Source organism: Mustela erminea, chromosome 1, assembly GCF_009829155.1.
Source record: "Mustela erminea isolate mMusErm1 chromosome 1, mMusErm1.Pri, whole genome shotgun sequence".
NCBI classification, from domain to species: domain Eukaryota; kingdom Metazoa; phylum Chordata; class Mammalia; order Carnivora; family Mustelidae; genus Mustela; species Mustela erminea.
This window is the reverse complement of record NC_045614.1, coordinates 177464462-177536550: the sequence shown is the minus strand read 5'-3', so window position 1 is coordinate 177536550 and position 72089 is coordinate 177464462. Positions and strand designations below refer to the sequence as shown.

The 72089-nt window shown below is 37.1% G+C and overlaps 1 pseudogene; it reads right to left on the bottom strand.

Moving 5' to 3' along the window:
* Nucleotides 1-43213: 43213 nt before the first annotated feature.
* On the bottom strand, nucleotides 43214-47877 carry LOC116591731 (annotated as a pseudogene).
* Between the last annotated feature and the right edge of the window lie 24212 nt (nucleotides 47878-72089).

Here is a 72089-nt window from a genome sequence, read left to right as displayed (position 1 = left end):
CTGGAAAATTTGACATTGGTTTTGGAAACTTAGAATGGTGTATAGGTGAGAGGCAGAATTAGAGATTTTACACTAATAGATGAAGGCCAAATGGAGTTCAAGGATGAACTTCTTAGGTAAAGAGTTCAGGTTGAGGGGATGAGGGAAAGGTAAGACAGGGGTTTAATATCTGACCTCCATACTAAGGGTTGTAAACATGTCTCAAAATTTAAAATACTATCATCAGTAAAATCCTAATGATCCAAGAAGAGACTGTTTCTTTAGGAAGGCTCTGGTCTCTTGATGTCTCTGGCTTTGGTTACTTGCTGTTGTTTTCCCATACCACTTTTTCTTCATGTGTGTATGCTCTATTTCTCTCTCTTTCTCTCTCTCTCTCACACACACACACATCTGCCTCATTCTTTCTGTTGGTTCTTTTTCCTTTTTATTCTCTACTTCTTAGTCTCTCCTTTCTTTTCTCTTTGCATCTTTATTTTTTTTCTCTCCTTTAAGGTCATGATGGTTGAACCACAATATTATGTCACAGTGAAGTGAGAAAAAGAGAGATTGGCAAAGCTGACTGAAAATAAGCAATCAAAAAGGTCATGGGAGAACTGGTAATTATAAATGAATTCAATCTAATAAATTTTATTACACAGAGAAATATATAAAAAAATAGCTAGTAAGCTTTAAGGAAGTCTGGATATGAACCAGATTTTAATTAGTTTTCCTGTATTTGCAGGGAGCTCTTAGTGCTTTCCTGTCAATAAAATTATCTGGAAAAATCTTTCTGTTCAAATTGTACCAACAAAGGAAAAGCTTACTGTTAACTGGGAATTAGTTTTTCCCTTGGGAGTCTGGTTCCAGTTGTATAACACTATATGGAATAATGAAAAAAGAAATATGTTCGCTCATAATTATTTTGTAAACCAATGAAAAACTAAAATTTGAAATAGAAAAAAAAAGATATCTTAAGCATATTCTGAAATAAACCGATGATGTCTCAATAATACTGAGTGTGAAGAACATGGATAATCTATAGTCTGAATTTCTAAAATTAATTTGTTTTGATAGAACTTATCACTGATCTTCAGCTTTTATGAAATTCTTAGACCACACTGGTGATTTTAATTGTTCTTCCCCACTCCATACGTGCAAAAAAAAAAAAAAAAAAAAAAAGAAATCCAAGATCAAATTAGCTTGTAATATTAAATTGGTTCTTATTCCATTTTTTTAAATCCTCTTCAGTACTAAGCACAATGCCTTGCAATGAATTCACCTCACTAAAACTGTGAGATGTCTCTCCCCAGACAATTCACATGCAAAGACTTTTGGAAAACTAGATGCATTTAATGATATCTCATTCAAAGAAGGCAGCTGTTTAGCTGCCTGAGAGTAGAAATTATTTTCTGTGAATAACTAGGTATTTTTTGCCCAATGTTTGGTATCTCCAGGGGCAAAGTGAAATGAATTTAACTGAGATTCTTATGGGTTTTTTGGAGATGAGTTAAGTCCTGAGTATAGTCAAATATGAAGCTAGGACCCTCTTCAGCTAAGTATTTCTCATAAGGAAAGGGCAGTATCTGATCTTTTGCACAAGAATAAGCTACAGATTCTTATCTCCTTAGTGTTCCAGTGGGGACACCAGCTGACTTGCATTTTCTCAATCTGTCACTAGTCCCTCTTGCTGCTGTTGTTGCTACAAACAGTCTTTCCGCCTTCAGGACTTTGTATGCTTTACCCTGTCAGTGTCTGTCAACCCTAAATTCACCGTTACCCTTTCGTGGGTTCTTTTGTTTGAGCTTCAAATTGTTGCCAGGTACTGCTTTAGAGGTAACTTAAAAATTCTTTTTTTAAATACCCTGTGTCAAATGCTATGTGGTATTAGCATTTAAGTATTTTTTTTTGAATTTTTTATTTTTTATTTATTCATTTGAGAGTGATAGAAACAGAGAGAGCTGAAGCAGGGGGAGAGGCAGAGGGAGAGGGAGAAACAGGCTCCCTCTGAGCTGGGAGCCAGACATCGGGCTCCATCCCAGACCTTGAAGTCCTAGCATTTGAATATTTTTTAAAGTAGTACATAGTGGATTAAAATAACTTGTGGGGAAATCATTCAAAACAGACTTCAAAAGTACCCTAGATGTTTAAAAATTAATTAAATGTATTTGAGAAACTGTTTATGTCCTGCTATTGCTTCTCATTTATTGGATATTTTGAAATTTAATATAATATTAGTTTCTGCCTAATTAATATTGAGTGCTAAAATTGTTGTGCTAAAGATTACAAAGATTTGTCTGAAGCTAGAGAATGGAATCCGACATACAGGAGTTTCCTGCTTGCAGAAAGCTACTCTCCTGAGACTCAGAATGTAACAGGCAATGTGCTTGTTTTTGTTGGTGAAGTGAGTTCCTAGTGATGATTGTGAGCAGGTCAGAATAATAATTATGGTAATGATATCTGTTGAGAGATTGAAATTGTAAAATACTCCTGGCTCAAATGCTGAAAAAAATAGAAAATTATGAACTATGGCTATTTTTAAACTGTTAAAGTGAGAGGGAAGCTTTTATATCATTAACTTAAAAAGAGAGAGAGAAGAAAAAAGTAAGTGATTTCCTTTTATTGAGGTATAATTGACATATAACATGTCATTTTCCTATGTACAACATGACACAATGATTCAATATTGGTATATATTGCAAAATGATCACCACAGTAAGTCTAGTAAATATCTGTCATCATTCACAGTTAGGAAAAAAAATTTTTTTGTGATGAGAACTTTTAAGATTTACTTTCTTGGCAACTTTCCAACATGCAGTATAGTATCATTAACTATAGTCACATAAGATCCCTATGACTTATTCATTGTAGAACTGGAAGTTTGTACCTTGTGATCACCTTCACCCATCCCACCTATGTCTGGCAAGCACTAGTCCAAAAAAGTGACATTAAAGAAAGAGTGATATTTTAATATTAGATCATCTATTTGGGCCATCCATTTTGATGTTATGCAGCTTCACTATTATTGCTTGTGAACTTCTGAAAGGGGCCAGCAATATCTTAGAAATGCCAAGTATTATTGATCGAATTTTCTTCCTATCTGCTTATACGGTCCAGAGGCCAGATGCGCTGCCTGTCGCCATTTGGATCTCCCTGCCTTGTTCTTTGCTGCTTCTTACTACTTTTCCACTGCCTACCTAATCACTTTACATTTAGCAGAGCACTTCACGCAGAGCAAGGTTATCTAAATCCTGATTTTTGTAGTCATTTTAGGCATTAGTTCTGTTATACAAAATTTGAAGATATTTTGTAAAAGTGTTAAAGCTCATTGGAACTCATATAGTCACACTTTTTTTTTTTTTTTTTTTTTCCTGCAGATAACTTACCAAAAAAAAAAAAAAAAATTATCTAGCAGAGAAAAAAGGGAGGAGGGTGCCTGGGTGGCTTAGTTAGTTAAGCATTTGATCTTGATTTCTGCTCAGGTCATGATCTCCAGATTGTGAGATTGATTCCAGCATTGGGCTCTGCATTGGGCATGGAGCCTGCTTAAAATTCTTCTCCCTCTCCCTTTGCCCCTTTCCCACCCTCCCTCTCTAAAGAAAAAAAAAAAAAATCTAGCAAGTTTTTCGTATTTTGTATATTTCAGTAAACATTGCTTTATATAGTGGTGAGCTGGTAAATGTTTACCAAAAGAAGGTTTCTCAATAGAAAATATTTTTAGAAAAAACTGATATGTAGCATTTGCTGATTGCCATGGTATAAATCCTTCTGCCACAGCTGATTTCGAGCTACCCATGTGAAGTCACTGAATAGGAACTTAGGGAAAGATGTGCATGGTAAAATCTGGGAAGCGAGTGTGAGCCGGCTACAGCACCCCACTGCTTCTGGCAGAAGCTATCATTGTCTTATCCATGTTTCTTAAGACAATACAGTTTCATTGTATCCTGCCCTAATTTCCAACTGCTAGCTTTTGCATCTCTCTGGGAGTTATCTTTATATGTGGGATCTGTTTCTACTTGAGCCAGAAGTGCCAAGAAATTATTTTCCCTAGCAGCTGCGTTTGACCAACTAGTGACAGTAGTTGCTGTATAAATTCACCATATCCCTCGTCTCTCACCAGGTAAGTTAGATGTCAGTGCTCTAAAATGGCTCCCATCATTCCCCAGCAGAGTTTCAGGGCAATGCATCCTACATTGATTGTTTTCCTTCACCTTTGTTATATTCCTCCTCATTTACAGGTATTTCCTGGAATCAGCCTTAATAAAACTATTTGCATTGAATCCTGTCTCAAGATCTACTTCTGTTGGAGCTCAAACCAGTTCAAACTCCTTCTGTTCACTTCAATTTCTCCTTTTTGCAGATCTCTTTGGAGTATAACTATCTATATTCCTTATTCATGTCTCTATTTGGTATTTCCCATCATTGCTTCAAGCTCAAAATGATCTCTAATTCTATCAGTTCCTTTTCTTACCATATCATTTTCATCAGAGGTAGGATGGCTTCAGATACTTTTTGCTCTGGCTAAAGACATCATATATCACAGCATTAGGCCTCCATTAAAGGCTTTTTAATGGAGAGCATTTGCTACCAAATATGACCTACTCTCAAACCTAGACAAGATAGACTCTGATTCTTTTGTTGTGATCCCAGAGTGTATTTTAAGATATGTGGAGATCCAAGTCTAAGCAAAGGACTGTATGTGGGGGGAATTAAGTCCAAAGAACAGAACAAGAGAGACATGGAAAATATTTTACTAATATCAACCAAACTTAAATTTTTTGAGGTGTTTTTAGATATAATCTGTGTGTTCTTATAACTGCTTTCTCTTTTTTCCTCTTCGATGGTGAAATATTTTCTCTAAATGACTTCTAAACATAAATTTGTTTCATTTTGTTTTGTTGGTCAAATATTTTTGTGTTATTTTTATTTCCTTTTTTTTCCATACCAAAAAAATCTTGTCCAAAATACAGCAATGGTCACAAAAGAGTAATTTTAATGTCAGTCTCCATTTTCAAACTGGGACTCAACATTTACCAGGAAAATGAAAAAAATCTGCTAGAAGGAAACTTCTGAAATGTTTGATTTGTGGAAAAAAAAAAAAAGTCTCTCCTACAAGCCATAACACATGCATAATGACAGTTTCCTTCCTCCACGCTGGTAATGTAAACAACATAAGAATAGGAGCAAAAACTCAAGGGAGAATATGCAAAAAAATTATATTTTCCTCTCTCATGATGTACACTTTGCCTAATTATGACGGAAAAGATGCCATCTGTGAGAGACTGTTGGCTCAGAATTGCCTTTATTCTTCTCATGTATGCCATGGGAGCCATAAATCCTGTGGTAGTAAAGATAGGAAATGAAAGTATAGTCAGATTTGAAGGCTGACTTTCAGTGCTTCCCCTTGTTTATTAAGTTGTGGGAGTGATGCCATAAGAGGGTGACATAGGTTACTGACTTTATTTCCTTCATAAGAACAACTATTCACAAGAACAACTATTTAAGAACAAGACACCACTTACCACTCGAAGAGTCCTCAAACACGGGGCTGAGGCTGAAGCACCCCCCTCCCCAAACCTGCACTACAGAGACCAAGATGGACTGCATTATAGAGGTAGAAGGATTGGCTGTGTGTTGACTGCATTGTCCCTCCCCCAGGCCAGCCCAGCCCAGCACCTTGAGAGGTTTTCCCTGAGCCCCTGGTGTCTCCAGTGGGAAAGTAAACAGGGCCGGGGACAACCAGCTCCCTCCCCCCAGCACTGGGGTGACATTGTGAGAACATTTACATTTACTCCGATCTCACAGTATCTGGGGGCTCAACCACTAGTTTTCTATGACAGAGAAGAGGGAGGAGCTCAGAACAAGCAGCACACAGATCTCAGTAGACCGAGTTCATATCTGCAGTTCTCAGTAGTAACCCCAGCCAGTGATTTTGCTCATCTGGAGAACAGGGGTGGGATGCACTCTGAACAGGGAACTTGGTGGGGTGCAGTTGTATCTGATTCAGATGCTCAAAAGAGAAATTTTGCCTACCCTCAAGCCTGTTTTGCCCACACCCTCACAAGGAGAAGAGTCACAGTCCCCCTGCTGTGGAGAGTATCTTCTGGCCCCTTATGAGCAGAAGGGCTGGCCACAACTCCTGGAAGCTGTGTGGCTCTGGGGCACTCAGGCAAAATTAATCACCCCTAGAGCAAAGTCAGTACTGGGCATGGAGACTCGTCATGCTATCACAAGCAGTAGGTTTAATTCATAGCCAAGACCTAGGGTAGCTCTCAGCCCCTTCCAGTCACAGAGCCTGTTTGGAAAATTGAGTGTAGCTAGAGTGGCTCCTCACCTCTTGCCTAGGCTGGAGAGCTGAAACATAGCCCTTCCTAAAGTGGAGAGTATCTTCCAGTCCCACCTGACCAGAAGGGATGGTGACAACTCCTGGAAGCTGTGCAAGCCATTGTATTCCAATCTAGAAAAGGACAAGCAGAGTCAGTAGTTTGCAAAATGAAGCCAGTGTCCCTGGCTCAGCCAGGGAAATTGGGGTGCAGGTTGGCTTGTGTTGGCATAACAAACAAAGAGTTTTCCCAGCTTAAAAGTTTCTTCTTCCACTGCACCTGGGCGGGAAATCTAATTTGTTGCCCTAGTCATCACTGAATACAGCCTTTAGTCTGTCAAACCAGGGAAGCTAACCAGAGCAAATGGGAAACTATAGCCCATGCAACAGCCTTATGTCTAGTGCCACTTGAACAGAGAACCCAGCCTAGGCTTCCCAGTCTGCAAATCAAAACTGGTGGTCTCACCTGACTAGGGAATTCAGTGTATACTCAGTCCTGATTTGAGCCCTTAAACCCCAAACTCTATAGACCCTTGGGCCCGGCTTATTTCCCTACCCAGACAGGGAAACTAATTCATAGTCCATTTAGACTAAAACTATGGTAACCTGTCCTGACCATCCAGTACGCCTGACCCAAGAATCCAGTCAACTGTGGAGCCCAACCTATAGCCTCACTCAGGTAGGGAACTAAACCAGCAGTCTTATCCAGCTATTCTCAGCCAAAGGCACACTCCCCCTCTATCCCCATCCTCCGAGCTCAAGCAGTTGCCTTGTCCCCAAATAAACCATAATAGCATGTCCCACCTGTCCAAGGACATTGCCAGTGGACACACCCAAAGTGGCCTGAGTGGTAAAGAATAGTTTCTACCACAGCAAACCTGTAAAGTCTGGAAGAGGAGCCCAATTACAAAAAGGCATGATTACCAATAGAAGGAATCAAGGATCATGGGAAATCAGGTAACTATGACACCACAAAGGGAAACTAATAATGCTCTAATAACTGAGCCTAAAGAAATGGAGAACTATGAACCATCAGGCAAAGAACTCAGAAAAAAAAAAGAATCTTCTTAAAGTCTGGTGAACTACAAGAAAACACAGACAACTAAATAAAATGAAGGAAATAATACACGAATAAAATGGGAAATTGGACAAGAAAATAGCAACCATCAAAACAAACAAATCCTACAGTTGAAAAATATAAGAACTGAAGAATTCAATAGTTTCAGAAGTAGACTTAATCATGCATAAGAATGAGCAATTTTTCTTTTCTGAAAAAGAAATTAATCAATCCCATTTACAGTGGCATCAAAACAAATAAAATACTTAGGGACAAATTTAACTAAGTAGGTGAAAGATCTCTATTCTGAAAACTACAAGATATTGATGAAGGGAATCAAAGAAGTCACAAATAAATGGAAAGGTATTTTCTCTCTCTGTCAAATAAATAAATAAAATCTTTAAAAAAATATTGTTAATGGGGCGTTTGGGTGGCTCAGTGGGTTAAGCCACTGCCTTCAGTTCAGGTCATGATCTCAGGGTCCTGGGATCGAGTCCCGCATCGGGCTCTCTGCTCAGCAGGGAGCCTGCTTCCTCCTCTCTCTCTCTGCCTACCTGTGATCTCTCTCTGTCAAATAAATAAATAAAATCTTAAAAAAAATATTGTTAAAATCTCAATACTAGCAAAAAACATCTATAGATTCAATGCAATCTCTATCAAAATTCCAATGGCATTTTTTACAGAAGCAGGAAAAACAAAACCAAAACCAAAAACACTCTTAACATTAATATGAAACCACAGAAGACATGAAATAGCCAAAGCAATCCTAAGAAGGAAGAACAAAGCAGGAAGCATCACCCTTTTTGATTTCAAGCTTTCCTGTAAAGCTGTAGTCATCAAAAAAGTATGGTACTGGCATAACAGTAGATAAAACAATAGAACAGAATCAAGAGCCCAGAAATAAACCAAGCGTATATGGTCAACTAATGTTTGGGGAGCCAAGAATACTCTGTGGAGAACAGGCCATCTCTTCAATAAGGGGTGGTGCGATAATTGGATATTCACAGGCAAAGGAATTAAAATAGATCCATATCTCACACCACTCACAAAAATTAAGTTGAACTGGATTAAAGACTTAAACATAAAACATGAAACTCTGAAAAAAAGAGAAATAAACCTCCCTGACATGAGTCTCAGCAATGATTTTTTGAATATGACACCTAAAGCACAAGTAACAAAATAAATGGGACTGCATCACACTAAGAAGCCTCTGCACAGCAAAATAGACATAAGCAAAGTGAAAGAAACATCCTATAGAATGGGAAAAAAATATTTGCAAACCAAATATCTGATAAGGGATTAATATTCAAAATATATAAAGAATTCATGCAATTCAATAGCAGAAAAGCACCCCAATTAAAAAATGGGCAAAGGACCTGAATAGACATTTGTCCAGAGAAGATATATAAAAGGCCAACATCAGTCGCTATTCAGGAAATGCAAATTAAAACCACAATGAGCTATTACCTCACACCTGTTAGAATGGCCGTTATAAAAAAAGACAAGCAGTAAGTGCTGGCATGACTATGGAGAAAAGGGAACACTTATCTACTGCTGATGAGAATGTAAATTGGTACAGCTACTATGGAAAGCCACACAAAGGATCTTCCAAAAATTAAAAATAGAAATAGCATACGATCCAACAGTTCCACTTCTGGGAATATATTCAAATGGCATGAGAACACTAACTTGAAAAGACATCTGCACTCACACGTTCATGCAACATTATTTACAATAGCCAAGATGTGGAAACAGCCTCAGTGTCCATTGATAGATGGATAGATATAGAAATATATATGTATGTGTGTGTATATATAATGGAGTATTATTCAACCATAAAAAATGGGGGAAATCCTACCATTTGTAACAAAGGGAACTTTAATGTATTACATTCAGTGAAATAACTCAGAAAGATAAATACTCACTTATGATCTCACTTATACGTAGCATCTTTAAAAAGGAAAAAAAAAAAAAAGCCTCACAGAAAAAGACATCTATGATTGCCAGAGGTGAAATGTGGGGGTGGTGAAACTGGAGGAAAGTGGTCAACAGGTACAAACTTCTGGATATAAGTCAGTACTAGGGGATGTCATGTATAGCACATGACTATAGCTAACACTGCCATATGACGTGCAGGAAAGTTGCTAAGAGATTAAATCTGAGTTCTCATCACAGGATATTTTTTTTCCCCCACTTTTCTTCTTTCTTGTTACTGTAACTATATGGGAAGATGGATATTAGGTGAACCTATAGTGGTAATCATTTCACAATATATGTAAATCACACCATCATGCTATACTCTTTAAACTTAAAGAGGGATGTATACTAATTATTTCTCAATAAAGCATGGTGGAAGGGGAGATGTAAGTTCTACACTTAGCCAGGTACTTGAATGTCACTATGTCTTGTGAAGTCAGTTTACTGACACCTGGAGTGAGTCCTTTTTTAGACACTTGACAATGATATGTTTTGGGGTCAAAATTAAATCTTGAAGTAAAGTACTTCTTGTCAACACACGATTTGCTTTGGCTGTTATTACAGGTTAGCTGTTTTCATTTTAAGTGGAATTAGAGCAGCATTTTTCTTTCACTCAGAGCCCTTAGAGTAGCTTTCAATCATCAGTCGGTTGTGGAGACTGAGGGTTGGGCCTTGGTGAGAACATGTGTTTAACTAGTGAATGTTGAATTAAAGGAAAATTAGGGAAGGTACATGTGGAAGAGTCAAGCAGTGCATGAATTAGACACATTGTTTTTGATATTTTGAGTTATTGAATAGACAAGTCATTCAATGATGTTTTTTATTTCTTTGGCAATAATGATCCCAAACAGAGAATGCCCAGTAGTTGGTTTTATTGGCACTAGATGACATTGTTAGGCTTTATAATAGAATGAGAGTAGTACAAATCAAATAAACTTCTTCTTGGGAAATTTTTATTGAGATTTTTCTACATGGGCAAGGATGCCACTTTTCATAATTATATCATTTGATATAAAATGTTTTATCATTATATGTTTAATGCCACAGTTTCTTATATTAAGACTTCTAATCTTTGATTTATACTTGTCTTTGGTCACCAATTCACATTTCTAAACAATGGCTGAAGTGGGTTTTTGATATTTGTTTCTGAAGAAATTGTTCTTTTCTATGACTGCCATTATGGCCAATTGTTAAAGAGAAAGGGCAGCAGAGAATTTATTAGGGAATAGGATCATGAAAATGTAATGAAGTTTTCTGATATAGAATCATGTAAGTGGCCCATTATAGTTTTCTAATACTGGATAGATTTTGTTCTTAAGCATCTTTTGGCATTTTAGAACATTTTTTTTTTTTCACAATGCCAAAATGACATATGCCTGCGGAAAAAAATGAAAAAAAAATCCCTAATATAGTCCTAATAAAACTCCAAAAATTTTGGAGTCCTCAAACTGAACACTGCATACAACCGAATGCTTCTGCAGGATCTAGAAGAGCTGAATTATCATTAATGGAACAGTGTCGGGTTATCTAATGGTCTAGGCAGAATTTAGGCTGATATTTTCTTTGGTTCCTTTCCAGTTTCTAGGTTCTACTTCTTTGTCCTATGTGTAGTTCCTTATGCTTTTTTCTTGATACTCATTAAGTCCTATTTTGACAGTTTACTCAAGTGTCTCCTAACAGAACTTTAATTTGTTTAGAGAAACATTTGTTAGTTGAAAAACAGAGGCATGAATGACACATAAAGCTAAAGCTTTCTGGGTGCAAATTCTATCTTCCAGTGCATTCAAATCAACCTCTGATTAGTCAAGCTCAGCTAGGTGTAGGCAGATCATCTGAGAGTGAGAAACACATAATCCTCCAGCCCCCTCTTTTATTTTCATCAAACCGATGTGTGTGGCTTAACCATCTTAAACCTCAACCATTTCAATGAGGAAATTCATTGAAATCATAGAAATTTGAAAATCTTTAATGTAGAAAATGATCAAAAGCTAATTTTTATGTCTAATGCAAGCACAGAAACTCATGGGCTTGAAACTAATACCTGAGAATTTTGAGATTTAGGTTACAGAAACTATGTGCTTGGGAAAGCCACTTAGATCAATGTTTTCAAAATATATTCAGAAGAAAATTAATCTCACAAATTCTACCCTTCAAGTCGTATGTCACTCTCTACTCCCAACTTCATGAAAACAAGAACAAATATTTGATGGTCTTGAGAAACCCATCACACTGTATTCTCTCTTGGGGAATTATAATGTCAGTTCGTAAAATAAAGTCCTACAATGCTCTGCCATGGATTAACATCTCTACTGCTGTTTAAAGTTCAACATCTTTAAAATCTATTTGAATCAAGAATTTTATATATATATATATATTTTTTTTAAGATTTTATTTATTTATTTGACATATAGAGATCACAAGTAGGCAGAGAGGCAGTCAGAGAGAGAGGGGGAAGCAGGCTCCCTGCTGAGCAGAGAGCCCGATGCGGGACTCGATCCAGGACCCTGAGATCATGACCTGACCTGAAGGCAGAGGCTTTAACCCACAGAGCCACCCAGGTGCCCCAAGAATTATATATTTATCAGTATACTTTTTTGAAACGGAAACAAAATATTAATCTTCCTGGGGTGGTATTTTTGGTACCTATAAAATGAAGAATCTGAAAATAAGTGAGTTGTTAAAACATAGGTTTAATGATTATCTAATGGAAAAATTATATGGAGAAATCTATCCCCATATGGGAGTATACATAAGATGATCTCTCTTTTCCATTTTAATTTTGTGTGATTTTATGACTATATGAACTCCAAGCTTGTTTCCAGATCTAAAATGTCTTAATTCTTAGCAGTCTATATCAGTTAAAGTCTATATCAGTTGAATATTTTACTTAGTAAGTATTCAAATGGTTCATGAGAAGAAATTTGAAAGCCCCTACTCGATTAAATATAAAGTATAAATTTATTGTATTAATAATTTTGTAGATTCATTCAGGAGTAGACCATTAACATGACGGTTTACAGGAACAATTGCTGCTTTTTTGATTTTGGTGTTTGGTTTTGGCACAATTAGGAATTATCTTCGGGGTTAGTGAAGTTGTCCAAATTTCTTTTTTAATGTTGGGTGACATACCTGTAGGCAACTGATGTTGATGTGTTATCCCAATTTCTCACCATGCGTACATTTTTTTTAAACTTATTTTTCTGGGGCACCTGGGTGGCTCAATGGGTTAAGCCTCTGCCTCCAGCTCAGGTAATGATCTCAGGGACCTGGGATCAATCCTCACTTCGGGCTCTCTGCTCAGTGGGGGGCTGCTTCCCCCCAACCTCTCCCTCTGTCTGTCTCTCTGCCTACTTGTGATCTCTGTCAAATAGATAAATAAAATCTTAAAAAAAAAAAAGAAAAAACCCACATTTTTCTTTAAAAAAGTCTGAACTTTTTCTCATGTTTTTTGCAACTTATTTTTTCTTTCTCCTTCCTTTAGTTTTCCTTCCTTTTTTAAAATTTATTTTTATCTTTTTTGTTCATTTCTAAACCCTGTTACAAGAGCAAGATCCAGGTAATTGCTAATACAACACTTGTTCAAACATCTTTTCTCTCTAAACAGGTTGCATGACAATTACATTTCTATAGATTTATTTTTTCTTTTTCTTCTCCTGTATTACAGCTTCAGAAACTTAGAAGGGTCACAGTTTATGCCCAATATTTCCTTTCTATCTCCTTTTTATAAAATTTCATTTCTTTAAACTCATTCTACAGGACATTTATGTCTCAAAAAATGAAACAGACAGTGTTAAGCACTGTTCATTACTACTGTATTCTTCTGTTTCACCATTGTAAGATATACTGAATGCCATGTTCAATTGTGGATGTGTCAAAACAAAAAGAGAGAGAAGTTTAAGGCCTCTGTTCATTTCCCTCCTATTATACTTGGACTATTCTATATTTTGAAATAGCTTTCAATTCATAAAAGAAAATTAAAAACCTTTATCCCTTTTTCCTTTTCAGCAAAACAAGACAGGAACTTTTCATTTAACCATCTTTTCTATAAAAAAAATAAAAATAAAACAAGTTTTGTGCTTTTGTGTGTTAAGGACCAAACAAACATGATACAATGCCTGCTATTATCTTGGAAAATTGGCTGAACAGCATTCAAAGGCTCTCTTCCAAGAGCTCACAATTCATTTCTTGGAGTTTTGAATAGAAATTTGGCCAGGCAGATATATGGATCCAAGAAGATTTTTTCCCTCAGAAATGATTTTTGACATCTCCAGTCCTGCTGTCTATCTTTATATGTCTGTCTGTGTAGCCTTGTAGAAACTAGTTTCATGAGACCACAATTTTCTGTCATGCAGAAGACTTCTACCTCAGGAGTCCCACACATTCAAGAAACTGTGTATCCAGGCAAGAATGTAGTCCACTGGGAATATTCTTAGGGAATGTTTGCAGTGAGAAGAGTTTTATCAATAATGTGACTAGCAATTTAGACATGATTTTGTGGCCCATAATAAATGGAAAGAGTCCACTCTCTATGTAATACAGGGTTACCATACACAAACTGAATCATGTTCACAGCTGTTTTCAAAAGCAACCTAGTTTTAGATAGGAGCAGATAGAATGAACAAATCTAGGGAAATTTTAGACTTTCAGGATGCATGGTGTGGAAATCCCCCAGTGGGTTAGGGAAGTCATGGTTGATAATCTTTTGAAAAACCTCCGGTGGTGTAGTGCAAACTGTGCTGACTAGACCGTAAGACAGACTGGATTCTGAGAGTTTTGATCAAGTTTCTTAACTTCTGTGAGTCTCAGTTTTCTCAACTGTAATGTCAACCTGACAGTATTATTGATAAGATCATGAAAGATAAGGCTTATAAAGTGCTTGACTCAATATCTGACAGCATGTTAGTTACTAAGTTATTATTGCTATGAATATGCTTATCATTACCCTCCTCTCCATTCCTTTGTTCAGGAATGAAGTTAGATCTCTTTACATTGCTGCAGAAAACAACAATGAGAAGCCAGGGCTATGAAGAACAAGTTGTGGCTGTGGAAATATAGTCATTTCCCAGACGTTGTGCTGTGAAAACACTATGGAGCATGTAATTAATTTATGAAGACTAAATCTGAGAAAAGTATGTTCATTTTTAAAAATGACATGTTCTGTTGCTTGTTTTGTTGACTAAAGGAAAGCAAAATCTACAAGGTAGATTTAGAAGTTTTTCTGAAAACCACCAGATTGTGAAGATGCTCTATGCAGTATATTGTAAAGAGTGATACAAATTTAAATATGTTTCAGTCATGGTCATCTTCCTACTCTTTTCACCATTTGTTCTTAGTCTCCACTTTTTCATTATCCCTTTTTTTCCACCCATTTCTCTTCCCCCTTTTTACATTGATTTCTTTTGTTATTATTATTATTATCTCCGTTTTCCTTCAAAATCTCATTTTTTTCTTTAAAGATTTTATTTATTTGTTAGAGAGAGAGAGATACAGAGCGCAAGCACAGGCAGACAGAGTGGCAGGCTAGAGGCAGAGGGAGAAGCAGGCTCCCTGCCGAGCAAGGAGCCCGATGTGGGACTCGATCCCAGGATGCTGGGATCATGACCTGAGCTGAAGGCAGCCGCTTAACCAACTGAGCCACCCAGGCGTCCCTCAAAATCTCATTTTTAGAACATTCACATACTAAATGAATGTTCTATTTTGGAGGATATGAATGGGCCTAGATATACTCACTAATATATTCAAATTAAGTTTTCATATTTTGTGGTATTTGAAAAAGTTGTGAAAGACATTCCAGCATGATTTTTTGTGTGGGCAACAGAATGCTCTATCTCAAATTCATCCCTAAAAATTTTAAAAATACTTAAAGGCAGACACTGATAAGCACTATGGTTTAAAGACTTAAAGGAGCTTTGTCTCTCCAAAGAGAACCTTGAATTTTGTATTTGGGAAAAAGTTGTCTTTTGAATGGGGTTGGATGCTCAGGGGAAATTGTGTTATATGGGGCCCTGTTTATACTCTTAAAGCCAATAAAACCATCCATTATTAATGAATAAATAGTGAAATAAATCATAGACACTTGTATTTTAGATTGAGAAACCAGTTTTCTCACCCAATAATGTGGAATATTCTTAATGGTTGTGCCACAGCTACATGTTGGAGACTTTTTCATTACCCTTGTATGGATTATAACGCACTGCCCTTGTAAAAGTCTGCTTGTTCTGGTGTGTGTGTAAGAGAGAGAGAGATGAAGAGGTAGAAGAGTTGGAAAAGTAAGGAGATGCTTAGATTTAATAATCATCTTTTGCTGAAGAAGTAGCTAAAAAAGAATTTGTTAATCTGCCAAGTTCAACACCAATTAGTAAGTAGCTGCTTATATCTGTATGAAAGAAACTGTCTTGCCATTAGACTCTTCAGCTCTGATGTACGTGTCCTATTTGGGTCCACATGGAGTACACAACTCTGCTTTTTGGGGGTTGCAGGTTTTCCCCAAAGCAACAACTGTTCCCACACAATAAACAAACTGGGATGAGGCTTATCCTTGGGTAGGAATTGATGACTGAAGATATGGATAATTATTAGTATACTCAGAGCTCTCCTGTTCAGGATGTTTGGATCTGGCAAGGGAAGGCTGATCACTAGGCTCTTAGGGCAGTAAGTACACAGTGAGAAAATCTCAGCCATGATATGGAACTGAAGGGTTGAGCCTGCTCCGATTGGGAAATGTGGCAAGAGGAGGGTACTGCTCTTTTACCTCCTTCCAGATAAACCACCTTTCTATAGTCACTGTTAGTTCACTGTCCCAGAGGCTTCCTGGGTATAATATGGGAAGAGACCTGAGAAAGAGGCAGACCACTCCAGATTGGCAGGTGGCAGGTTCAACTAAGCAAGGGAATTTGTATATGAGGCTTGTCTTGGGCAGCCACAATATGAATAAATCTCTGGACCCACCTTCCAGAATCTCAGAAGTTATATAGAGGCCTTAACTGGGTTCAGTTACATACCCAGTCTGCATAGCCTCAACACCACATTTCTATCAAGGCTATATCCTGGGTGTAGCTTCTGGGAGCAGGGAAGGGAAGTGAAATAGACATTCCAAGGACACAGGAGGGGATGGGGAGCCTCCAATTGCCCAAGTCCAGCTCATGGGTCAACTAGTGGTTATGTCTTCTTGTTGACCTCCAATAGTCAGACTCTTCTTGAAGGGAAGCAGGATAGTCACAGAGGTGGTTGAGTGTGGAGGCTGAGGGAGATAAAACAAGACTGATATATTTGTTTGTACCAGATAGAACAGAGTGTCCCCTGCTTGATTCTCTGATATACATGGGGACTCTGAAATGGTTTAATGCCTACCGTAGAAATGTAACCCCAGATAATGTGAACTGGGGAAGAATGGATTACCCCCCTCAAAATAACCCCAACTCTGAAGGGAGACTGATCTCTTTTGAAAAGTAATAGGACAAAACAGTATCAATTAAACATAGAAAGTTCCTTTTGTTATTGAAGTCTAATGGAAATACTTAAGGGCAATTTTATTGATATATAATTTACATGCAATAAAATGCAAAGATCTTAAGTATATAGCTTGATAATAAAAATGTATATGCTATGTAACCAACACATCAAACTGTAGAGCTCTTTTCTGTCTGGCGTTTTTTTGCTCACATGTTTTTGAGATTCCTCTATGATGTTTCATGTAGCTATAGTTCTTTCCTTTTTGTTGCAGGCTAAAAAGCAGTTTTAATCTGTTTTCTTTGAGGAATAAAGATGTAAAAGAAAAATACAAGTCACTTTTTAAAAAATTTTATTTATTTTTTTTCCTAAAGATTTTATTTATTTATTTGATAGTCAGAGATCACAAGTAGGCAGAGGCAGGCAGAGAGAGAAGGGGGGGAGGCAGGCTCCCTGCTGAGCAGAGAGCCTGATGCAGGACTCGATTCTAGGACCCTGGGATGGTGACCTGAGCTGAAGGCAGAGGCTTAACCCACTGAGCCACCCAGGTCCCCCAATATAACTCATTTTAGTTTGAGTAACAAGGAAATAAGCATTATGCTTCTGTAATTTTGCTGTAAATTGGATTTAAAATATTTTTAATAAAAATAAATTTTAATTAGGTGTGAGTTAATGAGAAATACAAACTTCTAGAAATCAGTAGGAATTTTCCAAAAATTTTACATGTCATAGAACTATAATTCATTATACTAAATATCAAATCATTAAATTGTTTTATGATAAAATTTACAATTGAACATGTTTATTTCTTTTATTTGTGAACTAAATCTGTTTCTCTGACAATGGAGATGTGAATTTACTCATAGCAATTTAAATATGTTAGTTTTCTGATTTGATGCTAGAGAGTTTGGACAGAAGAGTGGAAATACACACTATCTGAAAATATTTATAAACTGGTTGATGTGATTACGCTCTGTTAAACATTTATCTACACCCTGTCTTTGGTTCCTGTGTTTTGCTGGATCCTTATTCTAGAATTACTTCTTTTTATTTTTATTTTTTTTTTCCTATCATCAGCCTGTCCCTTCCTACTAAGTCCTTGTCTTTTTTCATTTTTCTTTTTTTTCTTTCTTTATTACAATGCCTTTATTGCATTACTAGAGCAATTTGGCCAGATTGTCCCCTTTGGGGGAAGGTATTCAAGCAGCTCAGCTCTTTTCACCTTTAAAAAAGGAAACAAAAACACATTCCACAAATACATACATGTGCCCACAATCTCCTCAAAACCACATTTCCCTTCAGTATTCCTCTATTCATTGCTTTCTTTCCCCATCTAGATTTCTTAAGAGTTATCTGTGTATTCTGTCTTCAAACATGAACCCCAGACGTATTCTCCAAATCACTGTAATCTAGATGTCACATTACCACCGCTCCTTGTCCTCCCTAACAGGCCTCTCACTAAGGTAAACAATGACTTCCATATAACTGTAGCCGATGCATTTTTAACCTCTCAAGCAGCATTTGACACTCCCTTGAAATTCTTCCTTTGGATTCCAGGTCATTTTCCAGGGTTTGCTCCAAATTCTGTCTGCACTCTGCCAGTCTCTTTGTTGGCCTATGCTCTTTTACCTAGCCTTTGAATTTCAGTTTATTCAAAGTCCCTTTCTCTCATTCTATATTCTCCCTCTAGGTGCTCTTATTGTTACCAGAGCTTCAATTACCAATATAGTAACTCCCAAATACTTATGCCCAGTTCTAACCATGCCTCTGAGTTCTTGTTTACATATTCAATTGCTGATTTTATATCCCTAATTGGTTGACCCAGAGGCACCACAAATAGAAGATGGCATTCTATCAAATATTCCCGCAATAAACCTAGTCTTCCTCCAGAGTTCTTGACCTCCATCAACAGCCACCTTTATGTTTACAGTTGTTCAAGCTCAAACCCTTTTATGCCTTTCTTTCCCTCTTGTCATATTCAGTTCAAAATGCAGATAATTCTTCCTCTTGTAAACATTTTGCATCTATTCATTTCCATATCCTCCATATAACACATGTTAGGAGCTACCATCATTTATCGCATGGGCTATTTTAGTAGTCTTCTGAATTTTCATTCATTCACAATCTATTTTGTACAACATAGCCAATAATATTGCATTTTTAATCCAAATCTTGTTATCTCTCTGATTAAAATCCTCTGATGCCTCACATTTTTTACATTAATAGGCTCTACCAGTCATGCAAGGTCTGGCCTGTCTATTTCTACAGGCCTGTTCCATACCAATGTCCTCTATCCATCAGCCTGTGTCTCCTGGAGTTGCTTGAGTATCCTGCACACCCTCCCATTTACTGGCCTTCCACATACTCTTTTCTGACCCAGAACATGAGTCACTTCACTACCTGCTCTGGTTAGGACATGCTTTCTTATCCATCAGAACTCAGATGAAAAGTCATTTCTGTAAGAATTCTTTACTGACTCCCATATTACAAAGCTCTTTGTTTCTTTCTTTATCCTTTGTAGCACTTTTTTCATGGGTTATAGGTAATGACTAGATCCTACTCTAAACTCCATTAGGACAAGAGCATTGTTTTTCTCCTAGCTGTATTCTCAATTCCTGGCACCGTGCTTAGTCAATAAATAATAGGTACTTAATCAATAATTGTTGCAAAGATGCTTAACTATGGAAAGTATTTAAAATATCTTCTCAGTCATGGAAAATGTTCTTCATATACTACCAGATGTTGGAAAAATCTAGAAGGTCTATAAAATGTTTATTTTTAATCAGGTATCAGAATGACATAAGTTATTGACATAATCACTGAACAGATACATAAGGGAGGGGGTGTTAACATATACAGGGATTACTCTGACATTTTGAATAGTTCAAATATAAGTTGTTACAGAGAAAATAAGAGGTCAATAAAAGACCTACTCAGGTTTCTCCTTTTTTTTTTTTTAATTAGAAAAGCATGGAATACAGTATTTCCCATAGTATAGGTGATATGGACTAGTTATTACCACTGTATTTTAATGTTAACATGTGAAGGATTTAGAAATACCCAGATGTTTGGAATGTTTATATGTGTATTATTTCACACTTTATGTGGTTTACCAAGTCATCTTTATGTGTTCTCAAATAATTGCTTTGTTTTCTAGAATAAGAGGATGTAGAAATCTTTTAGACTTTGTCAAACACATGAAACCAAATCTTGTTACAACAAGCTGAGTTTCAGAGGTCACTAGTCCTGGTGTGTAGGCAAGAACAAGCCTTGATTGGATCTGGCAGGCCATCTGTTATATCTCAGGTGTCCTAGAAGCCTCATTTCCTGTATAGGTAGGTCAATTGATCCAGCATATGTGCCATACTTCTGAAAAGTTAGCTTCCTTTCGAAACCACCAGAAGGAAATAACTGGTGAATGTTATTTTGGAAAATAATCACTGGCACTAGAATAATATCTTTATCAAAATTTATTATTCATGCCTACCTTCTCTTTTCCCTTATTGATTTTTTCCAGTTTTCTATTTCTAACAAACCCTCCAAAGCATCATGGTATGAAGCAACAACTTTATTGTACTCGCAGTTCTGGGAGTCAGAAAATTGGGCAGAGCTCAGCAAGAGCAGCGTATCTCTGATGCATAACGACTATGGTTTAAAACTGTTGGAGACAGCTGCGCATCTCTGGAGTCTTGCTTCTGTTAGATGGGTTCCTTCATTCATATGCACATCAGCCTGCTGGGGTGAAATGTCCAAATGCTTCTTTACTCACATGTCTGGGTACCTGGGCTGGGAAACCTCTAAGAGCTGAGGCTGACCCGGCATCTCATTCTCTACACATTCTCTCCACATGACTGGCTTGGAGCCATGTCAGGGAAGTAGGACTTCCACAGGTACCTGGCTTTTTCCTAAGAGAGTATTCCAAAAGAGACCAAAGCAGAAGCCTCAAGGCTTCTTATAACCTTGCAAGCCCTACCTTGTCACTTTTCACCCTCATTCTGTTGATACACAGAGACAGCTCCTATCTATCTATTTATTTATTTATAAAGATATTTTATTTATTAATTTAACAGATAGAGATCACAAGTAGGCAGGGAGGCAGGCATAGAGAGAGAATGGAGGAAGCATGCTTCCTGCTGAGCAGAGAGCCCAATGTGGGGCTCCATCCCAGGACCTTGGGATCATGACCCGAGCCAAAGACAGAGGCTTTAACCCACTGAGGCACCCAGGCACCCCAAGACAGCTCTTATTTAGTGTGAAGGTCTGGATACCAGGAGGTGTGATTTTAAAAAGTGGTTGCTGTTTGGGATCTATCAACCACATTTGTGTTTTTGGATCACTAATTTTCTCTACATTTGTTTTCCCATAAATATTAATCACTATTGCATTTCTTGAAATACAAAGGAAAAAGGATTGCTGTCTTGATTTTCATCACTGAAGTTATCAATGAATCTAAGGGGCTTGTTTGGAGAAAGTTACATTGGGATTGTGAAAGACATGGGTGCAGAACTAATTACATATCTTTACCTTCTCTCTTGATGGCTAGATGATATGTCCCCTTAGGTTTAAACAGTATAAAAAGAAAAACATGAATATTTTATATATTATACTGTCATTTTTAAGTTTAGAATTGTTACCAGGCCAAAAAAGCTGCAATAAATTGAATTCTTAAATGATGCTGCATAATATGTACACAGCACTCTACTGTTGAGTGTAGCCAAGTGAAGTGTTTTTCGGAACATCCTTGTTCTTCTATTCCTAGTGAGTTTTATTTTTTTAAAGATTTTATTTATTTATTTTTTAAAGACTTTATTTATTTGTGAGAGAGAAAGAGAGAGAGCGTGATCACATGAGCACAAGCTGGAAGAGGGGTAGAGAGAAAGAAACAAGCAGACTCCCCACTGAGCAGGGAGCTCAATGTGGGGCTCGATCCCAGAACTCTGAGATCATAACCCGAGGCGAAGGCAGGTGCTTAAGCAACTGAGCAACCCAGGTGGCCCCCTAATGAGCTTTAGAATGAAATAAAAATAATGTTTCTTGTATTTATTTGTTTTTAAGAAATGGCGCCTGGGTGGCTCAGTGGGTTAAAGCCTCTGCCTTCAGCTCAGGTCATGATCCCAGGGTTGTGGGATCGAGCCCCGCATCGGGCTCTCTGCTCAGCGGGGAGCCTGCTTCCCCTCTCTCTCTGCCTGCCTCTCTGTCTACTTGTGATTTCTGTCTCAAATAAATAAATAAAATCTTTAAAAAAAAAAAAAAAGAAATAGTGCCTAAGAGACCAATAAGTAACTAACAAAAATGAATTTATTATAACATCCCTTCAGATGTAAAAATGCAAAATCTTAGTGGTTAAAATATATATAAATATATTCTGTCTTAAGGAAAAATAGTCTTTGCCTTCTTTAGCCTGTCACAGATGTTTTCTTTTCTTCTTCTTCTTCTTTTTATTTTTTTTTCCCTGAATGATCAAAACCAATTTAAGTTCAGGCTATGTTTGTACAACATAAAGGCTATGCTTACAACATGGAAGAGAAAAATTGCCATAGTAATTTCTTCACTGTATAAACCAAACCAAAACAGATAAAGCAGACTTCACTGTGTTGATCTACTCTTAATACAATTTAACAAATATTTATTGAGTGACTACTATATGTCAGGAACATTAGTAATGATAGTTACATTAGTAATTAGTTACATTAGTAATGATAGTTACTAATTGGAAATTAGTAACTGAAAATATGGAGATGGATATGACATAATCCTTGCCATTAAAAAGTCTATGCTTCAGAAGAAGAGATAGGCATCTAGACAAACAAATGCAATATACTGCAGTAGGTACTCATCAAATGTTGTAGAGAGCTTTTAGGAGTCCTTTCTTTAGCCAGTTGTGGGAGGTGAGGAGAAGTTACATAAAGGAGGTGACATTCTGACGTGCATTCTATGGCCAGGGGATATACACAAGTGTATGAGCTTTCTTCCAAATTAGAGTTCCTAGTGTCATATAAAGATAATTGTGCTACCTCAAAAATAGAGATGAAACAAGTGAGAAATAGGACAACAATGTTTCTGTATAGCTTGTTAAATGTCTTTCCATGGATCAAAAGAATTAAACAGAAAATACTAAGAAAATCATAAGAGAAAATAAATTTCCAGTATTGTACTTACCAAAAAATCTGTATGTAAGTGGACCTAGGCAGTTCAACCCAGTTGTTCAAGGGTTACTGTAACTGAGTATTTTAAAAAAATGGGTTCTAAGTTAAATAAATCATTAAATTTCTTTTCTTTGAAAACAAAAGCATCTACATTTTATATAAATAATCTCATATAGGACTCTTAAAAATTGGGGCGCCTGGGTGGCTCAGTGGGTTAAAGCCTCTGCCTTTGGCTCAGGTCATGATCCCAGGGACCTGGAATCTTGGGATCAAGCCACACATTGGGGTCTCTGCTCAGCAGGGAGCCTGCTCCCCAACCCCCCCTTCCTGCCTCTCTGCCTACTTATGATCTCTGACAAATAGATAAATAAAATCTTTAAAAAAAAAAAGACTCTTAAAAATCACAAATATCCAATCACCTTCATCTAAATCTTAATCTAAATTAGTACTACATGGGAATTCTTAATCAAAGCCAGATACCATTCAGTAAGGTGTGCTTACCAAGTATATGTGTATTCCAACTTTGCTGATGCTTAACTTGATTATCAAATGTTTATTTCTTGTGTTTGGAAGTTTTCTTTCCATTTCTATTTTTTGGAACAGTTTGAGAAGAATAAGTATTAACTCTTTAAATGTCCAGTAGAATTCCACTGGTAAGCCATCTTGCCCAGGACTTTTGTTTGCTGGGACATTTTTGGTTACTGGTTCAGTTTTTTTGCTGGTTATGGGTCTGTTCAAACTTTCTATTTCTTCCTGTTTTAGTGTTGGTAGTTTGTAAGTTTCTAGGAATTTGTCCATTTCTTCCTGGTTGCCTGGTTTTGTTGGCATATAATTTTTCACAGTATTCTCTTATAATTATTTGTATTTCTGTGTTGTTGGTTGTGATCTCTTTCATTTGTGATTTTATCCTTTTGGGTCTTTTTTTCTTTTTGATAATCTTGGCTAGGGCTTTATCAGTTTTATTAATTCCTTCAGAGAATCACTTCTTATTTTCATTGATCTGTTCTAATATTTGTTTCTATATCATTTATTTCTGCTCTAATCTTTACCATTCCCCTTCTTCTGCTGGCTTTAGGCTTTTTGCTGGTCCTTTTTCTAGCTCCTTTAGGTGTAGGGTTAGGTTGTGTATTTGACAATTTTCATGCTTTTTGAAGTAGGCCTATATTGTAATATACTTCCCTTTATGATGCCTTTGCTATATTCCAAAGGCTTTAGAATGTTGGGTTTTCATTTTCATTTACTTCCATGTACTTTTTAAATTTCTTCTTTAATTTCCTGGTTCGCCCACTCATTCCTTAGTAAGGTGTTCCTTAACCTTCATGATTTGTGGTCTTTCCAAATTTTTTCTTGTGGTTAACTTCTAGTTTCATAGTGTTGTGGTCTGATAGTATGCCTGATGTGATCTCAATCTTTTTATATGTGTTGAGAGCTCTGTTTTCACCCAGTATGTGATCTCTTCTGGAGAATGTTCCATGTACACTGAAAAGAATGTGTATTCTGCTGCTTTAGGATGAAATGTTCTGAATATATCTGTTAAGTCTATCTGGTCCAGTGTGCAATTCAAAGCTATTGTTTCCTTACTGATTTTTGCTTAGATGATCAATCTATTGCTATAAGCAGGGTGTTAAAGTACCCTACTATTTTTTAAAAAAATTTTTAATTTGTTTTTTATTTATTTGACAGAGAGAGAGAGAGAGGGAGGTCACAAGTAGGCAGAGAGGCAGGCAGAGAGAGAGGGGGAAGCAGGCCCCCTGCTGAGCAAAGAACCTGATCGGGGCTCGATCCCAGAACCCTGGGATCATGACCTGAGCTGAAGGCAGAAGCTTTAACCCACTGAGCCACCCAGATGCCCCACTACTACTTTCATATTATTATCTAAGATTTTTTTCTTAATGTTTATTATTAATTGATTTATATATTCAGGTGCTCCCAAGTTGGAGGCATAAATATTTATAATTTTAGATCTTGATGGATATGCTCCTTAATTATGATATAATGCCCTTCTTAATCTCATTATAGCCTTTGTTTTAAAATCTGATTTTTCCGATGTAAGTATGGCTACTCTGGATTACTTTTCAGGTTCATTATTATGATGGGTGACTTTCCAATCCCTCATTTTCAATCTGTAGGTGTGTCTAAAATGATTCTCTTATAGGCAGGATATTGATAGATTTTTTTTTAATCCATTCTGATACCCTATGTCTTCTGATTGGCACACTTAGTCCATTTATATTCAGAGTAATTACTGAAAGATATGAATTTGGTGTCACTGTGTTACCGATAGAATTAGTATTCTTGGTGATATTCTCTGATCCTTTCTTGTCTTTGTTGCTTTTTTTCCACCCCTCTCAAAAAGTTCCCCCTTAATATTTCTTGCAGGATGGTTTAGTGGTCACAAACTCCTTTAGCGTTTTTTTTTTTTTTTTTTCCCTCTGGGAAATTCTCTCTCTTTCTATTCTGAATGAAAGCCTTGCTGGAAAAACTATTCTTGGGTGTATATTTTTACCATTCAGCACATTGAATATATACTGCCATGGTCTTCTGGCCTGCCACATATCTGTGGACAGATCTGCTGCAAACCAAATCTGTTTTCTCTTGAGGGTTAAGGACATTTTTCCCTCTTGCTGCTTTCAGGATTCTTTCCTTGTCTGCGTATTTTGTGAATTTAACTCTGATATGGCTTGGTGATAGTGGGCTTTGTTTCCCCTCTTCCTTTCAGCTTCATTGTTTTCCATAATTTTATCTTCTGTATCATTGATTTGTTCCTTTACCTTATCTATCCTTGTTTTTATGACATCCATTCATGTTTGCATCCCAGTTATAGCATTTTAATTTTGGCCTGGCTAGATTTTAGTTCTTTTACCTCTATAGCAAGGGATTCTCTAGTTTCTTATATACTTTTTCATGCCCAGTTAGTAACCTTTTAATTGTTTTATTTACTTAATGAATTTATTTATTTTTGTTGGTGGGGAGAGGTAGAGGAAAATGTTAAGCATGCTGCATGCCCAGCATAGAGTCCAATGTGAGGCTCTATCTCATGGCTCTGTGATCATGACCTAAGCCAAAATCAAGAGTTGGAAACCTAACTGACTGAGCCACCTAGATGCCCCCTTATAAATGTTTTAAATTGCTGTTCATACACCTTACCTGTATCTCTATTCATTAAATCTCTGACCATCATTTCTTCCTGGTTCTTTTGGGGTGAATTCCTCAGTCTCATCATTTTGGAGGAAAAAATAAGTAAGATAAAACAAACTAAAAAATTAAAAATAAAATTAAAAAATAAAATTAAATATATGAAGGAAACTAGATCCTAAGTGTGTTTTCGTCTGCTTGTTATGAGAGATTTGATAGAATAAAGAAAGGAAAAAGAAAAGAAAAGACAATTTATAAAATATACAAAACAATAAAAAATAAAAATCACTATTTCTGGGGCACCTGGGTGGCTCAGTCGGTTAAGCGGCTGCCTTCAGCTCTGGTTGTGATCCCGGGGTTCTGGGATCAAGCCCCACATCGGGCTCCCTGCTCAGCAGAGAGCCTGCTTCTCCCTCCCTTCTGCCTGCCTATATACCTGCTTGTGCTCTCTCTGTCAAACAAATAAATACAAAAATCTTTAGAAAAAAATTATTATTTCTTTCATAGGTCTTTTTTCCTGTTCGTAGACATGCAGTTTTGTTCTCTGAGACTTCCAATCTATTTCTTGGGTATTTCGAATGTTTTGATATTTATCCAGTTGTGTTCAAGGGAGGGGGCAAACATGGGGTTGCCCTACTTCTCCACATCTTACCCAAGGATAATCATTATTGATGTTTTTTAGGGCCATAGGATGTATCTTGTGCTTCGTGCTCAGTAAATGTTCAATTAATGTTTTCTGTTTGAATGCTGAATGAATATCAATATGATACATATGCACTTCTAAAGATATGTTGATATTCATATTTTAACATGGATAACTTAGTTCTTTTGTAAACATTTGCTTTATCATGCTTGATTAAAATTTAAAACAAATGAAATAAGATGTGGTGTGCAATATTTTGCAAGTTGTTATTATCTGATGGAAATTCACACTTTCTCATCCTATTTATATGATGCCATTTTAATTACATGTCACTGCCTAAGCAATGGATGAGTGAGTGATTATGCCTACAGGAACATTTAGCACATGATGGGGGAAAGGCAGAAGATTTTCAATTTATTATGACTCACTCAGGTACAAAATGTGACACTCCTGGACAAGGACTATGTTATTGTCAGCTTGTCACTAGCACTAATCCCTGATCCATCACAGGAATTTTCTTAGCAAACCACTTGAGAAAAAAATCACTCCCTGTTCAGGAAATCAACAGTTCAATTTAGAGAAAGGTGAAGAAATGGGGAATGGTTTGTACTGCTGGCTGAAAAGTATGACTAGGTTCTTGTATCAGGTGACATTCATAGAGAATAGAGCTGAGGATCCCTGATGATGGACAAGAGGAAGTGAGAATTTCAAGAACAGGCTAGTGGTAAATAAGGATCTATCACCAGGGTACGCCTTGAGGTAACATTCTGGGGGCTTTCCCAGAATTATGTTTTCTTAATATTTCCAAATTTTTCCCAGTCATATTTGGTGATTATATCTCAATCTTCCCAGGACATTAAGAAAGTGAATATATCAATATATCTCTTCTTTTCTTTCCTGGGCAAAAATTCATTGATACATATATGTTTGTTTGTTTTTATATTTTAACAAAGCCCTTAAGATTAATTTGCTTACTCTTGGTAGTGAATCTATCATATTTAAACTAAAATGAAGCTATCAGAGAGAAGGATAATAATTCAGACTACAAACTATGCTCTCAAGTCATTAACTTTCTGTAAGTAATGAAAAGGGAGGTCTATATAAGTTGCTTTAAAGTGTATTCTAAAACAAAGGTAAACTATCATGTTTCCAAAAAATATGTTGGCAAGTCCCAAGTAGTAGACTTGAGTGAGGGAAAAAAGGGAAAAGGTAATAAAGGGAAAGAAAGTTTTAAAAGAGAAAGGACTAAGTGTGAAATTGAGAGAAAAATAAATGGTTCTAAATTGATCTCCACTCATTTCTAGTTTTATGACTAGGGGCACATCTTTGTATTTCATTTTTCTTATCCATAATATGTGGTTAATAATAGTAGTTGTCTCATAGAGCTATTTTGGAGATCTAGTGAGTTCATATATTTAAAGTGCTTAGACCTTTTAAGAGAGTGACTGCCACATAGTAAGAGAGAATAAATGTTAGCTTTAATCATTACGTCTTGATTAGACAAGCCTAATGGGAGTTGAAAGATAAATAACCTAGGAATAGCAAAGGGCACCTGTAATATAAATACACGTTCAGTGTTCTAGGACATTCTTGTTAACTTATTCAAAATGAAGGAACTTTTGCTTCCCTACCACTAAGAAAGAGACAACGGCTAGAATCTATGTATGTCCGTTCTAGAAGATCCATATGCTGCTTGAAACCTATGGTAAACAGGGGATTTACTGAGGAGTCTTCTGTGATTTTAGGAAATGTTGTCCTTCTTCAGTAGATTCATGTTGAGAAAACTCTCCTTATTCTAGAGAACTCTGGTAAGATCACATGCCTGAGCACTCATGCACAAGTGAACAAGCACCCCAAGGGGTTTGTGTATGACAAAATGTCTATTTTGAACTAATTGTTGTATCTGTCCATTGAAAAATTTAAATGCTCTGTTTAGCATTTCAGAATTTCATAGACTCTGAAGCAAATACACATCAAAGCTTATACCAGTTCTTACATAGAGAATTCACATTCTTATGTCAGATTATAAAGGTCTTCTCATTTCTTTGGGGAAGAAATTTTTGAAAGAGCTATAGGGATGGACATTTTGGAATAGACTCAGAATTGGAAATTTTGATATCCCATGTGAATATTTACCAAAAAAAATCAACTCTATAAAGAGTCTCAAATCAATTGAACAAGATGGTCCATTCTTCTGAGGTCATCTGTATTCTTTGTTTTGTAAAACTGGTACTGGCTTAATGGCCTAATAAAAAATAAGGCCTTGGAGTTACGCCTTGTTAAAACAGCAAGCATTTCCAATCTGGGTATCACCATTGCCGAGTGCCCAATTTACCAGAAACTGAGTCTCTGATATGGTTCCCATGTGGTGAAGAATAGTCAGCTTCTTGAAAGTGATTCTATTATATGGGTACCCTCTGTCATGAAACCTTCACCCTTATAAGTTACTATTCTAGATTTGGATTAGATTTACCTCCTTTTCATCTTTTTTTAACTTCACTATCTGATACACACATACACATACACTTAACATTCTCAAATTCATAAACTGTATTTCCATCCAATCACACATCCTTGGCTAAGACATTTTCCTTATTTATGGCTGAATTTATGGTGGATGGATGGATGGATGGATGAATGGATGAATGGATGAAGATGTTTCAACTCTGTCTGAAGAAGTGTTAAGCCCATTATGCGGATATTCAGATGAAAAGAGACAAATTCATCTAGTCATTCATGTATTTCCATATATACTGATATACAGTGTTACATCAGTAAAATGTTTAAAAAAATATTTGATTTTTGATGGTACATTTTTTGGTCATAGGTACATGGACATTTAACTTAACACAATTCGGGTAGTTTGGTATACTCATAATAAATTATACACATCCTAAATAATGTTTCACCAAAGAAATTAGTTCTTAAATGCAAGTTGCATAAAGGCACCTGCTTACCTGTTCTTTTAAGTCCGAAGCATGATTTGAAGATGTAATGTAATTTGTCATGCTCTGATTTCCCAAACATGCCTGTCCTTGAATGTCACTTTCTAAATGATGATTAAGGAAGCAAACACATTCTTCTACAATAAAAAGGTGTTGAAAAAGTATGGTTTTTGCTCATGTCACTGCAATGTAAAGTTGGCTAGCTGCAGGACAATGAATATTCCTTAGCAATGGAACCACTATTGAACACGATGTATCAAAAGCCAACATATTTCCTTTCAATCAATGTCTGCCCTCCAGTATATAATTTTTATTCAGTTTATCACTTATAAACCTATTTCAGGGGATTTATGAAGTTTAGCCAGACTTTGTCTTTGTGAGAGAGATTATTTTTAGAAAAAAAATGACCATGTTTGTTTAATAACCTTTAGCAATGAAGTTTTTAATATATACTTTCTAAGGTCACACTAATATATGAGCTTTGGAGTTACTAGCTGATTTCTGAGAATTTTGAATATATCAAACAATAGAACTATAAGATTGGAAATGAACTTATATATCAAATATCCCTTGTGACCAGCCTGTTACTCTACCCCTTTTATCAAGCAATTATCTGTGTTGTGGATATTCTAGTGAACTAGTCACTTGCCTATGCAGCCTCTTACATTTTGAATTATTTCAAGGTTTGCTTTTCTTTTTAACTCAGTAGAAATAATGTCTTTCTATAATTTCCATTTATTAGTCCTAATTCTTCTTTCAGATGATACTGCTTCAGATATTTGAAGACTGCTGTTATGTTCCAATAAGTAATTTCTAAAGTCTTGAGTTCTCCAGCTCTTCTCAATATTATATTGAATGAGTGGGTGTATTGTTTGTAGATTTCTTGACATTTTTATTACTCTCTTTTGGAGGTTTTGTTGTATTTTGTTCTCTTGATCACAGATAACTAGACTAAAGAACAATTCATGTTATGTACAGTTTTATATCTGGCTACTTGGAATTTGGGAACCAATATACTATGGAATGGACAGGATGTTTCAATTTTTATTATTTTATGAATATTATAGTATCATATATTCTTATGTGAATATAGCTGTTTCCCTCAGTTTCTTTCACAACAGTTTTACCTCATGACAGTTTTGTTAAGAGAGGAGATCGGGGATAAATATACCTATTTTTCCTATTGAGTAGACTCCTATTGACTCCTATTGACTCTCCTTAGAAGAGTCATATTTTGTAATACAAAATCAGTGTGGAGGAGACCCCAAGTACACCTCACCTGGGAAAACCTTACCTACGTGCTCCATTTGAAATGAACAATGTGACCTCAGGGGACTCATTGTGAACAGATGCATCAGGGAGATCTAGAGCAGAGAGAGGAAGAATTTGTTTTGAATGTGGCTCCATTTTGGAATTTTAAACAAATTTCATCATAGGAAGACAGATATGAATATGCATTCTAAGTCTTCTGCATTTGGATAGAAATAGTCAGCATGAAAAAAATGACTAATGAATGTCAAGTTTAGATTTGTCACTTGATTTCTTAACTGGATGTCCAATACCTGTCAAAAATAGTTGACTACAGGGTGCCTGGGTGGCTTACTTGGTTAAGCAACTACCGTCAGCTCAAGTCACGATCCTGGAGTCCCAGGATTGAGTCTCACATCAGGCTCCCTTCTCAGCAGGGAATCTGCTTCTCCCTCTCACCCTTCCCCTTCTCATGCTCTCTCTCTTTCTCATTCTTTCTCTTTCTCTCAAATAAATAAATAAAATCTTTAAGAAAACACTTTACTACAAATAAAGGACAGTCTCTTTTATAATTACAATAACCAAAATTAAGATAGTAATATTAATACCTTCTTACCATGTAATCATCAGACTTCTATCAGTTACACTAATAGTCTCAGTAATGTACTTTATGGCCAATGGATTCAGCTCCAAGTCAAACACTTTACATTTAATGTTCAAGTCTCAGTCTGGAAATATTCCTTTGTCGTTCCTTCACATAAAGTTACTGCAGAGTGTGAGCCAGTTTAGGTTTGATATTTCCTTATAAATAGAGTCAGGTTATGCATTTCTAGAAGGATAATCATAAAAATGATGTGCTTTTCTCATCTGCATTAAGGTGAAAGACGTTTTGATTTGTCTCATTATATATGATGTTCAGTTTAATTACTGGATTAAGTGGTACATGTCAGGCTTATCCAATGTAAAGTTATTATTTACCCTTTTTAACTATCATGTATTTCGTGGGCAGTTACTTGCAATCTATATAAATTTTATATTCATTAGATATTTAATTAAATCTTGATTTATGATTTCCTATTTTATTCAGTGGGTTTTGGTCTGTTCCTAGCAGCTTTTATTTTGATGTTTAAATGGTCTCTGATACGAGCAGGAGGAGCCCTTTCAAGCCGGGTTCTGTTTTTTCCTTTTCACATGCACCAGACTTTTTTATGTGTGTCTTTTTGAGCTCTTCCTTGTTTTTTGACACAAACAGATATTCCTGGTTCACCTTGTATTTTCTGTACCTTAGCCCTAGAGTCAAACATTTCTCTGAGGAGCCATTATTCCTTTTCCTGGAGAATCATGTTTAGAAGCCAACACTCAGCACCAGATGTGCTCATAGTTATTGAGGTTTTGCTTCTCCTACATTCCCCTTAGTGGGCAGAATTAGGGAATAAATTCATGCATGTGCATCTTACATGCATAAATATGTGGGAACATAAACTATATGCACAATACAATGCACACACATGCACATGACATATACACTTTATTATTCACATTCATTTTTCTATCTCTATCCATCAGAAATGTTGCAGTCATGTTGATATTTCTAATTCTAATCCAATCAAACAGGGTTCATTCTAGTTCTTTTCTTCCTTTAGCTCCCTTCTCTGACAGTGGTAAATATGGTTTCCGTTACATTTAATATATTAATAATTTGATCAGTCTTTCATCATACAACCAATCTCCCATATCTACTGCCACACCCTCCCCCAACCCATACTCTTCTTACCTACTAGGGCTCTGACCCTCCATGCTGTGCTTCCCCCAGGCAGACACTCTCCGTACCCATCTTGGGCTCCAGTACACTAGGTGGGGCTCTACCCTCTGTGTGAGAGATGTTCCCTCCCTTCTCAGGCTCTGCCACTCTGATCTGAGCTGTGTGTCTACCTTCCTCAGAATGCTCAGGCTCCAAAAGCCTACATGTCTTCTTTTCAGGGGCCATCTTTCTTACTCATCTTACTTGGGCACTAACATCTTAGGGAGCTGGCCCACACCTACCGCTGGCATGTGGTGTCCTTCTGCTCAGGCACTGACAGCCCATGCCTGGTTATGGCTCCATGTGGGCACCCTCCTCATCCTGCTTGGGCTATGATTCCTGAGGCCAGGTTGCCCCTCATTCCCCATGTGGATGCATTACCCACTCCACTTAGGTGTTGACATCATACAGCCTACTGTCTCCCCCAAAGAAGGGCCTTTTCTTTCTACTTGCACTCCAGCATCCTATGCTCGTTGCCATGTGTGCATTTCTTGCCCCACTCAGTTTCTGACACTATGTGGATCACACTCTTTCCCTCATTTCTTCTTTACCTAACAGGTTCTCATACCCTGTGCTGGCTACACCTTGTGTGGAGGTCTTCCTCTCTCTGCTCAGGTTCTGACACCCTGAGCCAAGCAGACTTGCTGCACCATTCAGACTGTAACACACAACTCTAAGTCATGGTAACTTCTACTCCTCACCCCCATTCACTTGAAAGCCTGCTTTGCTTGGTCCACCTAATGGCTTTAGAGCTGACTTGTCTGAAATGGAAAGAAAGAGGAAGGGGAAGAGAAAAGGCTAAAAGATATCTTATTTAGAAGAATTTAGTTAGTAGCCTATATATAAAACTAACTGCATTTTTCCAATGTAGAGTTTATTCATCACTCTGCTCCATTCAGTTCCCTTTCATTTCCAATAGATCTGAAAAATGTACTAATTTTAGAACTCTGGAAAACTCAATGTGAATAGGATCTTGGGAGGAAGAGTTGGAGTGTTGCCTAAGTTCTACACTTTCTGTCTTTTAATATCTGGACACATACACGGGAGATACTCTCTTTTGGTATTGGGGAAAGTGTTAACTTAGACATATGCATATTTCTAAGCAAACTGACTTTGAAATCCTACAAAAAGTCCCTATGCTATCAACAGTTCAATGGTTCATGCCAAGAACACAGCTAAACTAAGATGTGCTTCTGCCTTTCTGCATTTTATGCCAAAAGCAATTAGAGTTGAGAGAATCTTGGGCTCAGAAAAGTAGGAACTTGCTCATGTTGACACACATTTGCAATGTTGATGCTTCCAGTCCAGCACAGATTTTCTATTTAAGTCCATTATGTAATCCTTTTCTACTGAATTGAAAAAAAACAAAATACTGAATGTAGACTAAAAAAGACCTTGATGTATGAAAGCAATCATTAAGATCTACATTAAAACAAAGCATGTCAAATGTCCAATTTAACAGTTTAAGGTATCTTTCCCAAGCTAACCCAACTGCCAGGGCCTTGTAACCTTTTCTCCTTTCTCTAGTCCTTCTTTCCTTCTTCCTCTCCTCTCCTCTCTTTTTCCTACTCTCCTACTCACTGCGTTTCCCTCTCCCTGCTCACCTCTCTCTCTCTCGGAATACACTCTACTTCTTGAATATCATGATTCCCGTCTTTCACAAATTTTGGAGACTTCTCAGCTAGTATTATTTTAAACATTCTCTTTCTCCCCTTCTCTCTGTTCTCACATGCTGGAACTCCACTAAGTTTAGGTTGGCATTCTTATTTCAACCTTCATGTCTTTCAGATTCACATGAATTTTCCATATTCCTTTCCTGTCTGTCTGTGCTGCATTCCTTATCATTTTCAAATATATGTTTTCTAAGTCATTATTTAATTCCTCAGAATTATGTGTTTAATAGAAGTCTAAGTGTCTAATATGATGTTTATTTCATTGATTGAGTTTTAATTTCAACAATCCTCTTTCTTATTTTTGTAATTCTTTTTGGTTCATTTAAAAACTTGTCCAGTGTTCCTTTCATGCCATTTTCAAGTGTTTTTATATATTTTTAAGGTTTTATATATAATACATTTTATATTCTACATGTGATAAATCTAATAACTAAGGTTCTTGGAGATTCTAATTTTTAAAATTTTTTGCTGTCATTTTTATTCAGTTATTTTTTTGTTTGTTTGTTGTGTTTTTTTAGTTTTATGTAGTTCCTGGCAATTAACATGTATTTGGCTGTACTTGTTCTGTGGGACTCCAGAGCCTGGGAAAAAGTGAAGATTTTTAAATTTTAATTCTAGTACAGTTAAAAATGATTTTCTAAGGGAAATTTTTGTTTGTTTCTACCAGGTAGTGGGCATTTCTATCAAGCCTGGACAAAGGTAATTTAATATATGAATTTTATAAATATAAATTTTGACCCCTGAAAATGAGTTTATAGTTAAAAATTCTTGTACACAAGTACTTTTTCTCTATTATCATTGTATTATATTATTACATCATCATCTAATGGGACTTACGACAAACATTTTTTGACTATATAAAAGTAGATAAAATGTGGATATTGAGAGAAAACTACAAGAAAAAATTCTATAGGTTGTTAATGGACTGAGAACTAGAAAGAGAATAGAAAACATAGTACAGGAAAAGAGTTATCTGTGTCAATCTTTAGATGATTGGTATTCCCAATTTTCTTTTAACAATAAAACTTAATTCAGAATATTTCTTTTGAATTTCCCTCCTGTTAACATTGCATTTTTATTGCCTTATCAAACTAGGTCATGTTCTTCATATTCTCTCCACTATAATCCATTGTCCATATTCCTGTCAGAACTCACATTTCTAAAATACAAAACTGAATGTCTTGCTCATGATACTTATATATAAAAAAAAAATATTGCTCAGATGGCGTTTATAGTTGCCCACAGCCAAATTTTACTTCCTCATGCCTTTCAGTTCTGTGATACATGTAACCCTGCAGGCAGCCTGCATTTCTCTTCACTCCACAAGCACACATTTCTAGCACTGCTCTGTGAGTTTGAACACCCCCCAATTATCTTGCCTTTCCCCCATCCTCAGTGAAGATCTTCTACTTGACATTCATTCAATATACAGATTAATTACTCTCTTCTCTATAAAGCATTCCCTTGTTACTTTCCAGGAATAATTAATTGTTCTCAATTCTTTCACAGAATTTTATATAAACTAAGTATATTATATTATATTATATTATATTATATTACATATTATATTATATATTGGTAGTCACACTCTCCATGTTAGAACTTAAAATTTTTAGTGAACAAGGATAATGCTTATTCATTTTTATATCTTCAGAATCTTTCCCAACACTTAGATTCATGTGATGTTGAATGAAAGAGTGAACGGTGCCAAGAATTAATAAATCATCAAGTCCCAGAAGGTGGAACAATAAATATGATATTTTAGGAAGATAAATATTAAATGTATAAACATTGAAAGTGAATACCCTTTGAATGCAAACTGAGGAATAGGGGGAGTTAATAATATTGGGAAAAGTACCCCTATGTCCATATTTTTATTCAATCGGGCATCTATTTTCAAGTAAAACACCATTTGGTAGCAGTTCATTCTTTTTAATGGAATTTAGAATAAGTCTTCTATAGCAAGAGTAGAGAATATCATCACAAAGAGGCTAAACATAGCTGAGGACAGAACATAGAACTACAGCATTATTCTGCCATTTCTTGTTAAAAGCAGAGGAGACTGCTAGTGTTTTTATAGTGTACAAGAGAAAGTGGAAAGTTTTAACAGTAGAATGATAAAATTGTCATAAAATAAAATCATTTTTCAAGTGCATAGACAAGACTAAAGATTTTCTACATTTTTTTCTGAAAGCTACAATCCCAAAGTAGGCTTTTGAGCATTATGGCATTACAGAGTAGAATATTAAAAAAGAGAGCAGAAGCTTATAAAAAGAAAAATCGCAAAGGAATCAGGAGATGGAAACTGCTTTAGCCATGTTAATAAAGACTTATTAACACCTCCTTCATCAGAGGTACCTGAAGTTTCTAATAAAACAATCTATTATAGTGTATCTTGGTGAATTTACAAGTTTCTACAAAGTTTTTTTTTTTTAAATTTGTTTTTTTTAGTTCTGTTTTTGTTTGTTTGTTTGTTTTTATTTTTGTTTGCATGTATGTGAATTAAGATATCTTTACAATTTGATGCCATTTAGGTGAGTCTGTATGCTCTGAAATTCTTGTTTCTCTACCTTGGTGCATCAGCACACCCAAATCCTGTCAATTCCAATTAAATCATTAAATTATGATGTATAAAAACACATACCTGATTATTGGTGAGACAGAGATTAAATTTTTTCTTCTGAGAGATAAAAAATTCAGGTTCTGTTCTTCACAGAGAAAGTTATCTTGAAACAGATTTTCTTAAGGCAACCGCCATCTTGGTTCTAGGCCCTAACAAGCTTTTGGGCCTGGAGGCTGCCTGTCCTTTCTGTCCCTCCTTGTAATTCATTGTCTTATAGGTGTAGAAACATTTGCAAAGGTGTTCCAGGGCCTTCTGGAATACATAACACTTATACCATGATGTGAGATTAGGGAAATCTGTTTAAGCAAATCCAAAGGACCTTTACCAAGTTCCACTGATGGGAAAGGATTTAAGAGCCTGGTGTTTGTGCAGAAGTGACCAAAGTCCTATCATGAGTGGTTGAAATAGCTGTGATGGTTAAAAACAATATTTTTTCTTGTAATGAAAAAATATAACTTTTAAATAAATAAAATTCTCTGTAGAACCGTATAGTACTTTCCTGAAGAAAAACTAGAAAATCATATTATCAGAGGTTTGCTTGGTGAGTGTGGAGCAGAGAGAAAGAACATACAACAATATTTAATGGCATTATTAGGTTCTGGGAAGTGCAGCATCTGCCACATGTTCCCATGGCTCATGGGGAGGATCATCCCCACTCTGGGCAAGACTTGGATGAACCCAAGTAGGTATCTAATTTTTTTTTAATTGTTTTATTGCATTGCTGATTGCAATGAATTAATGAATATATGTCAGTGCAGTAATTTTTAAATTCTTGGGTCTCTGGACCCCATTATAATGACTGTGGACCCCAGAGAGGTTTTGTTTCATATGGGTTATATCTACCAATATTTACTGTAATAGAAATTAAATGAAGAAGTCTCTTATATTTACTTACTAATTAAAAATAAATGATAAGCCCATTAAATATTAACATAAATAGCATTTTTTTAATAAAATAACTTTCATGAAAGCACTGTTTTATATATATGTATATATATATTTTTAAAGATTTTATTTATTTTTATATGAGAGAGAGAGAGAGAGGAGGAGGGAGGGGCAGAGGGAGAAGCATGCTCTCTGTTGAGCAGGAAGCCTAATGTGGGAATTGATCCCAGGACCAGGATCCTAGATCATGGGATCCTGGATCTTGGGATCATGACCTGAGCTGAAGGCAGATGCTTAACCTACTGAGTCACACAAGCGTCCAGTTTTATATGTTTTCAAATCTCTTCCTTATTTGGCTGACAAGAAGACAGAGTTCTTTCTCATACACTGTTTACATTCAGTCTGTTGTAATATTTCGTTCTGCTTGAAGTATATGAAGAAAATCTGGCCTCCTGTAGATATATAGTTGATAAAGGAGTATTTTAAAAGCCCTTTCAGGGGGCACCTGGGTGGCTCAGTGGGTTAAGCTGCTGCCTTCGGCTCAGGTCATGATCTCGGGGGCCTGGGATCGAGTCCCGCATCGGGCTTCTCTGCTCAGCAGAGAGCCTGCTTCCTCCTCTCTCTCTGCCTGCCTCTCTGCCTACTTGAGATTTCTCTCTGTCAAATAAATTTAAAAAATTAAAAAAAAAAAATAAAAGCCCTTTCAGATAGTTGTGGATATTTGATCCTATGCAAAATTTAATAAGTGGTAGTCTCTGAAAGGTTAAGTTACAAAATGTATTTTGAAACTATCAGTAAACGTATATCCTGTTACATTGAAATCCACTGGTCTTTCCTGCACTGGAGACAGTCTTCTACCCATGCAAGATTTTTTTATTATCATATATTGGTAATTTGGAAAATACTGGTTCATTAGATTATGCTTTCCTTCCTAGAGTTGATTTAGGAGACTACACTCCTTCTATCAATGTATAAATATTTAAGCCTCTGGCACTTGGGTGGCTCAAATGGTTAAGTGTCTGCCTTCAGCTCAGGTCATGATCTCTGGGTCCAGGGATCGATCCCCAAATCAGACATTCTGCTCAGTGGGGAGCCTGCTTCTCCCTCTCCCTCTGCCTTTTCCCCTGCTTGTGCTCTGTCTCTTTTTTTTTCTCTCTCTCTCAAATAAATAAATCATATCTTAAAAAAAATTTTGAACCAGCCTGTATTAAAATACTCAACTTAAAAACTAAAATATGTGTTAGATAAGAAGAAATATATTTTAATATTTGCAATAAAAAATTAAAATCTAGAATGTAAGAATTATGCCAAAAAACATTAAGCACACACACGCACACAATTCCAGTCTGGAGATAGGAGTATATTCCTAGAAACTGGAAAGAAGTAATTTAATTTAGAATAATTAAAAAGACTAAGATTTTTTTGTCAACAGATATTGTGTTTTATTTGTTATTAGATATGTAATGGAGGTTAGAAGAATGCCTGGAATGTGATAGATGCTCAATAAATATTTCTTGAATGTTTAACTGACTTGAATACAAAGATGCTTATGACTGTTTTGAGGTTTATATAGTGGGTGACAGATGACTGGGTCTTTTTTTTTTTAACTATTCCCTAGCAGAGACCAAAAAAAAAAAAAAAGCTCTTAGATAAGAATCTGACCTTAAGCCATTCTTATCATCTTCACAGATAGACGTATTCTAACTTCTTGGTGTATCAGTTGCTTTGTTCTTCAACCTTGGCAGGGAAGTGATAAGAAATTTTGTAGTCAATACCTTAAAATGGTAGTACTTTCCAGTTTCACTGCTATTTGATTTGTGCTTTGTTTACTGCCTGTGACATGAAAAATATGATTTAGTTGGTGCTAACTGTTGTGATAGTTAAGCCGCACCCCGTACTTTGTCTTCAGATTTTATTTGCAGTGAACCAGGTAGGCAGCAAGAGCTATTGATCCATTCTCAGTGGAACAAGTGAAGTGACCTATGGCACTCATTAGGAATTTTGCACTTTTTAAGTGCTTGAGTACTGATAGCACAAAATCTCATTCTGAAGATTTGTGGCTTCATACCATTATTTTTCCTAAATTGTGTTTTGCATGACCATTTTGCCATGTGAGGATGTCAATTCACACAATGAAATGTTATTTCTGTCTCTCAGACATCGTGCCAAAGTACTGATGCCGAGTGGCATCTGTATGGAAAAGTTAATTTCTAACACTGAGTGTTATGGGTTGAATTGTGGGCCCTCCAGATTCATATGTTAAAATCCTAACTCCCAATATCTCAGAATATTACCTTATTTGGAAATAAGATCTTTACAGAGGTAGGGAAGTTAAAATCGGTCATCTGGTGTTCTTTCAGAAAGTGAACAATTTGGAGAGAGACTTGTAAAAGAAAGAGGATTAAAGTCAAGTTGAAGGCAGAGATCGGGTGATGCTTCTGTACCAAAGACTGATAATAAAACCACCAGAAGTTTGATGAGAAGCAGGGAACAGATTTATTCCTCACAGTCCCCAGAAGAAACTAACCCTACTGAGTCTTTGATCTAGACTTTGAGGCTCCAAAATTGTGAGAGAAAAAATTTCTATTGTTCCAAGTTACCCAATGCATGGTATTTTGTTATAGCAGTCCTACCAAATGAATACATTAAGAAACGTAATCATTTTTTAAAAAAGATTTTATTTATTCATTTGACAGAGGGAGACATAGTGAGAGAGGGAACCCAAGCAGGGGGAGTGCGAGAGGGAGAAGGTTTGCAGGAAGCCCGACATGGGGCCTGATCCTAATCATGACCTGAGCCAAAGGCAGATGCTTAACAACTGAGCCATCCAGGCAACTCGAAACTTAATCATTTTTTATTATTGAAATAAATTACTTTTTTTTTTTTCCAGCTCCTAAGGCTGCATTCCCATTTAGTGGATGGGAAGCTCATCTAGGGCTAAAGCGATGTCTCTCTTGTCGAAAGTTTGTGAATGTTCGGTGTCTTCGACATGAACATTGGAATGATGAAATTAATATTTTGGAGGTTATGGAAAATGAGACTGCTGGTACTTGCTAAGTTTATTGGGGTTTATGGATAAAACCAGCAGATGAAGTATGCATTATAGATATTATAATCAGCTGAAACATACTGAGAGTCAGCTAGGATTGTGCCCAGTGGGAAGCTGACTAATTGCAGTACCTTTCTGATTAGGGCATAGGAAAGATACCTAAAATAACTGATTCCCTACTTGGTCAGTTGATTATGTTCTACCATCATTTTCCCTAAAATAGGTGACTCACATGGGATATAGTCAATATATCAAATGGTGTCTTACAACTCTCATGTTCTGTGTTGGGATCTCCATGAAAAGAAATCACAGTTTAAAATCATCTCAGCATTATGTCAGTGTGGCAGGCAGAATAACGGTCCTCCCAATAAGTCCATGCCCTAATCCCCAGAACATGGGACTGTGTTACCTTACATGGCAAAAAGGACTTTGCAGATATGATGAAATCTATGAACCTTTAGGGGTGCATGGCTGGCTCTGTTGATGGAGCATGTGACTCTGGATCTCGGTGTTTTGAGTCCAAGCCCCATGCTGGGTGTAGTGATAACTTGAAAATAAAATCTTAAAAAAAAAAAAAAGAGTTATAAACCTTGAGATGTGAAGATAATCTCATATTATTCAAGTGAGTCCAATCGAATCACATGGGTCCTTATTATTGGACTGAGTTCAGAGTCAGAGGGAGTTCAGAGTCAGAGGGAGATGTGATAAAGGAAGAAAGATCAGACAGACACATTATCGCTGGTTGTTCTTTTGAAGATGGAGGAAGGAGCCGTGAGCCAAGAAATGAGGGCACCCTCCAGTAGCTCAAAGAGTCTCTCCCCTGGAGACATCAGTAAGGAATATCGCTCTGCCAACAACATTTTAGCCCAGTGAGATCTATATTAGACCTCTAACCTATAGAACTCCAAAATGGTAAGTTTGTGTTGGTTTAAACTTTAAAATTTGGGGTAATTGATTTCAAGAGCAACAGGAAATTGATATAATCAATAAATTGTCAATAAGTATTTTTGGTTCTCTAATTCTGCAAGGTGCTTTAAAATTAGATGTAGCAGATTATAAACAGTAATAGTTATAATGATTTATTGTGAAAATGAATAAGAGATGAGACTCAATATTTTCAAACCCCTTTTATACCCATAGCAATCCTTTTTTTTACTTTGACAAGCATTGTTATTTATTTTACATTTTGTCATCTCATAGTTTCATGACATCAGCCACCAGAATACACAAAATTAGGTACTTCATTTCATACAGAGAGGAAAATAATGAACTCCATTAAAAGTTCACCTTGACCAAAGAGGCAACCTCTGATGGAAAAACCACATGCAGGAGAACCTGATATACCTATATTTATAGATATCTCATCTGAAAGAACACAGAAAAAAACAAATTAAAGATTTGCAGCACTACCTATAGTAAAGAGTAATTTACCAGCTTTATAAACAGTCACATTCTATGTTCAAAGGAAGCATGTGAGTGAATACAATTGGGGACAGACTAATATTCCAGCAAGCTCTAGAACAGTCTAGTAATGAACTAAGATTCTAGAAGGGGGTGATATGTGCAAAAGAAATGTAGATGCAGGAGTCCTCTCAGTCTCAGAACAGTCCCCACACAGCTGTCCCCTACCATAGCCCTGGAGTTTTTATTGCTTTCTCCCCTCTTTCAATTGTTTTAGGGTCTGTGGCAATTGATTTAGGCTCCAAGAAAAATGGCTCTGGTTTCTGGGTCAGGAGATTCTCCCTGATAATATGTGTGGGCAGGAAGTGTATGGCACAGTCCTGGGCTTCAGGTAAAAGGAGAGGACCCAGGTACCTGGAGAGCCTTTCTCCTCAGCCCGGTCCATGTTCACCTCAGGAATCTTCACTTCTTACCCCAGGACCCGCAAGCCCCAATCCAAGCTACTCCATTAGTCCTGAGATGGTGATGCAGGACTGCAGAAGTCATACTACCTTGGATCATATCTCTCCAGATAAACTGTATTCTTTCTTAGAATCATAAGATGTTGGCATAGCTTGATCAGAACACTCCTGAGCAACACCATGTTTCTAGTGGCCTTGGACACACTGCTTCTATTTAGGTTATAGTCCATGGAAACTGGGGGCAAAAATGGAGATCTACTGGGACTCTTAGGCAACACAGTCTCAGCCACATACTGGCTTCCAAAGGCAGACACCATGAAATTCTCAGGCAGTGTGTTCAACCCTCATGGGCTATCCCAGCATTTAACCGCAACCCCCTTGTCAGGTTCCCATGGGGACGGAGGATCAGGCAACTTTCTACCTCAAGGCCTTGGCTCAGCTAGGGAAAATGAGCTGGGAGGAGGACTGCAGTCTGTGAACAGGGGCAGGTGGGCGTCTTTGCTGTGTGAGGAGCTCCACCAGGACAACTCCGTGGTGTGACTGATTGGGCCCAGCCACTCACCACTCTCTGAGTGGATCCAGGCCAGCAGGTGGCTGCCTTCCACCGAGCTCGCACCAGTTAGAGATGCAGGCAAGCCTGGTCCTGCTGGCCAGGGGGATGTAACCTATACCTTGCAGGAAGTATTTGAAGGCCTCAGTCAGCTTTTCTGGCTGTGTGACCTGGGGAAGCCCCTTAGAATTTGCCACCTAGAAAAGTTGTGGTGGTTGGATCTGGTTTGGAGTTGTACTCCACCACCCATCCTCAGCTGGCACCAACCACCAGCATCACCAGGCAGAGTTAACCTGCCTTAGGCAGGTTAATGTCCAGGTCTCTGTAGTTGTACGTGTTCCTGTGGGTTGGCATGGCTCACTACCGTTCCAATCTGCTGCCAGTAACTCTGAACCTGCTCTGTGTTGTTCACGAGCTCCTCCTGGAGGACGAGGTGGGATAACACTGTGTCAGTTAAAGTGCAGATCGACTGCAATTGGACTACTGGGTATTTACCCCAAAGATACAGATGTAATGAAAAGAAGGGCCATCTGTACCCCAATGTTCATAGCAACAATGGCCACAGTCGCCAAACTGTGGAAGATGCCCTTCAACTGATGAATGGATAAAGAAGATATGGTCCATATATACAATGGAGTATTATGCCTCTGTGGAGAGCCATGCAGCAGGAGCAAGGAGTCATGTACTAAGCAAGGCATGAGAGGCCAAGGCTGTAGATAGTTTGCCTAAGGAATGCGAGCAGATGCAGGGAGTCACGCACTAAGCAAGGCCAGAAGAGTGGGAGGAGTGAGAGATTAACCCAAGGACTGTGAGTGCATTCGCGGGTGACGTTTGATAGATACCAGGAGTCAAGGGAAAGGCGCATGATCTGTAGAACAAAGAAAACCTATGGAGTCACATACGTGCTCACGAGCACGATGCGTGCACATAGATAGTCCTTCTGATTGGTAGTTTTGTTAGTCGTGGTATACTCTGATTGGATATAGTTCGCACTTGGTGGAGATATACTTGGGGGTCTTAGACTGGGGGGGGTCCCCGGCTGAAGATTGTGAATAAAGAAGTTTGCCACTCACCTCGCCTACGGGTCGTTCTTGCGGGTCGAGAGCGACAACTGGTGCTGAAAACCCGGGGACCGAGACGCCGGACGTGGAGCGAGGATTGGGGTAAGAGCAACGATAAGGAAAGTGTGCACCCATTTCTGTCTTTGGACAGGGAAGGTTCTCTGGGGACGATCATAGACAAAGCTATTTAGGCTCCTCAGGGACTATAGTAACAAAAGATTTCCAGGATGGGAAACGAACTTGCTAGATATAGGATGGAAGGTCCTCTAAAGGACATTCTCAAAGCAAATGGCACTCCTTTAAAATCTAAGACGGCTCATGCCTTTTTAAAAGAAGTAGCAGAGATTGCCCCCTGGTTTATAGATGAAGGGCTCCTAAATGTGCCACAATGGGAACACCTGGGCGAGGACTTAAAACTCTGCCCCTCTACATCCCCGGGGACTCTCGCCGTGTGGTCCCTGGTGAAAGTATGTTTGCATTCCCCCCGAGAGCCCCTGCAGCGAGCAGTACTACAGGGAGGGGAAGTTTTTTTGCAAGTGAAAGAAGAATCCCGTAAGGGCTCCTCCCGAGACTCTGACTCCGAAAGCGAAAGCTCAGAAGGGATGTCAGAAAGCGAGTTGCAGGAGCTAGGAAAGATAGAGGCAAACAACAAGAAGGAGGAATCTCCCGGTCTCCAGACAGACTTGGAAGCCATGAGGCAACGATTTGAGGATAAAGAGGCGGAATTGCAAAAAGCATTAGGAGAGTTAAGAGTGCAGGGAGAAGTAATGGCGCAGCTGAGAGCAGGGGCAGAAGCCGCAGTTGTAGCGCAATCGAAATTAAAAACAGAAGTTGCGCCGCTTTCGCATTCCAGCCCCATGGCGCCACCCCATGAGTGGCCCCCGCCTTATAAGCCCAGCTGCACCAAGACGTGCTATTGTTCGGGCTGCGCCGCGGAGAATTGGAGAGAGGTCCTTGGCCCGGGAAAAGGTTTTTTTCCAGTGTTAGAAGATCAGAATCAGCAGAGGTACCACCAGCCACTAGATTTTAAGTTGGTAAAGCAGCTGAAGGAGGCAGTTACCGGCTATGCGCCCCAGGCAGCCTTTACGGTCTCCCTTGTGGAGTCGCTGGGAGCACTCTACCTCGCTCCCGAGGATTGGGCCAACTTGACCAGGGCGATATTAAGTGGAGGACAATATCTAGAATGGAAAATCCAAAATCAGGACAATTGTCTGGACACAGCACGGAGAAATGCAGCCGCGGGTAACCCGCAATGGAATTTGGAAATGCTGACAGGCACGGGGCCATATCTCGGGGCCCAAGTGCAGAGTACATACCCCCCTGCGGTGTATTAACAGATAGCCACGGCGGCCCTCAGGGCTTAAAAGACTCTGAGAGGGGCAGGAGACTTGCAAGGCCAATTATCCAAACCCAACCCGGTGCTTGGGTGGCACCGAGGTTCCCTTTGTGTTTTTCCACAGGATGCGTCTGCTCCACTTTGGGTGCCGGAACGCCTCACTAGGCTGGTGGCTGTGGAACCTGTGAAGGGTGCTGCTAATGATGATGACAGCAACGACGACCGTCCTGCAACCTGTCCCCGTGAAGGCGGAGTCAATTCAACTGTGGCCGAGACAAGAGACTGCCCAGCTTCAAGCCCTTCTTCAAATGGCTCAGCATAGAGTGCAATCTTCTCACCCTAACTCATGTTTGTTACTGACGCTTATTTTAATGCAAGCTTGCTAATAGCTTTATGAGCCCTCTTCCTGTCTCATTTCCCCTCTCTGACACATGCATGGTATGTTATAGGATCTATTATAGGTGTGCCAGTAGTGGTTGTTATTTTTATGTGCCTTTTACCGTGTGCGTCTAAAATTATACTTGTAGAAGTTTACAAGTTGAGAGCCATCATGCGTAAACAACAGCAGGTCCATCGTGGGAAGCTCAAAGAGCGACCTTAATCGCCACATAGGTGCCCTCTGACCCTGGTATTATAGAAAGTGTTTGACATTATTCCTCCTCAGGCTAGAAAAACAAACAAGCCTAATGAGAGTGACTCTGATGCTCTTAAAGCTGTTGCTGCTAAAACACATGGCAGACTTGGCCATGGTGGCTCCAGAGACTAGCCATTCCCCCTCAAAATTATAGCTGGCAATGCTGGGTCGGTAGCCAAAGACGGGTAAGACTGATCCCTCACCATAGCAACCTAAGACAGGGGCTCCTCGGCTAGGGGGAGTACCCGATGACGGGTAAGCATGTGTGCAGAGGATTGGCGACCTAAGACAGGCACGATCCCTGCCATATAAAAATACAAAAAGGGGGAGCTGTGGAGAGCCATGCAGCAGGAGCAAGGAGTCATGTACTAAGCAAGGCATGAGAGGCCAAGGCTGTAGATAGTTTGCCTAAGGAATGCGAGCAGATGCAGGGAGTCACGCACTAAGCAAGGCCAGAAGAGTGGGAGGAGTGAGAGATTAACCCAAGGACTGTGAGTGCATTCGCGGGTGACGTTTGATAGATACCAGGAGTCAAGGGAAAGGCGCATGATCTGTAGAACAAAGAAAACCTATGGAGTCACATACGTGCTCACGAGCACGATGCGTGCACATAGATAGTCCTTCTGATTGGTAGTTTTGTTAGTCGTGGTATACTCTGATTGGATATAGTTCGCACTTGGTGGAGATATACTTGGGGGTCTTAGACTGGGGGGGGTCCCCGGCTGAAGATTGTGAATAAAGAAGTTTGCCACTCACCTCGCCTACGGGTCGTTCTTGCGGGTCGAGAGCGACATGCCTCCATCAGAAAGGAAGAATACTCAACTTTTGTATCAACATGGGTGGGACTGGATGAGATTATGCTGAGTGAAAGAGGTCAAGCAGAGAAAGTCAATTATCATATGGTTCCGCCTTACTTGTGGAGCATAAGGAATAACACGGAGGACATTGGGAGATGGAGAGAAGTGAGTTGGGGTAAATTGGAGAGGGAGACAAACTATGAGAGACTGTGGACTCTTAGAAACAAACTGAGGGTTTTGGAGGGGAGTGGGTTGTGGGGTTGGGTGAACCTGGTGGTGGACATTAAGAAGGGCACATATTGCATGGGGCACTGGGTGTGGTGCATAAACAATGAATGCTGGAACACTGAAAAGAAATAAAATAAAATAAAATGGAAAAAAATAAAAAGTGCAGGTCAGGCCAGAGAGCTTGGTGGCCATGCAATCAGTCTAGTCCTTACTGTTAGGATCAGGGTTTATCAGCACCAGTTCCTCCACCAGGCTGGGGAAGATGAAAAAACTTGGCCAGCACATAGGCTCTGGATCCCACTTGGAACCCAATCGTGTACTTGAACCCAAAATACTGTGCCTAGGGAGCATGGCAGTCAGCTGCTCTTTGGAAGGGTACTGGTACCCCTGGGGAAAGAGTGAGCCCCCACCTGCTGACCAGGGTCATCCATGTGGGACACCAGAGTGCTGGGTGATCTCCTGCATGTCCTCAAAGTTGAAGAAAGTGTTGGGTCACAAGTTATGTGATTGAGGCCCATGTCCTGGGTGGTGAAGATGGTAGGGTGGTTTCCCTTGGGGGAGACCCAGATCACCACGTGCAGAGGTGATAAGGCTTCCCAATATCATGTTCCCCATCCCAGCACTTTATCAGAAGGCACTCTGCCTCTACCAGGAAGGGCAAAAGGAAGGCCTGAGTCACCAGGTTCCACAGGGAGGGGGCAGTTCGAGGGGGGGGCGATGGCTCTGTGTTCCTAGCAGCCTTTTAAGCAAAAAGGTATAAGTGATTTTTCCCAGACCACAGAATATTTGTCTAGTTTTGTCAAAACTCTTAGCTCCTCTGCTCTGCTGCCTCTCAGAACAGCTGATACCGAAGAGCTAATACCCTACATGGGTCACTAACTTGGGTCACATGTTTATATTTAATAAAAGTGATATTCCAAAGAAAACTTGGATGTCTCAAGAGTAAACAAGTAATATTTCATGTATTATTTTTATTATATGTAAATATAATGACATTTGTGATTATCCTAATTAAAATGAGAAATAAAACTTATACAATATCTTCAGAGTATATCTATCTGGAGAGGCAGGGTCAAAGGGAGTTTGAAGAATATAGTTTTTGTTAATGATTTTGTTTTTTAGTTGGCTGCATCCTCTTGGACAAAGCAAGAAATGGTGCTCAAGTTTTCTACCTATGGAGCATAAAACTCTTTTATAGGCACCTCTTACTTCATAGAGTTTAAACACAGTATTTTCTTGGCCTTTTCTTTGGGAAGGTCATGCATATGTCAGTTGGGGACCTCTTCTGCATCTCAGGGATACAAGTTTACCTTATGTGTTCCAATAGCATGATTTACAAAGTCCAAAATTGTTTGTGATGCAAGTTCCCACGGGACTTACATTTTCAGTCTTCTCTGCCTCTTGGGCTTCTGATTCCGTATATGCTGAACCACACTGATCAACATCAGCCTCAAAAATTTTACAACGTGAATATTATTTTTCTAAAGACTTTAGTGGTAGAAAGCAGTGAGGTTTGTAAAACAAACAACTTCAAATGGAACTAAAGACATCCTAATTCTTGAAAATCTCTTTCCCACCATTGTTGACTTCCAAAAAATATGTTTCATTGTGATAAAATAGACATCACACAAAAGTTACCATTTTAACTGTTTTTAAGTTCAGTAGCACTAAGTAGATTCATAATCCTGTGCAACTATCACCACCATCCATCATCCAGAACTTAACCATTTTCTCAAACTCAAACTTTGTACCCATTTAACCATAAAATTAACTCCTCATTTTTGTCTTCCTTCAGTCCCTGGCAACTACTATTCCACTTTATGGATTTGACTATTCCAGGTACCTCAGATAAGAGAAAGTCTACAGTATTTGCCCCTTGGTATCTGGTTTGTTTCATTTAGCATAATGTCATAATGTCATTTAGCATATGTAACATGTCAGAATTTTAGTCCTTTTTAAGTCTGAATAACTTCTCTTGTGCCCATATGCCATATCTTGTTTATCCATTTATTTGTTGGTGGATATTTGGGTTTGGGCTGCTATAACAGTATCAAAGACTGAATGCCTCATAAACAACAGAAAGATATGTCTTGCAGATCTGTAGGCTGGGAAGTCCGAGATGAGGGTGGCAGGAGATTCAGCATCTGGTGAGGGTCATCTCCGGATCCATAAACCACTGACTTCTTGCTGTATCCTCACTGGTGGGAAGAGCTCCTGGGATCTCTATCATAAGAGCATTGAATACATTCATGAGGGTTCTACCCTCATAACCACATCGCTTTTCACAGGCTCCACCTCCAAACAAGATTTCAGTGTATGAATTGGGGGAGGCATATTCAGTCTAGAGCAGCACTTAAGAAGTATCTCCCCCTGAGATCTCTCACTCTGTCTTTTCTTCTCAGTGCTATGATCTCTCATCTTGCTCCACCCTCTTCGCAAAAACAAAGACATTTTCTCTCTTTATCTTAAACAAGACAGTTTGGCCTTCTCTGAAGACTTTGTAACACCCTGCTTTTCTTGGATCTAAATTGTTACTGTTAAGGGTTGGTGAAACTATTTTTCCAAATTACTATAGTTCCCATACTAAGATGAATTCCTAGACCATCTACTAAACCAAACCACTTTTCTATTCCTTCTTTATAGGAGTTCATAGTTTGTGCTCTGAGGGTCTGAATTAAAAGTGGGGATGCCAACTCAGTATGTTTTCCTTTAGAGTTTATTATTCTGTGTGGACTAATGAAACAGAGAAATATTTCTTAATTACTCTGACTGGTGTTTTTAATGTAATGAACTATTTATTTTTAAATAATATGAAATATTGTGTAATTTTTTAGCCAGAAAGAGTAATTGAAAAACTTGAACCTCTAAAATATATGGATAGCATGATTATTTTAACCCAGGCCACAGAATGCATAATATTTCAGTAAATATCTACAGTGAGATAAGAACAATCTTTGGAGGATGCAAAAAATAAATTTGGCAGAGGCAAAACTGGAAAGAACTGTTGCTATTGATAATAATAAAAAAAATTAATCAGGTTTTCACGTTACATACGTTGATCTCCTGAAAAATTTGTTTTTCCTGAGCAGTATAACATTTTTCACAAGCCTAAGTGTTAGAAAAGATAGTGCTCTATCACTGGACTGAAATATCCAGTATAATTTTACACAGTGGTATTCTTTTTGTTGTAAAATAGCAGAAAGTATGTGTATCTACAATGACATTTATTATCTGAAAGGGTTGTTGACTCATGTAATGGAAGAATCTGGGAATAGATCTTACTTCAGGCAGCGATACCTTTAAATTGGAAGGGAGAAAAATATGTAAATCCATCCTATAACAATGATAGATGATGGATAAATAGATAGATGACAAATAATAGATGGTGGGTAGATAGATAAGAAGAAAGAATTGCTAACTATTCTAGATAAGGTTTTAAATAATTCAGACTAGAAAGTGGTAATTAAAACATTTGATGGGAGGAGAAAGAAAGATTTTTATCAGGAATCTTTGTTTTTGTTTGTTTTCCTGAAGCCTGAGGTTTTTATGCTTTTGTAGTGATACTATTTATAGTGCCTTTCAGCTTCTACATGGTATACCAGAGAATAGTTTATTATAAATACTTATGGATTCCAAGACATAGGTAATAAACAGAAATATTTAACAGTAATAATAATAAACAGTAATATCCTTGAATATTAAAAAAGGAATAGAGTCTGAGCAAGCTTCACAGTGTATTTCAGGGAAAACCCCCAACTATATTAAGGAATCCCATCTTGATATTGGGTATCTGATTATTTTGGATTATATGTGGTTTCTTTCTGAAATATTGGTAAACTCTGAATTTGTTAGTCAATTGAGATGTTCTTTTTTTTCAGAATAGTTACCCTTAATCGTTCAGATCTTGTGGTCCCATAATTCTAAAAATGGTTTAGCATTCTTTAAATACCAAATGGTAGTTAATTCTTTCTAGATAAATTTCAAGTTCTTACAAAAATGCTGGTGGAGAAAAATATTTGCATTTCAAGTAAACTAATTGTGATAACTAATAATTCAGGCTATTTGCCACCTGATGCAAATATTGAAGAATAGCTTCTACTTGTCTCTAGTGTGATTCAGCAATAAAGAAATATCATCTACTTCCTAAAAGGTCAAGTGGATTATTAATTAAAAACTAATTACACCACTTGTGAATTGTGTTGTTAATTTGCGCTCAGTAATTCTTGATACTAGATTCATTAGGCATTGTTTTTCCAGGCTATTGTTAATTTTTTAGATATGTTCATCATAATATTTATAGAAAATGAAATGTATATCAAAATTAGAAACCAACAAACTTTTCCAGGTTCATATTATAAGCTAGCTAAAATGAATGCCTTTTAACTTTCAATGAATCAGGTACATTTATAATTAATTGTATTTCGATTTATGAAAAAAATGTATTCTTTGCATAACTTACTCCTTTTGTATTGCTGCAGATTTTAGTATCGATTTTCGCTACACTGTCATTTTCACTGATTTATTTTTCAGATATTTATTTTTCAGATACTGATTACATTTTGGTATGAATCTCTTTTTTCACACACGGTAGTACATTATCATTTATTTAAAGGAACGTGTGTTTTGATTTTGAGTATGAAAATGAATATAGCTTGCCTCATGTAGAAACTATAATATTCATGTTCTGTATCAATTCCTATACCTATGCTGCTATCCATAAAGTAGACTCAGAGGCCTCACGTTATCTGTTCTTCCTCTGAATTCTCTCCGTAAGTAGGAGAGACTTTGAGATAGGCTATGTTGTGTTATCACAAATTGTGGTCCACACATGGAGTCCATATTCTCTTGGAATATAACGGTAAGTAGGACTCGAGAATATAGACTTCTACCTGGGATGTAATGATATTTAGATTAATTCAACTCCTACTGTCCACAAAACATTTTATAAATATTGACTCTTTTCATCCTTACAACAACACTATGAAGTAGGTGTTATTAAATTTTGACTCGTTACATAAAGAATTAATGGAAAGAGCGTAGACTTTTAAAAAATATTTAGAATAGGACTTGGATTCTGGATTTCACTTTCCAATGTTTCAAAGTTTCTTGGAATTTTTTTTTGTTTCAGTTGTTTTATTTTGAAAATAGTAATAAATACCATCCAATGACAAGATTGTCTACCAAATCTTATTAGAAAGTATAATTATAGGGACCATTTATCATGAATTTCTCAGGTACCAGGCATTGTGCTAAGCAGTGTTTTGTTTTTTTTCCCTTCTATTACTTCATTTGATTGTTGCAACCACCATGTGAAGTAAATTATAAAATAACTCATATTTATGTTCTGCTTACCATGTTCTAGACATAGTTGGAAGACCTTCCATATATTACCTCACTTGATAATCACAAGGCATTGCAAATGAGTCATCAACCTTTGTTGTCTTTGGTCTTTTTAAAAAATCTTTTTTTTTTTTGGATTTCATTGTTTATAAATGTATTTTATTTTTTTATTAACATACAATGTATTATTTGTTTCAGGGGTACAGGTCTGTGATTCATCAGTCTTACACAATTCACAGCACTCACCATAGAACATATGCCCCCCAATGTCCATCACCCAGGCACCCCATCCTTCTCACCCCCTTCCACTCCAACAACCCTCAGTTTATTTCCTGAGATTAAGAGTTGCTTATGGTTTGTCTCCTTCTCTGATTTCATCTTGTTTCATTTTTTCCTCGCTTCCCCTATGATCTATCTTGTTTCTCAAATTCCATATCAGTGAGATCATATCATAATTGCCTCTCTCTGATTTTGCTTAGTATAATACCCTCTAGTTCCATCCATGTCATTGGCCTCTTACAGGTGAGTCCACATTGGCATAAAGAGTTTAAGAAACGAACTTAAGTCACATGGCTATTCAGTGGGGGAGCCAAACTTCAAACTTAGGAAACCTGCCTCCAGACTTCATATCCATCACCCCTACATTTACTGCTCTCTAGTAAATAAATCTCCCAGCAGAGCACTGTAAGCAAAGTTAGGTCAATAAAAGCTGCTCTTCTCTCTCCTTTCCCTCCCCAGTTTACAAGGAAAGGAACTGAAAGAAAAAATTAAGTAACCTGCCCAGGGATCAAACTAGGGAAAGGGAAGCTGGACTCAAAAAGTCTTACACACTGGTTTAGTATCTTATTTTGGTTTATTGCCTTCCTGACATCTCTCTGCCTTGCCGACATTCATGTGATGACTCAGGCTTTGGCAGACAAATGTCTTGATTATATACATTGTAGTTTTTTGGAAGACACTCTAGATTCAGAATATTTTCAAAAATAAATTTCTTCTCATATCTTATATATCTTGGACAGAAATCTCACAAAAATGTTAAACCGCCAAATCTCAGAAGTTCCCAAAACTAAATACAGTCTTTCACAGTTAACGGGCTACTTCTTAAGCATTTATGCAGGATATTAGGCCAAGATATTGAAGAAGCCTTAAAAGACGGACATAAATTTACACAACAGTGATTTGAGTGATGGCACTCTTCTTAAGTATTAAACCGTCTTTGGGTAGAGGCTGCACCAGAAGCTCGTTCTCCAGTTTTATTAATTTCCTGTGGGAAAATAAATGAGCATTCTCACACTGGAGAAGAGTCACTTTATAGGAGAAGATCTTGACTTTCAAATCTTATCTTACCTCTTGCATTAAGCTGAGCTTTATTCAGCTGGATTCCCTCAACAATCCCTAGAATGTGCTCAGAACAAACAAAACTCCTGGCTTATTCGGGTTTGCTTCCTAGCGCTTTGTTACCCTAAACTTGCTCTTACCTGCCTCACTCTGCCCACCTGTGCTCTGAAAATTATGTCCTTTCACTACTTCAAGGACCACACTTCGTCAAGTCTGCTCTGTCTCCTGTGCCTTCAGCTCATTTTACCCAAAAGTGTTAAACATATTGTGCTCTGTTCATATTAAAAAGAACTCAGTAGTCTAGTCGCAGAGCTCCCTCAGCACTGGCGTCCTCCTGAGTGAACACACTGTTTTCTTTCAAAAGCCAACACCCTGGTAGAAATAATCCATCCTTCTGATCACCACTTGTAACACATTTATGGTCCAACATATTACAATCTGTCTTCCAATAAAACTGCTCTAATTATGATTACATGGTTATTTGTAACCACATCCTGCCTCTGTTAAGTGGACGAACACTATTCAATCCTTATTACCGATGTTTGAATCTGTCAATACATAGCAGCATTCTCTTTCATGCCTGAGTTCTGAAACAGTTGAGAAATAGGACATGGGTCAGTGGAAATGGAGATTAGAATGTCAGCATTATCACTTACAACACCTGATTTGAAGGACATGGATTTTTTGTGCAGTCGATTGGGCTTTCTAAACCTCCATGAATCAAATGCATCCCAGGCTGTAAGCCTCCTTCACAGAGGCAAGCCCCCTCTGCCATGCAGGACATGTGTGGGAAGGCATGGTAGCTGCAGGCTCCTGTACCATTCTCCTTTTCTCTGGAGGAAGAGCAGTCAGGAAAGTCACTTGAAGAGCACTTTCTTTACATGGAGTCATGAGTCCAGGGTACAGGAGTTCCCTTTATAACACGTTTCTTCCTTGAGCTCTTCGGATATATGGCAGAATTATCATACATATATTCACTCTTCTCTCTCACCCATGGTGATAATCTTTGATGTACATCTTTTGTTGTTTCTTGTCAATGTCCTTCATAAGTTTTTATATTTAACTTGTTAAATGAGTTGCTCTGAAAGGTTCCATTCTCCATTTTCCTTTATGCATTATGTGCCGTACTTGGGTCATTATATCTATTCCTTGGTTTATCTCCCACTTTTGTGCTCTTGCTTCTAGGAGAAGTATCTCTAACCGAGATCTCTTTTCAGGGCTTAAAATCCATAAATTAAGCCATCTACCAAAATGCTCTTGGGATGCCTGATAAACAATTCAAATTCATTTTCTATACTTGAACTCATCATATTTCCCCTGAAATTACCTCCACAGTTAACAGCACAAAAATTCACATAATTGCCCGTTACAGAAACTCAAACATTGTCTTTATCTACTTCTTTCTTACCCTACAAATCCAATATTTTCAGTGTGTCATGGACTTTTACTTTCCTTTTATGTGTCTTTTGAGAATTTTAATTTGGGTCTTCATTTTCACTTTGATTAATACCACAGCATCTGAATTTGTATTCCAGATGCAGTTATTTCATTTCCCTCTAATCAGTTTTCCACATGGTTGACAGGAGAAACCTTTTCAAATGTGAATCTCGTTTTACTGTGTCCATACTCAATGCACTAAGTTTCAAGTAATGTGGCTCAAAAGAGCACAGTCAATCACCTGGTAAAAACAAGTTGATTGATCACCTAATTTCACTGAAACTGAGACTTCGTTAAAAATAAAGATCTTCAGGGTTTCTTTTTCTAAGTGTTGTAAGTATTATGACCAATAGGGTAAGATGGGGCTGCTTTTAAGTTCTTCGTATGACTAGAACATTTTTGTCTCTCTGAAAGTATTCTCCAAGTCAATTATCTTTGTTTGCCAATGCACATAATTGCAAAATCTGGAAGCAATGTAAATATCCCCAAAAGGTAAAAATTATATAGAATTTGAGTACTTAATAATAGAAAATTGGTTGACTACAATTTCTGGTTAAAAAACCATGTACATTTGAAAAAGATCTATATCAAACACATACAGAAAATCTTAAAATAAAATAAGGTCATGATAGACGAATTGTCTTTTGGTTAATAGGTGACTTTTTTGTGTTTTTGCTGGCTTCTCCTATTTGTTTTTATTTTCAGTGAGGAATTTAACTTTAAGTAATAACTGTAAGTCATTAAAATGATAATTAAAAGTTAAAAATTGTTTGAAATAAAGAAAAGGATCTGGAACTTTGGGGAGTTTCTAACCCTTGAAAATCATTTTTAGGCATTTATTTTGACCTGCATGGCATATGTTTTCATAATTTTAAATATATTCAGAATATTAAAAATAGCTATTTACAGTTATTGGTTTGTTTTTTAAACTTTTCTTTTCATATTGTAGTAACTATTTTATAACCTGCCACAATTTAGAGGCAGCTTTGTAATGTCAAACAATGAATTCTTTCTCATATTTCTTTATTAACAATGCAGAGAAGAGATAATTTTTGGAGAATAGATGGAAAATATAAAGCAATTTCCACTAAGATCAGGACCACGTCAAGGATGCTGTCTCTTTCCAGTTGTGCATTGGAACTCCTAGCTAATACAATATGATAAGGAAAGGAAATAAAAGGTATTCAGGTTGGGGAGGAAGAAACAAAAGTGTCCATTTTCACAGATAGCATGGCTCTCTATGTAGAAAGTATGTGTAAGACTTGGATGAATTTTTGAAGCAGTGAACAAGTGAATAAATGACATTTTGTTGAACAGCTGAGTGACCTAGATTAATTTGGGGCGCATGTGGGTACGTATCTGGAGAGATGAAGCTTGATTCCAAAGGACTCTTCCAGATACTATTGATTTTACTTTTTAATTTTTTTCTTTAAAAAATTAAATCCTTTTTCTGTATCTTTTTCTTTCTTTTTTTGAGAAAAGCTTCTCCATGTTGAAGAGCTGTTTAATCTTCTCTTCTTAAAAGACATTTCAAAAAACAGTGGCTGGCATTGAAGTGTGTTGACATAGGTGGGTAGGAGAATGTAACCTTCTCGATGGTTTACTGTACTAATTTTCCTTTTCACAATTGAAATACTCCGCATGCTGGTATTATTATTTCCAATCAAGCATTAAATGAACAGCACATCAGAAATGAGTAAACATAAAAGTTTTTAACTCTGCAAAATTCCATACAAACACAATATTAACTTCTATAATTAACAACTGAAAGTTGATTCTTTAGGTTCTAATATGTGGTAGAGCTCAATCTTGCACTACTTTCTGAATTTCATCCCCTTTCTTGCTTTTCAAAAATACTGACTTCCCTGAGTTTTTATTTTCTCCTCAGCATGCCTATCAGAGGGCAAAAACAAATACTAATAGCTTGCAATTTCTGTCTCCAAGTCCAGTTCTAATTGTTAAAATGCATGTGCAATGTCACAAAAAGAACTTGGAACACCAGAAGTGCCCATCACTATTTAGACTTGATTCATTAGGAAAAACAAAGAAGTTGTGTTCCTATGTGTGTTTTTTTTTCTCCTGTGCTGTTATGCAGTGTTGCCAAAACTTTACCTTCTTTAGGGTAAATCAGCACTAACAAGGATTTAAACCTTCATCTGGGAAACTAAACGTACGCTCCAATGCTATTCCTATAATGACTGATAGACGAGGTGGCAGCTGTCACCAACAAATGTCTCTAATGCTTTAGTGTAGTGTCTATTCAGCAGCTGAATACAAGACACAGCTTGACACTCATAATGGCTGCCAAAAGTTTCATTGCCTTGATATTGCCTTTGTCTTTGAAAGACACAGTTTTCCCCAGGCTTGGTCAGTAACAGAAACAGTTTTGTCTTTTCTACTAGACAGAATCAGAGCTGCTCCCTGTGAAGTGGACACATTACACTGCTCAGAGAGGGGTGCATCTCAGAAAGACATTCTCATCAAAGGGGGGTTATGTTCTTTGATCAAATGCATCTTCAAGGTCAACTATGTTACAGTTAAAAGAGACAGAGGAAAAAAAAGTGACATATATATATTGGATGTCAAAAATCCCCTTGGTAAAATTACTGTTTCTGACTATTTGAAAATTTGGGGTTCTATTGTTAAAATCAAACTGAACATTTATACATGTGACAGCTCAGTGTCTCAAGTTTTGTTTTGTTTTTAGCCAAGATTGCACAGTTTTGTTTTGTTTTTGTTTTTGTTTCCCCCATAGAGAATGAATGTTGCCTATGTATCCTAGAGTAAGTCAACATTCTATCTTCTGAAATATAATCATGACAGCATTTTAACCTTCCTCTTGAGAATTTTGGTTCTGGTTACAGGAGAAAGGGAAGTGTGTCAAGCCTTTCATCATATATTGTGTAGAAATGGCTCTTGTTTTGTATCAAAAACTTTGCTTTCTGGATTAAACAGTCTTCAACATTCTCCAGTGAGAATTTGAGTTTGATTTCCCTAGAATTTTATGCTTAATTAGAGGAGACAAAAGCCATTGGAAGGAAAAATGGAGAACTAAGATGCTAAGGGGCTGGAGTGATGAGGGCTGTCCTATTTTTGAAAGTAATAAGGAGGAGTGTGTGGGCTTGAGAGAAACCCAGATTAAATGAGGTTTCAGTGTCTCCTTGAAAATGAAAATCTTTGAGCTTGTATTGGATAAAGTTCTTTGGTGAGATCTTCCCTTATGAAACTTTCTTTTATTCATTTACTAGTAAAAATCATTCAATAAACTTTAACAGCCTGTAGTTCTACTCTACTTAAAAGAAAGGTCTCTATGTAGTATTATATCACCTGAAATTCTTGTAAATCTCTACGAGAAGCAATAATGTATCCAGAAGCCTGGAGTTCCAAGATCTACTTTTGTATTTTATTCTACCATAAATAGAGATAATGCAAGACTAAAATAAAGTTTCTTTTATAAAGAAATATATATATTCTCTCTATATGCTATTTTACCTTTTATCTCTAATCATTAGATACTTTTTATTCCTGTACCTTTAACCATTTTTATCATGGTATATTTTCTTTAACTTAAGCTATTGTCCTGACAATTACATGGACAAATACAGATATGAATATCTGCCTGGGACAAGGTCAGCAGTCTCTTTCCAGGGGGTATAGCAAACCTAGCCCTTCCATTGATGAATTTGTTAAATCAGAAGTTTAGCCTCTAGGCTAAGAAACTTTGCTATGATCAATATACCAAAAGTCAATATATCATTTAGCTACCAGGGACATACCCACATTTACTAGGTTTGTAAGATTATTGTATGAAACCAGCATGATGATTTATCCATTTAAAATAAGATTTATCATGACCCACAGATGGAAACCTCCAAGTTAGTAAGTACAGGTTACCCTTACTTGGTCAAGTCGTATTGAGTACAAGTTCCTAAACACACCATGTCTTCATATTGCCATACCTTTCTAACTTGTGTCCCTGAGTTTTTCTCAGCGCACAACATTCTCTAGAGGGAAATCCCTAAATTAAATTTCAACCATATAACTCTGCTGTAAAAAAACAAAAACAAAACAACAACAACAACAACAAAAACCCTTTAAGATAACCACACTACAATCAGGATAATGTCTATGTTCCATAACCTAATTTTCCATAGACCAGAATGATTTGGCTTCTGCCTGTCTCCCTACCCATTTCTTTCACAGATCCCTTCCACCTTGGAAGTCTCTACTTCAGAACACTGACTTTCTTTAATTTCTTGAAAATGTTGTGCTCTCTCTCAGCTCAGATCTTTGCCCATGTTATTCTTCTCCCTAGAAGAGTGTTGCTACATACTTGTCTCCCTTCACCTGGCTAGCTATCTTTTCATCTTAGCTTAATGAAATTTCTTCCAAGAGGTATTCCCTGATCCCATTTTAAATATTAAGTATATTACATGCCCCTGATACACACCCATTGTAAGATCCTGATCCCTATAGTCATAACACTCATCACATTTTATTGCAAGCAGTTTTGTTAACTATGTAAGTTCTTCCCTAGAGTGTAAGCTCAGTGAGAATGGGGACAATGGCTGTCTTGCTTCTTTTTATCATCTATCATAATTTACCTCATTATAGAAGGCTCTTAAAATATTGGTGAGTGAATAAAAAACCCTCTCAATGTCAGTTTCTGATTTTAAAATAATTTTAATATCCCATGAGAGAATCAGTATGAGAAGTACATGTTTTCTCTACAATAATTGGATTTCCATGGGGATTCAAATCAGAAACAGAATCTAGATATTGGACAGGAAACAGATCAAGGAGATGAATTTAGCTTTAAAGACACCCAGGGAAGATAGCCTGATGCATCTCTCTGACCATGAGTTCACCCCCAACAATAGCTACCAAACATGTTAGACCACTGGCTAAGGTGCCCTTTCCTCAGTAGTTATTTAGAAAGGCCTAGGGAAAATCTGCTTCTTTGATTCTCTCTCATATACACTATCCCAGTGATTGATAAATTTGCCCCTGGCTGACATATTCTTTCTTCAAATATATTGAAATTATGGTTCTTTTCTCAGAGGCAGCTTGCTTTATATTCCCAAAGAGCTGGAAAGGATGCTATTCATTGTTCTTGAACTGTCAAATGCATATACAAAGTAAATAATTCCTGAATAAATTAATTAAATGACACAGACATTCTTGATAATACTGGAAAAGTTATTTTAGGTCAATAGATAAAAACAATGTCTGTAATTCATGATCACATAGGAAATTTTGCAAAAATATAGATGATTCTATTCTCAGATAGATAAATTCAGTAAATAATGAAATGATCAAGGATTTTATAGAAATCAACAAATTTCAAAAAAATCAGATTCTTTGATTTTTTGTTTTTTTCCTTTACTTAATGAATATAGCATCCAGATAATAGACTTTGGCATTTTCACTTTTATAATCTTACTATAAGATTGTATGGATTAGATGTTTTAGGCAGCAATTATTTCCTTAGATGAGCTATGCTAGATTTCAATGTTTATAGTACAATGTGTGTGTGTGGATATGTATTTATATCGATTCACGTGAATAGATATGATTATGAATCAGATATCAGATATCTCCTGATATGAAATAAGCAAAGTTTGTTGTCTCCCTGAAGGCTTCATTCTAATCTCATCTTTACTGGCAATACATTCTTATCAGACATTTCACAGAGTATTTAATTTATAATGCTACAAAAATACGTGAACATACTTAAATTTGAGGACTCTAAAATCTAGATTATGCAAAATTTCCAACTTGATTGAAGACCATTTTAATTAAACTGCACTTTCTAGCTTTAAGCCATAATTTCTATAACTTAGATTTTCTTTATAGCCAGTACATAGATACATATATGTCCATAATTCTAATAGTTAGTGAAATTATGACCAAAAGAAGCAATATCTTAGTAAAAATAGAAATGACTTGACTCAGTGACTGAAAAGATTTCTGTCTGGTACAAGTTGTGCATACCAATGTACAAGTTTTTTTAAAAATATAGTTTATTTACTATATACTCATTTCTTTGTTTATTAGGTACTGTTTAAAAAACTAGAGATAATAGGAGTAAGTAAGACTGATGTGGTACTTATCCTCATGGGACTTAGAGTCCAGTATTTAACACAGCTGTTAAACAAATATTTATTTATAATTATGATACATACTATGCAGGAAAAGATCAGAGTAACCATTCAGGAAATTTCCAATAAAAGAATCATATAATATGTCATCTTTTGTAACTTTTTTTTTTTTAGCATAAGTTTTAGCAAACTTAGCATAATGTTTCCAAGGTTTATCCATTTTTTTTTAAAAGATTTTATTCATTTGACAGAGATCACAAGTAGGCAGAGAGGCAGGTAGGGAGAGAGAGGAAGGGAAGCAGGCTCCCTGCTGAGCAGAGAGCCTGATGAGGGGCTCTATCCCAGGACCCTAAGATCATGACCTGAGCCAAAGGCAGAGGCTTTAACCCACTGAGCCACCCAGGCGCCCCTATCCATGTTTTATCATCTATCTGTACTTCCTTTCACTGGCAAATAACATTCCACTGTGTGGATGCATCATATTTTATTAATGGAATTCTTGCTGTGTCCTTTGGTAGAACCATGCTATGGAATCCAAGCCATCCAGACCCATAGAGCCTAGAATTTCAGGAAAGAGAAGTACACATTTTCTAAGTGAGTCCACTGGGCATGATAGAAGCAGGGTCACTTCTACTTTACCCTGCGGTTCTTGAACCATATTCTACCTGTTAAGATACAACACACATGATTGTCATTGATTTAGGGCATATACCACATTTTGGGGGATGGTTCTCTTTCCTCTCAGGGTCTTCACTCCAAGATTGCAGCTCAATAAGTGTTTATCCTTTTGTAAACTGGCAGCTTCTGAGCAGTATGGTATGTGAGAAGACTAATGGATCCCATGGTTATGTACCCAGTACCGAACCTCATTTGCTCCAAAGCAGATCATTCTGTCCAATGAAATATGCAGGATTCTATGTTGGTGACTCAAACACTGTAAACCTTTGGAAGGTGGTATTGGCTGAAGCCCTGTGGAAAGAATAAGCAAATTCATATTCAGAATATTGGCTGGTATTTGTCAAGATGATTATTTTCCCTTGCAAGGTAGATGTGTTCAATGACAACCTGTCGCCAACTCACTAGTTGGTCTTCTTAAGTGATGCTGCTCTTATTAGTCTACACTGTGAGCATTTCAGTCACTTGGTGACAGCAGTGCCTGCATTGGCATTAGTAAGTGAGAATTTGTGCGATTGAATCTATTTACAGACTCCATTTTTGCCACCATGGGCCATTGTACTGGTGTTGAGGTGGATCATGACAGTGTTTGGCTATTATCAGCTACCCATTATGATGTACTTGGCTGTATGGTAAATTTTCAATGGCTGAAGCTTTGAAGAGGCTACTAATATGATGCAAAGATTTTCGTACTTTTTGTTCTGTAAAATCTATTTACATGCCTCTTCCCTAAAATTTCTTGTTTTCAATTTTCCAATTATTTTTCATTCACATCACTGATCAACCAAAACATTTGCCACTGCCCATTAATTGCTCTCTATTCTTGTTTCATCCCTCTTTTCTTTGCACACAAAGTGAATGAACAGGTGCCTAGCATTTGGGAAGCTTATTTTTTTTTTTTCCCTTCACTGCTGCTTTTCAGGCCACTGGAGTGTTGAAGAAATTTGTATTGCACTCACATCTGAGCTGACTATTTTGTGAACCAAGTCAGCCTTTTTTCTTCTCCTTCAGTTGGTCATTAGGGATACCCCCTTCCTGACTTGTGTCCAAGCATGAGCTAAGGATAAATGAGTTGAGGGGAGATGATGCCCTGGTCTCTGAGTCATCTGCTTATGCATCTTACTTGTGCTTCTGACCCTGTTTATCATTCTATCGTATGATAAATTGCTGTTGACCTCACATAAGTTTATTACTTTGTATATCTAACCACTCAGATTTTGAAGAATAGTTCTAACTGTGTGGTCTCTGTATGTCCCAAAGTCAGGCTCTCCATTACCAAGACCCACTAGGAATTCAAGACCTATAATTTGGATGTTATATTTACTGCTAGAAAGGGCATTGTCATGCAGGTGACTTATTAGGAAGTACTTTTGGGAATAATACTTACAAAAGATGGAACAAAGCAATTTTGGACAAAGAGAATTTAAACTGTGTTGAAGAAGAGTGTCCTCAGCTAAGCTCTTAGGGATCTCTGAGGCTGAGGTTTTTCAGAGATATTCCAAAATGAGATAAGGGCTTTGGTCTTTATATCCATGTGTTTACCCTTATTGGAAGCTGACTTCCCAGGAAGGGCTTTGCCCTTAGACAAAGCAAACATGGGAACTGACTCAGTTATGGAAGCTGGGAAAATGATCTGCATACTCAGGGATAGATCAGGGTGGTGCACCAAAATTTTTGAGACCTGTCCCACTCCTAAATAGACGTTTTTTTTTTTTTTTAGGACACATATGAAGACTAAACATTGCTGTCCATATTTGGTATTTTTCTCTTCTTTCTATTGCCTTTTTAAAAGTTCTGTGCATGCTATAAACCTATGTAAATATAAGTTGCACCTTTCAAATATCCAAACTTCTGACTGTCCTTACCAAAAACTGTTTTCAAGAGAAATCAGTAAAGGGATAGAGGAACCAGGACAAGCAAGGGGAAGAATTTCTATGAGACTGGGGTTCAGACAGTATTCCACAGAGGGTTGTTTCTCCTGATCTTGGAGGATGACTCTGGTGGAAATCACACTTCAGATGTTGGAATTCTACTTCCAAAGCTCTACATCCTGCAGTCTTTTGTTAGCTGGGTTGTAAACTCCAGGTTTCCAGGCCTCTGCTCTGAAGACAAATAGGCCCAGCTACCTCTGCACAGCACACAGAAGAGAATCAGAGATGTGGGCCCAAGAGGCAAACACACAACAAAAAAGAAGACAGCACATTGAAAGACTCAAAAAGTACAGGCAGAGGGGAATATGGAATGAATACCAACAGTGTTGGCTATGAGGAGTGCTGTGGAACATCCATTTCAAGAGTAATGATTTAGGGGCATCTGGCTTTGGCTCAGGTCATGGCCTAGGGATCCTGGGATTGAGCCCCATCTCGGGCTCCCTGCTCAGCAGGGAGTCTGCTTTTCCCTCTCCCTTTGCCCTAGCTCCTACTTGTGCTCTCTCTCTCAAATAAATAAGTAAAATCCTTAAAAAATAATGATTTATAATCTAAACTACTTCATTTATCTATTTTTAAAAATTTTATGGTTCTTGTTTGTTGGTTTGTTTACTCTCTAACACTCGGAGGTATTAGACTATTCAATAACCCTACCTTTATCCATTAGATAGGGTGATGCCTCACCTTTTTGCTTAGAATGTTTTACTTTCACTTTTTTCCAATTTGATGCAGAAAATTAATGTGATTTTTGTATTGATCTAATTTATTGATTTTGGAAATTGGAGAACACCTCCGAGATACTTCAAGTATCAAAATGTCAAGTAAAGGCCTGAACTATTTGGAAACATTTCAGTTTTTATGTGAATAGATAAGATGCCAAGAGCTTGCAAAAGAAGATAAGACCTTGGAGAATAATCACCTCTAATTAAGGGAGAGTGTTACATTCATAGGCTGATTCCTTCCATATCTCCTGCTAATATCTCTTCTGCCTGACTTAGGATTTCTCTTGTTATAATACTTGCAAGAGAGCAGGAATTCGAATAAGGCAGTGAAATGCCAAAATGAGAGTAAAGGGGTGTGTGTGTATTTGAGTGTGTGTGAGTGTGAGCCTGTGTGAGATTTATATGCATTTCAAGTCCAAAGCTAGTTATTTGAACCAGGTTGGAGATCTCATAGTCTTGTCTCCATTAAATAGCAAACATCAAGGCATAAATAAAATATTCTATGATTTTAAAGTCAAATTAAATCCATCTTCTTTTTGGTATTTTATAATCCTGAAAGTCCATTGAGGCTCAAAGATATGAAGTGGTTCTGATCCTTTAATCAGGATTTCTAAGGAATAACTTCCTTTTAAAGCCTTTTGGCTAAATGACTATATTTATGGCCATTTCTCAGGATCATTTTCCACTTTTTGTCTGTATCATGCAATTGTTATTTAAAAAACTGATATTCCACATTAAACAACCTATTCATGCAATGCATATATACATATTCAGTGTATTAGTATGCTGTGTTTCTTTCTGATAATTTTCTTTTTTTTTTTAAATTGTATTTATTTGTTTGACAGAGAGAGATCACAAGTAGGCAGAGAGGCAGGCAGAGAGAGAGAGGAAATGAAGCAGGCTCCCTGCTGAGCAGAGAGCCAGATGCGGGGCTCGATCCCAGGACCCTGAGACCACGACCTGAGCTGAAGGCAGAGACTTAACCCACTGAGCTAGCTACTCAGGAGCCCCTCTGATAATTTTCTGAAGGGCATATATTAACATATAGTTCTTTCAGTTAAAGTCTTTAATAGGTTTTCATTGCTTTTGGGAAAATTGACAACCTCCTTCCGTAACATAAACAGTTTTTTTGCCACCCAGGCTTTGCCTAGGTCTCCGCCTTCTTTTGTACTTTTCCTTCTGTGGCCCAAACATCAGCTACATCAAGCACATTCTCACAATTCTCTGGATGGATCATACTTTCTCCTATATGTTATATATATATATATATATATATATATATATATACACACACACACACACACATATATACATATATATGTGTATATATACACACACACACACATACAAACACACATGCACATACACACATATATATATAACACAAATAAAATATACAAAAATATATATTATGTGTATATATTAAAAGTATGTAAGTATACAAATACATACATATTTTAATTTTAACTTGTCATGTTCATTACTGTACTGAGTCAGGAGAGGGAGAAGCAGACTCCCCTCTGAGCAAGGAGCCTGAAGCAGGACTTGATTCCAGGATCCTGGGATATGACCTGAGCAATAGGTAGATGCTTAACCAACTGAGCCATCCAGGGGTCCCACACTCCTGTTTTTCAAACCTTTTCTCATGTCCAGAACATTTTTAAAGCTTCCTTTGCCTGTTTCCTGGCAGGATGAGTTGAGAGATCTCTTCCATTCTTCTGCATGTAAATAATATTGCACCTGTTCCCTGGATTGCAATTGTTGGTTCACTTGTGTTTCTGTCCTACCATAATTTGTCAAAAGTATTTTACCAAACATATATCATGTTCCAGTCCCTATGCTTGTGGTACAAAGAGGAACGAAATAATCTCTGGTCTTTAGGATCTTCAAAAGAATCACTATTATATTATAACATAAATCCAAGCGAGATGTGAAAAAGAACCATAAGAACATATATGACTAATGATTCGGGAGGAAGGGGCAGTTTGAAAAGGCGATGGATGAAGGGTAACATTCAAGCTACACATGGAATAATGAGGACTTTTTTTGGGCTGAGTTCGGGAGTGAAGAGAGTATTCTATACACGAAACAGAACAGTCAGAGGAAAGTCAGGATGACATTTGGTAGTGTTTCTAGAACAAATAATAATTTGAGTCAATGAAGAAACTAAATCTATGTGAAATGAACAAGGTTTCTTGTTGTTTCATTATTTCCCTTTCTTTTATAATGTTCATAAATGTACTGTTTTGAAATAGGACATCATTTTTCGTCGTATTATCAGGTAATTGAGAAAAAAATGGAATGCATTAATACAGCCGCTATACCACCATTCAGAAATACGTTTGGTGAACATTTCTGTATGCTTCCCTGTGGTGGGTGTATGGGGTTGGAACAGAGGGGAGATGGGTAAAAGGGAAAGAGAGGGTGTTTTATAAGAATGGGATCATGATATTTAAGACATTTACAATAGAGAAGTGTTAAATTTACTTTATGCAAAAGACATGTGAAGCATCACTGTTTAGGTAACTTATTTACTTATGTATTTTTACTGTGATATGCAGTACGTTCAACAATGTCTCTTTAAGATTAAGTAAAAAAATGATCATTTATAAAGGGAACAGAGACTTATTTTTAAAAACAATTTCAGTAAATGACAGTAGAGATCAACTTCCTACCACAAACTTCTAGTCAATTAACAGTTTTACATTTTCTTGCACACCATGGGAAGTCAACTTTATTTTTGCTTTTATTAGATTTATTTTGTTAGTTATTTCACTAAGATTCTATTCTGAAGTAAATTTCTCCATTGCTGTGATTTATGTATTCATTTATTGTTATGCTGGATTTTGTAGCTATTTCCTTATCTCAGGGAATTTTGACCCCTGTTATTGTAGAGGAGTCTACAGCCAGCCTGATGCATAACCCCCCAATAAGTAGCTTGTGTTTTAGACCTGAATAAACTAAGTATTTTTTCTTTACTTTAAAATTATATAACAATATAAAAATAAAAAATAAAATTATATAACAATATAAAATCATATAACAATATAAATCAAAGCCATTAATATGGCTGTGATTTTGATCATTTTATATCATTGTTTGTAGCTGAGTTCAGTGGGAATCGTAAGTGTATCTATGCTGTGTAACAATAAAAACTCTTTCCTTCTCTGTACTTTTCAAATTTTATTATACAAGGTAGAAGTCTTTTCCTTGTTTGGTGCTGCTGGTGACTTTTGGCGAAAAAAAAGCCTCTATGTTTTCCAACACACTTGGGTGTTAGATAAGGGTCTCTGATCGGGGTGCCTGGGTGGCTCAGTCAGTTAAGTGTCTGCCTTCTGCTTAGGTCATGATCTCAAGGTCCTGGGATTACACCCTGCATGGGTTCCCTGCTCAGCAGGGAGCCCACTTCTCCCTCTCTATCTACTCCTCCCCCTTGACCATGCTCTCTCTCTCTCTCTCTCTCTCAAATAAATAAATAAAATATTTTTTAAAAGTCTGTGATTATAGTTCACATTGCCATCAATATCTAAAAGACCACTAGTTTGAGTAACAAATGACTCCTTTTTTCTTTCCTTGCCACGTTTTTAGCATCTAGAACAGTGCCAGGTTAGACCAAGAATTTATTTATTTATTATTATTATTATTATTATTATTATTACTATTAAAGATTTCATTTATTTATTTGACAGACAGATATCACAAGTAGGCAGAGAGGAAGGCAGAGAGAGAGAGAGAGAGAAAGGAGGAAGCAGGCTCCCCACAGAGCAGGGAGGGCAATGTGGGGCTCCATACCGTGCTCCATCCCAGGATCCTGGGACCACGACCGGAGCCAAAGGCGGAAACTTTAACCCACTAAGCCACCCAGACAACCCAGACCAAGAATTTATTAAATATTTGTTGAACAAAGAAAAAATAAATGAGCAATTGATATTAGATTATGAGGTAAGAATGACCTATTGGAAATATTTTATTGCAAAATTTTCACAATGGTATTATTTGCTTCATTTTGAATCTTCCAGGTTTTATTTTACTTTCCTTCATTTCACTACTATATTGAGGAGTTGTCAAACTATTTTTTCTCCTGCATTTTCATCTTGAATATGTTTATAAGGCTAAAAAAATTTGTTTAATAATTCTCAAGTAAGCTTTCTTTTTCCTTTATTCAAAAAGGTATTTCAAAAGTTGTAAGACTTTTGTCTAAGTTCTAACATTAAAGAGCCTTGGAGTTCATCACTCCCATTTTTTACAAAAAGAACAAGCTACACACATTGAAAATTAATCACTTTACTTGGATTTGTCAAAGAACTGATGTCAGGGCAAACCACCACCCAAAATCTGGAAAAGCCTTAGCACCTAAGATCTGCTTACTTAAAAGGGAAGTCACTAAAGCCATAATCTGAAGACACAAGAGGAAAAACAAAAAGCAAAACAAAATCAACTCTGTCTAAAGAACAATGATAAAAATTATGCCAAGCTTCTTGTCAAAAATCATGCAAGTCAATAGAGAATGGACTGAGGTATTGAAGAAGGTGCAACAAATTAGAATTGTGTACATTCAGCAAAATTATTGGCAAAAGTAAAGGAGAAATAGGGTTTTTCAGAAAAACAAAAACTGGGGAAATTTGTTGACTTGTCTTCCAAGAAATGTTAAATGAATTTCTTCAAGCATAAGGAAAATAATAGAAGTAAGAAACTTGGATTTACATAAAGGTAGGAAGAGTGTACGAATATAATAAATAAAAAATAAAATACTATTTTATTTTTCTTATTCTTTTTTAAAGTGTTTATTTATTTTTTAAGATTTTATTTATTTATTTGAGAGAGCGTGTGAGAGATCACGAGGAGGGAAGGTAGAGGAAGAAGCAGACCGCCCCCCGCCTCGAACAGGGAGCCCGATGTGGGGATTGATCACAGGACCTTGGGATTGTGTCCTGAGGTAGGCAGACCCTCAACTGACTGAGCCACCTAGGCACCCTCTCATTCTTCTTGTTGTTGTTGTTAAGATTTATTTAGAGAGAGGGACAGAGCAGGAGCAGGAGGAGCAGAGGAAGAGGGAGAGGGAGTCTCAACCAGCCTCTGTGCTCAGCACAGAGCCCCACGATGGCCTGGATCTCACAACCCTGAAATCACAAACTGAGCCAAAACCAAGAATCTGATGCTTAACCAAATGCACCATCCAGGCCCCCCTATTTTTCTTATTCTTAATTGAACGAAAAGATAACTGTATCTTTAAAGCAATAATAATAACAACAACGTATCAAGGAGCTATAACATGAATAAATGTAGTGAGTGACAGCAGTGCTATAAGGAACAAAAAGAGAGCAACTGGGAATGCTTCATTATAACATGCCTTGACTCCTCATAAAGCAGTATAGTGTTATTTGAAGGTTGGACTTAGATTATTTGAAAATATATATTGTAAACTCAAGGAAAATCATTGGGGAACTGGTTGATTCTGGGAGAGGGACAGGACAATAAGATGTAACTTCAGCATCTTGCAGTACCGGGAGATAAGAAGGTGCTGAAAAATAAAAGAATAAAAATAAAAGAATAAAAAAAATAAAAATAAGAGACACACAGTAATAAGAGTATGTAAAAGGGACACAAGAGGGAACTGAAAGAGCTGCCAGTGGCCAAAGCTGGAACAATTTGAACAACATAAATAAAATAGAATGGATTATAATAGAAAGTATAAAACAAATATCCATAGTCCATTCTGATAGGAAGAAAAGATTGATTAAAATGAGAAGAATAGACAAGTCTCTTGAAGTATCAAATAATTTATGTAGATTCCCACCTCCTTTAAGAAGGTAGAGCCTAACTCTTTACTTCTTTCCTGTGGGATGCATAGCGTGACTTTCCTTCAAAGTCTACCATATGGAAAGGGGAAAAAGACTAACCTCACATTGGAAAAGCCTGGCAAACACTACCTTAACCAGATAATCAAGGTCAACATCATTAGTGATAAGTCATATAAATTGCAAAATTCTTAATATGATGTGATGAGAAAAACATCTGACAAACACCAACAGAGGGACATTTGACTTAAGACCTGAGCAGTATTTCTCAAAATTGTCATGATCACCAAAAAAGTAAGCAAAATCTCAGAATCTAGAGGAACCTAAAGAGACATGATGACTAAATGTAATGTGGTATCCTGGATGGGATCCTGAAATGGAGGGGGGGAGTACATTAATTAAAAACTCAGGACATCTGAATAAAGTATGGATTTATCTTAATAATAATATATCAACATTAGCTCATTAATTATCAGAAAATCAGACATGAATGTTTAGTATTTAATGTGATAGTAATCAATAACAGCATCCTTGTCAAGAATAAAAGCAAGCATTCTTAGTGGATATACATTTCTTTCTTTTTTTTTTTTTTTAAAGATTTTTTTATTTATTTGTCAGAGAGAGAGAGGGAGAGAGAGCGAACACAGGCAGACAGAATGGCAGGCAGAGACAGAGGGAGAAGCAGACTCCCTGCCGAGCAAGGAGTCCGATGTGGGACTCGATCCCAGGACGCTGGGATCATGACCTGAGCCGAAGGCAGCTGCTTAACCAACTGAGCCACCCAGGCGTCCCATGGATATGCTTCTAAACTTGGTAACTTATTATGTTTTTGATTATCTCATTAAACTTCATCACCGTTTTAGGATTTTAGAGCCACCTAATTTTAGAGACAAATACTGGAAGAATCTTGGTGATGGAGAGTACAAGTGATAAGGAAAAGGATTGCATTTTTATTTCATAAAGAGAATCTGAAATATGTGGCTGGAGGTGAACAGTACACTTACCTGGTAGCTGAAAAACACAGTGGAAGGAAATAATCTTCTAAAACTCTTCTAAAACTAGCATTTTCTCTGCTTAATTCTTTATTATAACAGATGCTTCATATTCTCTTTTCAGTTTAATGAGCAAGGAAATCCAAATTCTGAATCTTTAGTCAAATTCATGGCATTGCTGAGCAGGAGTTCACTCTGTTAATAAGAGTAGTCTTTTTATGATTCATATCTATGGCAACCACTAATGCCTGGTTCTTACAAGGAAGCAAGTGGTAAGTGAGAGAAGAAATAATGACTTTGTAAAAATAAACTTTTAATTTTATAATAATTGTTTTATCTACAGAAAAAAATGAAAGTAGTA